At 38.5% G+C, this 72089-nt stretch overlaps 1 protein-coding gene across 2 annotated transcripts; it reads left to right on the top strand.

The window, feature by feature from the left end:
- The first annotated feature begins 38911 nt into the window (after positions 1-38911).
- LOC122731086 (alcohol dehydrogenase E chain-like) lies at positions 38912-68901 on the top strand. Of its 2 annotated transcripts, XM_043970936.1 has the most exons (11): positions 38918-39018; positions 39963-40046; positions 40623-40947; positions 46540-46641; positions 49932-50070; positions 52219-52306; positions 52415-52634; positions 53434-53694; positions 57846-57981; positions 62433-62571; positions 68414-68901. In XM_043970936.1, the coding sequence occupies exons 3-11, from the start codon at positions 40855-40857 to the stop codon at positions 68436-68438; spliced, it is 1203 nt and encodes a 400-aa protein (XP_043826871.1). In that variant the 5' UTR covers positions 38918-39018; positions 39963-40046; positions 40623-40854; the 3' UTR covers positions 68439-68901. The 2 variants fall into 2 exon arrangements, with proteins under 2 accessions (XP_043826872.1, XP_043826871.1); XM_043970937.1 differs by lacking the exons at positions 39963-40046; positions 40623-40947 and having other exon boundaries at positions 38912-39018.
- Positions 68902-72089: the final 3188 nt, after the last annotated feature.

Genomic DNA, 72089 nt, shown 5'->3' with positions numbered 1-72089 from the left:
AATCAGTGAAAAACTGTTCTGGTTCTGCGTTGTTCATATGACATAATAACATTCCACTGTATTAATATGTAACTCACTGCCACCCAAGCCTGGGGAAGTTTTGCAGAGGAATAGCCCCTATTTTCATGCTACAGTGAAAGGGGCGGGGGGGAGACATGATTCCTGACAGATTGATAGAAAGCCTTAAGGGGCTTACTTGACTTAGATCCAGATACTTGTCAACAAAACACTTAGAGAAAGAACATCCAGGGAAGTGATCAAGAGATAGAAAAAGACCTTTGAATAGTAAACCAGAGCCCCCAGAGCCTTGGACATGTATGAGAACTGGCTCCATCATGTTTTTTCACACTTAGGAATGGCAATTCAAGAGAATACTGAGATATATACATACATACATATACACACACAAACAAATATATTATAATTTGTTCAGTCATGTCCCAGTTAATGAATTCCCACTTAGTTTCTACTTTTTGCTACAATTAAAAAAATCTTGATAATAAAAATAACTGAAATTTTACTTCATCCCCAACAAATTGGTAAAAATAACAAAATATGGTAATAGTCAATGTTGGTTTGAGGGGATGTGGAAAGATAGACATAATTTTAGTGGATCTGTGAATTGGTCTGACCATTCTGGAAAGTAACCCTGAGGGATGTGAAGAGGACTAAAATGTCAATACTCTGATTTGGAGATTAACTTGCTAGATATATATTCTAAAAGATCAATAACCAAAAATAAATTTTAAAAAAGACACCATGTACACCAAACCATTTAGAGCATCACTTTTTTTACTAATAAAGAAGCAAAATAAATGGTTGTTAATTGAGATATAGCAAATTAGGCTGTGATATATTAATGCAATGGAATATTACTGTGCCATGAAAAATGGGAGAAAACAATTTATGACCAAACAAGAGATAGAGAATATTATGAAATGCAAAATGGATGGTTTTGATGACCCAGGAATACCACTATTAGGTCTTAATACCAAAGATATTATAGAAAAGGGAAAAGTACCCACATGTACAAAAGTATTTATAGCAGCTCTCTTTGTGGTGGCAAAGAATTGGACATTGAGGGGATGCCCATCAATTAGGGAATGGCTAAACAAGTTGTAATGGATGTAATGGAATACTATTGTGCTATAAGAAACAATGAGCAGGGGGCAGAGAAAGGTGGCAGAGAGAAGCCAGGAAGTTGCCTGAGCTCTCCCAAGTTTCCCTAAAAAACATGAAAAAATAGAAGAAAATGTGAAATGCCTCATTGGAAAGACAACTGACCTGGAAAATAGATCCAGGAGAGACAATTTGAGAATTATTGGACTACCTGAAAGCAATGATCAGAAAAGAGTCTTGACACCATATTCCAGGAAATTATCAAGGAGAACTGCCTTGATATCCTAGAAACAGAGGATAAAACAGTCATCTAAAGAATCCACTGATCACCTCCTGAAAGAGAACCCCAAAGGAAAACTCCAAGGAATATTGTAGCCAAATTTTAGAATTATCAAATGGAGAAAATAGTCCAAGCAGAAAAAAAGAAGCAATTTACTTGCATGGGCTGATGATGAGTGAGATGAGCAGAAGCAGGAGAACATTGTGTACAGTATCATCAACATTGTGTGTTGATCAACTGTGATAGACTAGATTCTTCTCACCAATCCAATGTTACAAGGAAGTTCCAAGGGACTCATGATGGAAAAGGCTCTCGAAATCCAGAAAAAAAAAAAAAGAAAAAAGAAACTGTGGAATATGGACGCTGATTGTACCATACTATCTCTTTTGGTTTTGGTGCTGTTGTTTTTCTTTTTGGAGATCTTTCTTTCTTGCTCTGATTCTTCTTCTATAACATTACTAATGCAGAAATATGTTTAATGTTATATATCAGATTACCTGCTGTCTAGGGGAGGGGGGGGAGGGAGGGGAGGGAAAATTAAGGAGTGAAAAAAGGAGTTTATGGGGAGAAGAGGAAAGGGGAAGTGGAATGGGGTTAATAACTTCACATGAAGAGGTGCAAAAAACTTATAAAAATAGAGGGAAAGAAGGGAGGGGTGACCATTGTTTCAACCTTACTCTCATTAGATTTGGTTCAAAAAGGGAATAATATATACATTCTTTAGGGAAGTAAAAGGGTAAGGGAAAAGGGGGACACTGATAGAAGGGAGGGCAGAATCAGGGGAGAAAAAGGTAAAGAAAAGGAAGGGGGCTGGTACAAGGGAGGGCAGATTGGGGGAGGGAGGGGTAAGAAGCAAAATGTTGGTGAGGAAGAATAGGGTGAAAGAAGGTGGGGAAAGTGCAAAGGGGGTAAATAGAATGGAGAGAAATAGTTAGTAATAATAACTGTGAATGTGAATGGGATGAACCCTGCCATAAAACAGAAGTGAATAGCAGAGTGGAATAAAATCCAGAATCCTACAATATGCTGTTTACAAGAAACACATTTGAAGCAGAGAGATACACACAGAGTAAAGGTAAAAGGTTGGGGCAGAATATATTTTGCTTTAGCTGAAGTAAAAAAAAAAAAAAGCAGGAATAGCAATCCTTATGTAGAAAGGCAGAAATAGTAAATACATCCTTCTCAGATCATGATGCAATAAAAATTAGATGTAATAAAGAGTCATGGAAAGGTAGAATGAAAATTAATTGGAAACTAAATAATTTCATTCTCAATAATGAGTGGGTCAAACAACAAATCATACAAACGATCAATAATTTCATCCAAGAGAATGACAATAATGAGACAACATACCAAAACCTATGGGATGCAGCTAAAGCAGTGCTTAGGGGAAATTTTATATCTCTAAATGCTTACACGAATAAAAAAGAGAGAGGAGATCAATGAATTGGGCATGAAACTTAAAAAGCTAGAAAAAGAACAAATTAGAAATCCCCGATTAAATACTAAATTAGAAATCCTGAAAATTAAAGGAGAAATTAATAAAATTGAAAGCAAGAAAACTATAGAATTAATCAATAAAACTAAGAGTTGGTTTTATGAAAAAAAATAGATTAAACCATTGGTTAATTTGATTTTTTAAAAAAAAAAGAAAGAAAAAACCAAATTACCAGTATCAAAAATGAAAGGGGTGATTTCTCCACCAATGAAGTGGAAATTAAAGCAATAATGAGGAACTATTTTGCCCAACTTTATGCCAATAAATTTGACAATCAAAAATGAAATGCATAAAAATTTACAAAAATACAAACTTCCCAGGTTAACTGAAGAGGAAATAAAATCCTTAAATAAGCCCATATTAGAAAAAGAAATTGAACAAGACATTAATGAACTCCCTGAGAAAAAAATCTCCAGGGCCAGGTGGGTTTACAGGTGAATTCTACCAAACATTTAATTCCAATATTATACAAATTATTTGGGAAAATAGATGAAGAATGAGTTCTACCAAATTCCTTTTATGACACAAGTATGGTATTGATACCAAAACTAGGCAAAGCCAAAATAGAGAAAGAAAATTATAAACCAATTTACCTAATGAATATTGATGCAACAATCTTAAATAAAATATTACCTAGGAGATTACAGGAAGTGATCACCAGGATAATACATTATAACAAGGTGTTATTTATATCAGGAATGCAAGGCTGGTTCAGCATTAGGAAAACTATCAACGTAATCAACCACATCAATAAGGAAACCAACCAAAATCATATGATTATCTCAATAGATGCAGAGAAAGCTTTTGACAAAATACAGCATCCATTCCTAATAAAAACACTAGAGAGCTTAGGAATAAGTGGAGCTTTCCTTAAAATAATAAGCAGTATCTACCTAAAACCATCAGCAAGCATTATATGTAATAGAGATAAGTTAGAGGCATTCCCAATAAGATCAGGGGTGAAACAAGGGTGTCCATTGTGACTGCTATTATTTAATATTGTACTAGAAATGTTAGCTTTAACAATAAGAGAAGAAAAAGGCATTAAAGGAATTAGAATAGGAAAGGAGGAAAGAAAACTATCACTCTTTGCAGATGATATAATGGTATACTTAGAGAATCAACTTAAAAATTACTGGAAACAATTAACAACTTTAGCAAAGTTGCAGTATATAAAATAAATCCACATAAATCATCAGCATTTCTATACATGACCAACAAAGTCCAGCAGCAAGAGATAGAAAGAGAAATTACATTTAAAGTGTGAAGGACTCTCACTGTTTGATTTGATCATTGACAATGCAATGCTAAGAATTAGTGAAAATCCAGCAGTTCAACAGCTAAAGAAGTGAGTCCAGAGACAACCAGAGTCCAGTTTTCCTGATGACATCTCACCATTCCAAGAAGACAAGATCTCAAAGACTTTAAATGAACAATTTCATTTTGTTGTTTTTCTTTTTTCCTTATGTTATTATATACACCATTTGTAATATGTATTCTCTGCAAAGGCCCTCCCTCTGCAGGCAGTGTCAAAAAGCTGGTTCATCGGGGACCACACCTCTGGACAAAATTTCCCCTTTCTCCTTTTCCTATATTGTTATTTACATATTGTTTGTTAGCATAGGGTGTGTTTCATCAAGGAAACACTCCTGTTCCTCCATTCCTCAAAGAAACAAAGGGGGGAATGTGTCAAGATAATGGAATGTGGTAGATAAGGGGATTTAGCAGATACTCAAAGGCTCAACTGGAGATTAATCTAAACTGATTGAATTAAGTGAGAGTGATTGACTGCTGATTAGCCTACTTCAGTTAACTAGATTGTAAGCACATCTGGCTAGCCCTTAAGAAGGTATTGTTCTCAGAAGCTAAAGACTTTGAACTTAACGCTAGACCACCTTCAAGTCCAGTGAATCAATGGATTTGAATGATGCTAGCCAATCAGCTTGAGGAACCTCCCATTTCTGGGAGGAGAACATGAAGTAGGAAGCAGACATTGGCTGAGGGTTGAGGTCCTCTTTTGGTTCGCGACATCAGTTTGGTGGCAGGACAACAAGTGGAAGGCTTAGGAAGGCTAGGATTTCCATGCTACAAGAAATATGTTCTCAATCTTTCTCTCTCTTTACTATCTTATATCTTTTAATAAACCCTTTAAAAGCCTAAACTCATTTATCAGTGATTTTAGCCAGTTTCCAAAAAAAACTGGGGGGGGGGGAACAGATTAGAACCCACATTTAGAATCTTAAAATACACAAAAGTAATGGTAGACAATATTAAATACTTGGGAGTCTACTTGCCAAGACAAACCTAGGATCTCTTTGAACACAATTACAAAACACTTCACACAAATCAAATCAGATCTATGCAATTGGAAAAATATTAATTGCTCATGGGTAGGCTGAGCTAATATAATAAAAATGACAATTCTACCTGAATTAATTTACTTATTCAGTGCCATACCAATCAGAGTACCTAAAATTATTTTATAGAACTAGAAAAAATAATAGCGAAATTCATCTGGAAAACAAAAGGTCAATAATATCAAGGGAACTAATGAAAAAAAAATGCACAGGAAGGTGGGCCAATACCAAATCTGAAGCTTTACTATAAAACAGCAGTCATCAAAACTATTTGGTACTGGGTAAGAAACAGAGTGGAGGAGCAATGGAATAGGTTAGGCACAGGAGATGAAGTTGTAAATGACTTTAGTAATGTACTGTTTGATTAACCCAAAGACTCCAGCTTCTGGGATAGGAATTCAGTATTTGACAAAAACTGTTGGGAAAACTAGAAGATTGTATGGCAGAAACTAGGCATAGACCAACATCTTACACCTTATACTAAAATAAGGTCAAAATGGGTACATAATTTAAACATAAAAGGTGATACCATAGGTAAATTGGGAGAAGAAGGAATAGTTTACCTCTCAGATCTTTGGAAAGGAGAACAGTTTATGACCAAACAAGAGATAGAGAATATTATGAAATGCAAAAAGGATGATTTTTATTACATTAAATTTAAAAGTTTTTGTACAAACAGAAGCAATGAATCCAAAATTAGAAGGGAAGCAGAAAGCTTGGAAACAATTGTTACAGCCAGTACTTCTGATAAAGGCCTCATTTCTATAATATATAGGGAACTAAATCAAATTTATAAGAATGCAAGTCATTCAAAATGTGGCCAGGCAGGCTGAGAAGAAGTCCAATCAGCCCCTGGGCCATGCTGTAGCTCAGAACAGTATGTCATGGAAGCAGTAATACACTTTAAGAAGGACTTAAAAGACAAGAAATAGGCGGCCAAGATGAGTAAGCAGAGAAAGCAGCAGACCATCGAAAACTTCTTTGGGGGAAAGGTAGACCACAATACACCTTTAGAAGAAGAAGATACATCCAAAGCTTCTAAGAAAAATATGAATTGGTCTCAGGCCATGAAAGCACTCAAAAGGAACTTTGAAAAGAAAGTAGGAGAGATAGAAGGAAGAATTAGATGGAGGATAAAATGGAAATAAAAAGGAGAGCAATGCAGGAAAGTCATGAGAAAAATGTCAACAGTTTGAAAAGCCAAATGGGAAAGAAAATAGAAAAGCTCTCTCAAGAAAATAATTGCCTAAGAATTAAGATTAAACAAATGGAAGCTAGTGACTTTATGAGAAACCAAGACACAGTAAAGCAAATCCAACTGAATAAAAAAAATAGAGGGCGATATGAAATATCTCCTTGGAAGAACAGTTGACCTAGAAAACAGATCCTGGAGAGATCATTTGAAAATCACTGTATTACCTGAAAACCATGACCAAAATAAGAGCTTAGACACCATCCTCCAAGAGATTGTCAGGGAAAATTGCCCTGATATTCTAGAAGAAGAAGGTAAAATAGAAATTGAAAGAATCCACTAAACACCTCCTGAAAGAGATCCCAAAAGGAAAACCTCCAGGAATATTATAGCCAAACTCCAGAGCTTCCAGGTCAAGGATAAAATTTTGCAGGCAGCTAGAAAAAGACCAGAGAGCATGGAATATGATATTCCAGAAGGCAAAGAAACTGGGACTACAGGCAAGAATCACATACCCAGCAAAACTGAGTATAATCTTTCAGGGGGGAAAATGGGACTTCAATGAAAAAGAGGACTTTCAGGCATTCATGATGAAGAGACCTGAACTGAAGACTGAATTGAAAATTTTATTTTCAAATACAAGACCCTAGAGAAGCATAAAAAGGTAAATAGGTAAAAGAAATTATGAGGGATGTTAAAAGATAAAATTGTTTACATTCCTACATGGGAAGATAATACTCCTAACTCATAAGATCTTTTTCAGTATTAAGGCAGCTTAAAGGAATATATTTAGAGGGCACAGGTGTGAATTGAATATGAAAGGGTGATATATGTAAAGAGTTTATTTTTGTTTTGTTTTGTTTATCCTCATTTTCGTGGAGCAGGCAGGGTGAGATGGCTTATGCCTGTGGACAGATATGGGCTTGGGGCCTCCTGGGTCCAGGGATGGTGCTTTGTCCACTGTCACCTAGCTGACCCATGATGACATCTTCAAAATAAAGTTAAGGGGTAAGAGGAATGCACTGGAAGAAAGGGAAAGGAAGAGGCAGATTGGGGGAAAGTAGTTCACATAAAAGATATAAGAAAAATCTTATTGAGTAGATGGGAAGATATGGAAGAAGCAGGGGAGTGAGTGAGCCTCACTTTCATCAGAATTGACTCAAAGAGGGAATTATTTACTCTCAAGAGGAGATAGTATTATATCTTGCCCTGTGGGAAAGTGGGAGGAGAAGGGGATAAGGGGAGGGGGAGAGGCAATGGAAGGAAGAGCAGATTGGGGGAGGGCGCAATAAGAAGCAAAACACTTTCAAGGACAGATAAGGTGAAGGAAGATAGATAATAGAGTAAACATCAAGGGCAGGGATTAATATGGAGAGTAATACAGTTAACAGTAGTAGCCATGAAAGAAATTATGAGCAGGATGCTATCAGAAGGATGTATGAAAAATGCAAACCATCAACAGAGATAGAACTGATGGTATCTGAATCCAGATTGAAGTATAATTTAATATGTTAGCTTCTCTTTCTAAAGGTATTTTGTCTATTTTCTTTCACAACCTGACTAATTAGAAGATGTTTTGCATAACTGCACATGTATGATTTATATTGAACTGCTAGATTTCATAAGGAAGGAGGAGGAGAGAGGGAAAAAGAAAATTTAGAACACAAAGTTTTAAAAAATCAATGTGAAAAGTAATGATGAGCAAGACAAGTTCAGAAAGAGATGGAAGGACTTACATGAACTGATGCTGACTGAGAGGAGCAGATCCAGGAGAACATTATATACCATAACAGGAGCATTGTGTGATGAACAATGGTGACAGACTTGGCTCTTTTTAGCAATGCAATGGTCCAAAACAATTTCAAAGAACTTCATACTAGAAAATATTCTCAACATCCAGAAAAAAAAGAACTGTGGTTTAGGAATGCAGATTGAACCATACTGTTTCTACTTTGGGGCTGTTTTGTTGTTGTTGTTGTTGTTCTTATTCTTGTTCTTTTTTGTGTATTATTTCCCTTGTGCTCTATTCTGTCCCTATATGAGTAATGCAGAAATATGTTTAATGTGATTGCACATAAATAACCTATATTACATTGCTTTCTGTCCTGGGGAGGAGGGAGGGAAGGGAGGGTGGGAGAAAAATTTGGAACTGAAAATTCTATGAAAACAAATGTTGAAAATTAACCTTATATGTAACTGGAAAATCATAAAATACTGAACAAAAGAAAAAAAGAATGCAAGTCATTCCCCAATTGAGAAATGGACAAAGGATATGAACAGGCAGTTTTCTGATGAAGAAATCAAAACTATCTATTGCCATATGAAAAAATGCTCTAAATCACTATTGATTAGAGAAATGCAAATTAAAACAACTCTGAGGTACCACCTGTCACCTATCAGATTGACTAATATGACAAAAAAGGAAAATAATAAATGTTGGAGAAGTTGTGGAAAAATTAGAACATTAATGCATTGTTGGTGGAGCTGTGAACTGATCCAACCATTCTGGAGAGCAATTTGGAATTATGCCCAAAGGGCTATAAAGCTTTACATACCCTTTGACCCAGAAATACCACTTTTAGGTCTTTTTCCCAAAGAGATTATAAAAAGGGGGGGTGGTTCTTCCTGAATACCATCTCAAGGCGGGGGGGGGCTCTGTTCTGATGTGTCTCCATTGTGCTATAGTCCCAACAACCTCTGACCTTAGAGAAGTTTACCATAGAGTCAAGCAAAGAACCTCTTATTTTTTAGTGGGTCTTGTTCCTAACATCAAGTTGTCCTCTTTCCCCAGACACCCAGGCATGGTTCTTAACAAGAACATTCAAGTCTGTCTCCACCTAACTCTCAAGTCCCTCTGAGTCCCTTGTTGGGCAACTAGGTAGGATTTACATTATACAGGAAGGCTTCCAAACACATCTAGGGTAGGGGAATGGTCCAAGAGAACTGTTGGTTCTCCCAGTAATGACAGATCTGAGAACAGAGAGAACAAAGAATTAGCAGCCCCTGTGTTGCCTACAAATTGAATGATGTGAAAACTCATTCTTGCACTCCTATAGCATAGATATAAATGGAAGTTTTCCTAAATTACTGTAGACATTTCTTTATTTCCAATTTATCATACATGCAAACATGTATCTTAATTGTGCATAATTGTTTACATGTTGTCTCCTTCATTAGCCTGTGGGTTCCTTGAGAGCAGGGACTGTGTTTTGGCTTTCTTTGTAAGTCAAGTGCTTTGCACAGTGTCTGGCAAATAGTAGGTGCTTAATAAAATGCTTGTTGACTTAAGTAATCATTTCAACCAGTCCAGCCCTCTGTTTTTCCATCCCAAAGCCCCAAACCAGGATCATAAAGAGAGAGTACCTTTCCCCTATTCCCCACACTTTCCAAATGTCTACCTTTGAGTTCTCCTCTGGCTAAAAAAGCTTTGTGAATTAGCAGTACTTTAACTTGGCCAAACCACATAATCCTGTGGTCAGCCAAGGGGAATGGTGTTCCAAAGGAGGAACAGAGGAAATGAAATTCTGTGACCTCCTGCCCATTAAACTGGCAAGAGAAGTGGGAAGTGGGTGGCTGGTCATTGCTACACTTCCCATCCCCACCAAACTCCTCTCTACAGCTAGAAGCCCAGGTTGTGAGGAGCCCTAGTTGAAAAATGAAGGCTGAAAACTTGGGCCCCCCCAGGCCTTTTCAAAGGGGTTTTGGTAATACCTCATGCTCTATCCATTTCTTTCACTCAAACTGACTGAACTTCAAACACTTTTCTCTCATTCCCAAACTGACCTCAGAGACTATCTAATCCAATATCCTCATTAAACCAATAAGGAAACTGAGGCCCAGGAAAGTTAAATGTTTTGCCCAAAGTTACACAGAGGTGGGATTTAGACCTGGGTTCTAAATCCTAAGAATCTGAAGCTAGAAGGAAATTTAGATACCTTCTAGTCCTTACAGATGAGGATAATGAGGTTCAGAGAATGAAAGTCATCTGCCAAACATCATGAAGAAGAGTCAGTAACCTAGATCATTTGCTTCTAAATTCAGGGCTTTGAAAAACAACAGGTAATCACTGTTTGGAGAAAGATGCTTCAACTATGAATATTCCTAGTATAGGACATGCAAGTTCAAGTACGATGCCTGTGTCCATGAGTAGTCTCACTGTATGCCTGTGGTTTGTGGGTGGGATGGATAGACATCTCTGGAGTCCAGCTCACTCCTCTCCATGGGAGACTAGAATTTTACCCTAAGGGGAGTAAAACAAGGGCTTTAGCTGGATATATGTTCTTTCCTTAACCTATTTCCAAGAGAGGTATTAGTGTCTAATTACATCTGTCTGCCTCTCTCTGATATTAAAGGTCAAGGAATACTGTAGATTCAGAACAAAAGCCCATTCCCTGGTCATTCTTAAGGGGGAAGTGAGTCCCCTCAAGTAGCCAGCTTAGCCCCTCACCACCAAAGCTGCTTACACGAAAGACTATCCCAAATAGCAGATAGCCAGTAGACCCATTTATCCAAACCAACACAAATAGCAAACAGAAATTAGAAAAGTTGTATAAATTAAAATATGCTATGAAATGCTACCCAGATCTTGGAACATTCCTGGATCAGCTAACATGGAAATGCCTAGCTTTTATCCAGACCCCAGTTGGATGGTCTTGCGTAGTGAAGGAATCATGAAAGAGTTTCCACTCAGGACAGTTTTCTCATTTGAGAGAGAGATAGTACCAAATCGACCCTAGGTCCCAATTCCTTGTAAGGTATGAACTCCATATAGTTTGGAAAGCTTCAGGGAGGACCATATTTCCATCTGAAATGGGAAATCAGTTTTCTTTTTCTTTGTTTTTTCTTTCTCTTATGGGATGAGAAAAGCTCCCTAAAGGCTAAGCAAGCTGAAATATTTCATAAATATTATGAAATGTTCCTTATTTTGTTGAATCTGCAAAACTTTGTATTAGGAAATAATTGTGATTTTCATCTGTACATGTGGAATTGTCTATGATCATCTTAAGATTTCACTGAAGGACAAGTGAAAGAATATTATTCATGCCTCCCCAGAGGCACTGTCCTGACTTTGGGACAAACACTACCATTTAAAATGTACCATTACTATTTGCCAAGGACAACAAATCTTAAAGAGGCAGTACAACTGGGAGTTTGGAATATGTCCAGATCACCTAAGTGGAGGCACTCAGCTTCTGAAAGAAAGCATAACACCCTGCATTATCCTACCACATGGATGAGGACGACATAGCCTGACTGCCTAGCCAAAACAGACTCTGTCTTTAAAACTGCTGGACTAGGACAGTCCCGCTCTCTTTCCTGTGTGCCCCTTTTCTCACTCTTTGTAGAGAAAGAGTCCACCCCACAGTGTGGGCACCATGAACTGAACCATTGAGGAATAGAGGGCTACCTTCCTCTTCTCTCTACTTGTATCATGTGACCTCAAGAAAAGAACTTGGGGCGTTTGTCTTTCTTTTCAATTGTCCTCAGTTTCAGGTGCAATAGATAGAATTCCCACTGACCTTGGAACCAAGATTCCAAACTGCATGTTGCACACAGCCACCCTAGCAGGGAAGCACTAAGAAGTCAGGGTGTCTGGAACTCAAGCCCAAGAGGGGCTTTGGACTTAGAATTTGGGGCTGTGCATTATAAGAATTGAGTTAACAGGGGCAGCTGGGTGGCATAGTGGATAAAGCACTGGCCTTGGACTAAGGAGTCCCTGAGTTCAAATCCAGCCTCAGACACTTGACACTACCTGTGTGACCCTGGGCAAGTCACTTAACCCTCATTGCCCTGCCAAAAACAAAACAAAACAAAACAAAAAAAGAATTGAGTTAACCCTGAATTTAATCCCCTATTTGATCTTTGAAGTAAATATTCCTTTGTAAAAACTAATTCAACTCTTAAGTGGTTAAATGTAATGGCACTGAAGGTGACACCCTAAAATTGAAGGAATACTACCGGTGGGGGCTAGAACCAATCACAGAGAGGTCAGATACCCCCTTAAGGGGAACTAAGCTAACTTATGAACCTAACCCTCTCCTTTTCCCCAGAGAAAGAAGTGGTATGAAGTGGGGATTCTGTTCCACATGTTGACGAGTTGTTTTTGTATATTTCTTTTCGTAACTTTAATGGAACTGAGCTAGATAGGGGTTACCTACCCAATGGGGGGGCAGGAGGGAGGATCACCATTATTGAGGGGTACAGCCAAACCTCGTGAAGGAAGCTAATACCCCTGGGGAAGGGGTAACATATAGCACACCTGGCTTTTAGGTTGTGGAAGCCAGGGTAATCAACCATTTCAAATAGGTAAGAGCTCTTTAGCTGGAAAGGAGATGAGACATAAAACAAGAGACAGCACCTAATTTCACCCAAGGAGGTCCAGCAGTGTCTAGGAAGATGGAAGTCAGGGACATGTTGGAGAGCCAGATTTCCCTACATGCCTATAGCTTCTCTCTCCACATGGGTCTCCCATAGAGTCTAGAACCACAAATGTCTTGTTGGAGAACCTCTCCAGAAGAACCTAATTCCACGGCGGATTTCTCTTTTTCAATTAGAATTCACATCTTCCTCTGGTATACAGCCTCACACAATATTCCAGGCTTTTTTGGAAGCCCCGTTATACAAGAAGTTAGATTACTTTTGTAACAATAACCTAATAAAATTTGTAGTGGCAGTCTCTGGCAGACCTGGGTCCAGTTAGGGATACTCTGACCCTGAGGAGGACACTCTGACCATGGAGAAATATGGTTGATCAACTGTTGGGGTCAGTTAGAGAATACTCTTGGAAAAGCAAAGTAATTAATTAATCAGATAGTGGTTAGTCAAACAGATAACAAAGCAGACATGTCACTGACACCCTGAAAGTTGGGTGCCTTGAAATTTATAGCATGAGCCTATTTGGAAGCCAGTCGTGTTTGCTATGTGATTAGAACCAGGTAGTGACAATAATCTCAAATTAAGAATGTGGCATATTTACTATTTCATATATCCCATTCCCCAATAGCTAGCATCTTCTTTCCCCAAACAGCTGTAACTTTTTCCAAGCAATGGTTTTGGGGTTTTTTTGTGGGGCAATGAGGGTTAAGTGACTTGCCCAGGGTCACACAGCTAGTATTTGTCAAGTGTCTGAGGCCGGGTTTGAACTCAGGTCCTCCTGAATCCAGGGCCGGTGCTTTATCCACTGGGCCACCTAGCTGTCCCTACAGCTGTAATTTTTAAGTCCTAAGTCTCTCCTCCACCTCCTTCTCTATTCTATAAAATTATCACCTTTTCCTTTGTTCAGGGAGTTGGAGTTTAGACTTCTTGCAACCATACCTCTTTGTGCCAAATAACAAAAACTTTTACTTAAATTTTGATTGGATTGTGTGTGTGTGAGTAATTCTTTGATAGAGGGATATCTTCAGACCCAGTTTCACGGTGTCAAATTGAAGTCTAGGATGCGAAAGGAGTTGAAAAGCAACTCTTGGCATTCTAGTACTATGGATAAGAGTAGCAGAATAAGGGCATTTCTTCCAGGGAATAGCATGGAGTGGGAACAATGGCCAAAGTACAGAAAAGGAAATGAACTGCTCCTCCCTCCCCCATCCCCAAAGCAAACTCCTTCCAGGTTTTCCTGACGACTGGCCTCACTTTTTTCTCTTTACTCCTAGAGGACAAAACAGCACCACAGACCTAGAGCTGAAAAGAGCCTTCTAAGTCATGTAGGAAAGTCCCCTCATTTTGCACACTACGGACCTGAGTCCCAGAGAAGGCAAGTGTCTGAGATGACATAGAGACAGCTGGGGTTTTGTGCCCATCTCTCTATGACCTGATTTGGGGTTTTCTTGGTGAAGATTATGGAGTAGTTTGCCATTTCCTTCTCCAGTGCACTTTACAGATGAGGAAACTGAGGCAAACAGGAAGAAATGATTTTCCCAGAGACATATAGCTAGTAAGTATATGAGACCAGATTTGAACTTAGGAAGATGAGTCTTTCTGACTTCAGGCCTAGCACTGAGATCAAATCCAGCCTCATAAGCTTACTAAATTTGTGACTTTAGTCAAGTCATTTAACCTCCGTCTGCCTCAAGTTCCTTAAATGTAAAACAAGGATAATAATAGCATTTCCCTCCCAGGATTGTTGTAAGAATTAAATGAGATCATATTTATAAAGTCCCTGGACACATATTAAATACTACATAGGTGACAGTTATCATCATCACCATTATTATTGGATTAATGTTGCTTAAGAAAGTATTAGCGAACATTTTAAAAGAAAGAAGTAATTAAAAAGAGCCAGCATTATCTTCAACAAGAATAGATCATGGTAAACTAACATCATTTCCTTTTTTTTGACTGGGTAACTAAACTGGTAAGAGGAAGTCTCTTGTCTTCCGAATCAAGAAGATTTGTGTTCAAGTCTCCCTATGACAAGTACTGACTATATTACCGAGACCAAGAGACTGTGATGTTTAAAATTTCAATGTATGGGCACCTTAAATTAGAAGCTTTAGCACCAGTCTGTGGGCATCAAGCATTTATTAAAGCATACTAGGTATTAGTAAAAAGGAAAAAATGTGGAATTCAGAAAGTTAAAAAAAAAAAAGGCCTATCTAGCCTAGAGTTCCAGCCTGGTTTGGTTGTTCCTCAAGTCCTCCATCACAAGCCTGCTTCAACCATGAACTCCCCAGCAAACTGAGTGTGGAAGCTTTTTATAGGTCCAGAGGAAAGGTGACCCTTTCACATTACTTCAAGCTGATTGGTTAGTGTCATCCAAAACCATTGGTTCACTGGACTTGAAAGTGGTCTCATGTTGAGTTCAAAGTCCCTAGCTTCTGAGAACAATACCTTCTTAAGAGCCAGCCAGATGTGGTTACAATCTAATTAACTTTAAGTAGGCTAGTCAGCAGTCAATCACTCTCACTTAATTCAATCAGTTTAGATTAATCTCCAGGTGGGCCTTTGAGTTTCTGCCAAATCCCATTATTTTCTCACAAGACATAACCTCTCTAAGACTATAAACTGCCAAACAGTTGTTAATCTTTATTCATAGGAGGAGTCAAATCCCAGGTCCAATTCCCATTCAACACCCCTCCTTTCATGGGGAAAATACTGATAGATCAATGGAATACTATAGAGATAGTGTGTGTTTTTTTGTTTTAAATTTAAATATGTCTTATTAATTCTTTTTATCTTTATTATTCTACAGATTATCCAGTAGCCTCGTCCTTCTATGTTATTAATACTTTTTTCAAAAAAAAGAATCCATAACACTGGGCATGACAAGAAACAAATGACATCAAGAATGAAACTGACTATAAAAGGCAGGAAAAGACATTATTGACATGGGAGTCATCAATTGATACCATTGCCTAAGAACAGTCAGACCATCAAATCACGGAACAAAGACAAAAAGTGATCATTAACAATAAGAACTATAATGAGAAAAATATAGTGTGGACAATTAAGAAGATTTAACAACTTATCAAAAAAATCCAAAATTGAAAATGAACAACAGAAACTCCATCAACACTAACTACAATAATTTCCATCTAAAGTTAAGCCAATATAAATTAATTATTTCAATAAAGGGCTCAAAAGAATTCAGAAAGCACCTTAGCAAACATTTGAATTATTTACCAGAGGAGAGATGTCTGCCAAAGACAATGAGCTAAAATCCAAGCCCATTGTAGGAGGATGATAGATGATTATAAGTACTATATTCTCCTAAAGCAAAGAAAAGTGGTGGAGGATAAAACTAGCTTAAAGAACACTTAGCAAATATTCAAGTAAGCAAAGTCATCCCAAAGGCTTTCGAGAATGAAAGTGTAAAGGGGACAACAAATGGAAGAAAAATGGAAAAGATTTGTAAAAATTATTTTGACAAACCCCTGCATTTGGACTTTAATTATCATAGTTTGTAAGGTACTCACAGAAGAAGTAGAGAACTAAAGATAGCAGTGGTGGGTATAGTAGAGAGACTGGCTCAACTATAGAGAGAGAAGTCATGCTAGTGGCAAAAGAATTGTGATGGCATTAAGGGATAGATATAGAAGGTATCTGAAGAAGGAAGAGGCATAAAACCAATCTCACACATTTTTATTACATTACCTTTTAAAAAAGGAGACTGAAAGAACATTAATGATTACTTACCTATATTCCTATTTTCATATTTACCCACAATATTTATGAAAACCATCTACATACTGTGGTAAAAAGGTGTTAACAGTCAGTTAGTGATAATGGAGAGATGCCAGTTTTTGAAGGACCACCCTTTCCGGGAGGAGACCGACGGCCATGCATGGGCTCCACACGCCAGTCCGGCTGCTAAGCACTCCACTTCTGGGGTGCGAGCTTAAAAGGCAAGGAGAGAACAGAAGTGGGATCTCCTTTCAGCTCTCCTTGTTCGCTGGCTGCGCTGTACACACAAAGGCTGACGGAGGTTGGACTCTGCCCGGCTCGCCGTAACAGCACGTGCTTGACGCAGCTCTGCCCCCCAAAGGTGGCCTTGGGCTTTTGGTGAGTTTTATACGGAATATAGACTAAAATTAGACTTAAGACTATTTGTTTTGTATTTCTCCTTTCCTATCCCTCTAATCAACATCACCTTGTAATTTCCAAACAATAACAGCTCTAACTAGAGACCAGAGGCTTCTTCCATTTACTAGTCTGGGAGATAAAGAAGGGAAACAGTTAAAAGGGGAGGTTAATGCTCTAGTATCCAATTTTAAATCTCACAATACCAATTGATGGCATCCCTTCTGAGAGTATTTTTTTTTACAATCTGGGGGTTTATTCCATGAGTGAGTGTCCGACTTAGGGCTATGTCCAGGTCAGGGTTTATTTGCCCTTTCAGGCCTTGATCTTTCTCAGGTAGAACTCCAGTTCTTTTCCCTCCAGCATGTAGCCATCTGCTTGGCCACACTGGCCCAGCCTTGAGGCAATACAGGCAAGGAGCTTGCCCCGCTCTGAGAGTATTAATGGGGAACTTATAGGCTTTTAAAAACAATAGTCAATAATGGACAACTCATTACTAACTTAAAATTAACATAGATGTAGAGAATATAAGATTTCCATTGTTCTTATTGTTTGGTGATCACACAAAAAAAGCATTCAACTCCCCTTATAGGCTCTGACAACAAGGTGTATACCATTTATTTATCAAGATCATTCAGGACTCCAAATTATTCTGTTCAATGACTGTCTAATAAGAAAAATGAGATGAGTCATGAAACAGGGATATGTATGCCCAGCAAAAAAAAAAAATGCCACTGTGATGAGGTCCAACTTAGAGAACAGGTTAAGAAGTGTTTCCTTTTTAATGGTGAGGTACTCGAGAAGTTCCTGTTTGGGGATGACTCCAAGATGTCACAAAGTCTCTTGGAAGAGCTCTGTAATCATTCAAAGGAGTTTAACCCATCCATCCACGCAGGAAAGAACAAATGGATGAAGCATATCTATTGCCCATATTTCAACATGCATCTGAATGAAACATAGTCCAACAGTCTCTGTATTTGGGATAGATAGTGCCTATGGACAGTGAAGAAGAATAAGAGTAAAGGTGTCATCAAGGAATTATATGATGGATGGTCAGACTGTTCTTCTGATATTTTCTCAATGTCAAGAGAAAATGAGAAAGGCCTCCTGCACACTGAGTAGACCCCCTATGGTAAAATTTGGGGATTACAACTGATCCATGCCTACTGATCCTATGCCACCCTTGTCTAAGTCATACCATGAGTTCACCAAATTCAATGCACGAGGACCTTACCTTCATTGCTCCTGATATCACTGGGGAGCCAGGGACACACTCTAGGCATCCCTATGCCATCCTCTGATCTCATCACATGATCAACCTATCATTTCTATCATATGATTCTTTGATGACATCTTTTATTCCTATTCTCCTTTGAAGTTGCCCATTAGCAATAAACTGTAGCCTGTTCATACTCACTTTGTACTTTTACATTTCCCTCTGTAAGATATTTGATGGTTTGCATTTTTCATACATCCTTCTGATAGCATCCTGCTCATCATTTCTTTTATGGCTACTGTTGTTAACTGTATTACTCTCCATATTAATCCCTCCCCTTGATGTTTACTCTATTATCTATCTTCCTTCACCTTATCTGTCCTTGAAAGTGTTGTTTTTTGGTTTTTGGTTTTTTTGTTGTTTTTTTTAGTGAGGCAATTGGGGTTAAGTGACTTGCCCAGGGTCACACAGCTAGTAAGTGTCAAGTGTCTGAGGCCGGATTTGAACCCAGGTACTCCTGACTCCAGGGCCAGTGCTCTATCCACTGCGCCACCTAGTTGCCCCCCTTGAAAGTGTCTTTGCTTCTTATTGCTCCCTCCCGACAATCTGCTCAGTAAAAAATGTCAAATACTGGGGGCACCTAGGTGGCACAGTGGATAGAGCACCGGCCCTGGAGTCAGGAGTACCTGAGTTCAAATCCAGCCTCAGACACTGGACACTTACTAGCTGTGTGGCACTGGGTGAGTCACTTAACCCTCATTGCCCTGCAAAAAAAAAAAAAGTGCTTGGTGGTCTTCAGACACTTTAAATCCAGGTTGAATTTTTTCCCTAGAAACATACGCTATGAAAATGGAAATTAATAGGGATAAATGTAAAGTACAGACTTCACAGGTAGAAAATGGAGAAAGTCATGAGTTGTTCATCATGTTGCAGTGAAAAGAATCCTAGATTTGGAATCTCAGGTTCTGTATTCAAATCTTGGCTCTGCTACTTACTCTCTATATGAGCTAGGAAAAGTTGCTCAACCTCTGTGGACCTCAGTTTCCTCATCTGTAATATGAAGGTGTCAGACTAGAGTACCTCAAAGTTTTTTTGTTTTTGTTTTTTTTAGTAAGGCAATTGGGGTTAAGTGACTTGCCCAGGGTCACACAGCTAGTAAGTGTTAAGTGTCTGAGGGCGGATTTGAACTCAGGTCCTCCTGACTCCAGGGCTGGTGCTCCATCCACTGCGCCACCTAGCTGCCCACCTCAAAGTTAACTTCAACTTTACCCTCATCGCCTATACCCAAATTAATATCCAAATTATATAAATTTGACATCTGCAATATCTTTCACATAAATCTCATTTTAAACTTTTCAAAACTCAGTTCAGGCCCTTGTCACCTCTCATATGTAGTCAGAATAATCTCATAATCATATTCTCTACTTCTAATCTCTCCCATCTCCAATCCATGCTCCTTCTACTGACAAAATAATTTTCCTAAAGCATGCGTCTGATCATTTCTCTTCTCAAAAATCTTCAATAGCTTCCCATTGATTCTATGGAAAAATGCAAGCTTCTGCATTTTGCAGGTAAAGCCTTACACAATTCTGCCTATCTTTATTTCATTTTAGAACCCTTTGTTCATTCTACCATTCAGCCAAACCAGTCTGGCTTTCCTCTCAACATGTCACACCCTTCCCCTTCTATGCTTCAACATCTGGTGACACATTGCCACCAGTGCCTAGAGTGCATTTCATCCTTAGCTCCATCTCTTCAAATCCTTAACTTCTTTTGGGAAAGTCATCTAGGTGGCACAGTAGATAGAGCACTGGCCCTGACATCAGGAGGACCTGAGTTCAAATCTGGCCTCAGATACTTGACACTACTAGCTGTGTGACCCTGTGCAAGTTGCTTAACCCCTATTGCCTCAAACATGCAGGATCATCTCCAATTGTCCTGATGTATATGTTGTCACTAGACCTAAATGGCTCTGGAGGAAAGAGTGGGGCTGGTGACTTTGCACAGCCCTGCTTCACTTAAATCCAATTCACTGCAAGCTTTGACATCACCTCCCAATGTCACGGTCCTCTTTGAGAATGAAAGATGAACAACTTCTTTTGAGACTTCATGCAGGTGGTACTTTTTATGGGAAGCTTTTAGTGGTTGCCTCAGTTTTCAATGTTCTCCCCTCCCTGAAATTGTCTTCCATATGCTGTACTTATCTCTTTCAATGTTGTATTCCCCAAGTAGTATGCAAGATCTTTGAGGGTCATGGACTGTTTTTCAATTTGTCTTGAAAGCAATAGCATCTATGTTCCACACATTATCCAGTTCTTCTACTAATGGTACAATTCTCAGGGAGCAAGAGTCCCTGTTTCCTGGGACACTATGTTCAGTGAGTAAGTTTTGCCAAACCTAGTCCCAACCCTACTCAGCAACTCATAAGCTAAAGGAATTTTCTGATCCTTTTGCTTCTCCTGAATCACAGCACCATGTTCATCATGATAGTGGCGTGGCTGCTGATAGCCATAGTCTAGTACTTCATATGCAAGTAGAACTAACCACCACTGGCTCAGACCTGGTACCAAAAGGATAAGGCAGACTCCTAAGTCATTCAAGTGCAGGTTTAGTGGTGACTCATTAAAATTTATCACAACCAGCAATAGGCAGTAGGGTCAGAGAGGTCCAAAGGCAAAGAAGGCAATGACCAGAAGGAACAGTTTGGCAGAGGTCCAGATAATTAATGCCTATAGGGAAAGGCAAAGTTTCCCTGGCATCCTCCAAGAGTGACTTGCTGGCCAGTATGGAAGCTGATTCACCCTCCCAGAAGAGCATAGTAGGGAGTAAAGTATCCCCTACTAGTTGCAAGAACAAACAAGTCATGGACTGGGTAAAAAGGGAAGCACATGGGGGTCAAGGGTTTGCATACAAATTTTAGGGTACACATAGTTCATAGTGTCAAAAAGTAACAGAAGTATTACATAGCAATATAATATAATGTCATGGTAGGTGTTTAATAAATGTTCAGATGAAATTCAAGATACATGCAAGACTATCATACCTATGAAATTATTCCTTAATAGATCAAGGACAAATTGAAACAAAGTCTCTAGTTCTGTGCCAAAGGTATTTTCAACACATTGATCAATGATTTGGATGAATATGTTTATCAAAACCTGGAAGAACTGTTCATTTGCAGAAGACAGTTTTCTATAGCACATCACTGTCACACAACTGACTTAAATGTATAAGGTATCCAAACTCATGCTGTATGAGTTGTTTGGTGATTCCAAAAAAGTATTTGACTCAGTAAAACAAATCACACCCTCAAAGATTTTCCTCTGACTGTGTCTCCTGGACATGTTAAGATCCCTTTGAGAGCAATACAATGATCCAAGACAATTCTCAAGGCTTTATGATAAACAGTGCTGTCCATCTCCAGAGAAAGAACTGGCAGCGCCTAAATACAGATCAAAGATACATTTTCTTTATGTTATTCTTCTTCTTCTTCTTCTTCTTGTTTTTGTCTGTTTTCTTTCCCAGTATGAATTACATGGAAATGTGTTTTGCATGATTACATATGTGTAACCTATGTCAAACTGTTTGCTACATTGCCTACATTGCAACTCACTGGAACCCACTTCATCTAGTCCAGAGGCTGACTCTGAGGAGTGAAAGAATCATTGATGTGGAGTTGGAGACCATGTAGACCAGTCCCCTCATTTTATATTTGAGGAAATTGAAACCCACAGAAGTTAAATCACTTGCTCGAGGTCAGACAAGTAACAAATCAGAGACCAGATTTGTTCCTATATCCTCTGAATCCCAATGCTATGATTTTTCCCTGCTGTTTTACCATACTCAAGAGGAAGACCTAGGTGGCACAGTGAATGGAGCACCAGGTCTTGAGTCAGGAAGACCTGAGTTCAAATCCAACTTCAGATACTTACTAGCTGTGTGACCCTGGGCAAGTCACTTTACCCTGTTTGTCTCAGTTTCCTGTAAAATGAATTGAAGAAGGAAATGGCAGACTACTCCAGTATCTTTGCCAAGAAAATCCCAAATTGGATCATGAAGAGTCAGGAATGACTAAAAACAACCGCAGGAGCTACTCAAGACCTTAGAGATAGCCTTATCACTGAGGAATGGGGACTAAATTTTCCTCAGAGCTAAAGGGGATGCTTGAGAAGGATGCCCTAGGGTCATCTGTGAATGCAACTATTTTATAAAAAGATTTTACTGGCCTTTGCTAGGTCATTGCCTAATAGATGAGAATCTAAGACAAACCAAAATCTAGTGCAATTCAGCTGACTAGTATATTGTGTCCAAATAAAACTCCATTACATTTCTAGTCACATCTATCACCTTTGCCATAATATAACATAGATACCAAAGTTTTAATGGTATGATTTCCCAATTGAACATGAATAAAAAATCAGGATAACCCGCATAAATCATCAGCATTTCTATACATGACCAACAAAGCTCAGCAGCAAGAGATAGAAAGAGAAATCACATTTAAAGTAATGGTAGACAATATGAAATCCTTGGGAGTCTACCTGCCAAGACAAATCCAGGAACTCTATGAACACAATTACAAGACACTTTTCACACAACTCAAATCAGATCTGAATAATTGCAAAAATATCAATTGCTCATAGATAGGCTGAGCTAATATAATAAGAATTACAATTCTACCTAAAATAATTTACCTATTCAGTGCCATACCAATCAGAGTACCTAAAAATTATTTTATAGAACTAGAAAAAATAACAAAATTCATCTGGAAAAACAAAAAGTCAAGAATATCAAGGGAACTATTGAAAAAAAATGCACAGAAAGGTGGGCTAGCTGCACCAAATTTGAAGCTATACTATAAAGTGGCAGTCATCAAAACTATTTGGTACTGGCTAAGAAATAGAGTGGTGGATCAATGGAATAGGTTAGGCACAGGAGACACAGTATTAAAAGGCTATAGTAATCTACTGTTTGATATACCCAAAGACTCCAGCTTCTGGGATAGGAACTCAGTATTTGACAAAAACTGCTGGGAAAACTGGAAGATAGTATGGCAGAAACAAGACATAGACCAACACCTTCCACCTTGTACAAAAATAAGGTCAAAATGGGTTCAAGATTTAAACATAAAGGGTGATACCATAGATGAATTAGGAGAGCAAGGAATAGTTTATCCCTCAGATCTATGGAGAGGAAAACAAATTATGTCCAAACAAGAGATAGAGAATATTATGAAAAGCAAGATGGAAGACTTTGATTACATTAAATTTAAAAGGTTTTGTACAAACAGAAGCAATGCAGTCAAAATTAGAAGGGAGGCAGAAAACTGGGAAACAATTTTTACAGCCAGCATTTCTGATAAAGGCCTCATTTCTAAAATATATTGGGAAGTAAATCAAATTTATAAGAATCCAAGTCATTCCCCAATTGAGAAATGGTCAAAGGATATGAACAGGTAGTTTTCTGATGAAGAAATCAAAGCTATCTATTGCCATATGAAAAAATGCTCTAAATCACTATTGATCAGAGAAATGTAAATTAAAACAACTCTGAGGTACCACCTCACACCTATCTTGGCTAATATGACAAAAAAGGGAAAGAATAAATGTTGGAGAAGCTGTGGAAAATTGGAACACTAATGCATTGTTGGTGGAGCTGTGAACTGATCCAACTAGTCTGGAGAGCAATTTGGAACTATGCCCAAAGGGCTATGGGACTGTTCATACCCTTTGACTTAGTGGTACCACTGCTAGGTCTGTATCCCAAAGAGGCCATAGTAAAGGGAAAAGAGCCCACATGTACAAAAATATTTATAGCAGCTCTCTTTGTGTTGGCCAAGAATTGGAAATCAAGGGAATGCCCATCAATAGGGGAATGGCTAAACAAGTTGTGGTATATGAATGTAATGGAATACTATTGTGCTGTAAGAAACAATGAGCAGAAGGAGTTCAGAGAAACCTGGAAGGACTTACATGAACTGATGCTGATGGAGAGGAGCAGAGCCAGGAGAATATTGTACACAGTAACAGCAACACTGTGTGATGAACAATGGGGATAGACTTGGCTCTTCTCAGCAGTGCAACAATCCAAAACAGTTTCAAACAACTCATGATAGAAAATGTTCTCAACATCCAGAAAAAAAAAAGAACTGAGAATTATGAATGCAGATTGAACCATACTATTTCTACTTTTGGACTGGTTTTTTTCCTGCTTTTTTTGAGTTTTTTTTTCCCTTGTGCTCTGATTCTTCTTTCACAAGATGACTAATGTAGAAATATGTTTAATGTGATTGTACATATATGACCTATATCAGACTGCTTTCCATCCTGGGGAGGAGGGAAGGACGGGAGGGTGGGAGAAAAAAATTTGGAACTAAAAATCCTATGAGAACAAATGTTGAAAACTATCCTTATATGTAACTGGAAAATAATAAAATATTTTTTAAAAAGCAGGATAGTTGCTAACTCATCATATATTTCATAAGCAATACCATAGCATTGTGCAAGAATTTAATTAATTCTTTAAGGCTTTGGGGAGAATGTCCTTCATTAATTCTAACTGACTGCTGCCCTTTACTCCTGTTTTTCCTCAGACAGCTAATAGCCCAATTAATTATTAATTCAATAAACCAAATAAGGGTTTCCAATGTCCCTCATATTTGGTAGATTTAAACGAAAGGAGTAGTCATGCAAATTACTTTATGAGATCTTTAAATTTTCTGATATCACCCTTTAATTGTTTGATAAGATGAGTTTGAGGATAGGAGAGGCAGCCTTTTGTGATTGTGTAGTGGAAAGAGCTAGTTATGGATTCAAGATGAATGAACTTAGGCAAATAATTTAATTTCTTTGACACTCAGTTTCCTCATCTCTAAAATGGGGATGATGACACCTGGAGTACCCATTCAACAAGTGGGCTCAAATGAGATGATATACAAATATAGGGGGAAATCCCTTTATGATTTAGAATTAGCCTTCAGGCTCTGGAGTGAGGCCTGCTTGGCACTTACGATAGGTGGCACAGTGGATGGAGCTCAGGGCCTGGAGTCAGGAAGACTTAATTAAAATTCTGTCTCAAATACATACTAGCTGTGTGATTTAACCTTTTTTGTGGGGCAATGAGGGTTAAGTGACTTGCCCAGGGTCACACAGCTAGTAAATGTCAAGTGTCTAAAGCCAAATTTGAACTCAGGTCCTCCTGAATCCGGGGCTAGTGCTTTATCTACTGCACCACATAGCTGCCCCTGACCATTTTTTTTTTGTCTCAGTTGCCTCATCTGTAAAATGGAAATTATTGTATTTGCCTTCCAGTGTTGTTGTGAGGATCAAATGAAATACCAATTGTAAAGTGCCCAGTATAGTACCTGCTACATAGTTGTTGTTTGTCCTTCGCTCTTAAAGAGGACCATGGCATGAGGGTGATGTCATGACTTGCACTGAATTGGATTTAAGTGAGGGAGGGCTATGCAAAGACACCAGTCTCACTCTCTCCCCCAGAACCATCTGGGTCCAGTGGCAAGATACACACACACACACACACACACACACACACACACACACACACACACACACACATATATATATATATATATATATATCAGGATAACTGGAGATGGCCCTGGATGTTTAAAGCAATTGGGGTTAAGCGACTTGCCCAGTCACACAGCTAGTAAGTGTCTGAGGTAAGATTTAAACTCAGGTCCTTCCAACTTCAGGGGTAGTATTCTATCCACTGTACCACCTAGATTCCCACCTGGTACTTCATAAATGTTTATTCATTATTCACTATTCTACCTTCATAATAAAGTGAAGGAATCACTCAATCTGGATAAGTTATCTTGTTTATTCACTAGACAAATATTTATTGAACACCTGCCATGCCTGGAGCAATTGATTAGATATCATGAAGTGAAAAAATAGTGAACATTTATATAGCATTTGAAGGTTTGAAAAATATATTTTACATAGGTCATTTTATCATCACCACAACTCTAGGAGGTATTATCCTCATTTTTCAGATAAGGAAACTGAGATAGATAGTGGTTAAGTGACTTGCTCAATGTCACACAGCCAGCAAGTATTCAAGGCCAGATTGGAACTCGAATGTTCCTGACTCCAGGTCTACTATACTCCCAATATACTAAACAGTTACTTTTTTTAAGTATATAAGATCTAGTCATTCAGGAGTTGATAATGACCTTGGCTAGAGAAAGATGAAATGTCCTCCTCACTTTTCTCCATCAGGGGAAAGGGAAGAAAAGGGAAGACCCATGAACCCCTCAACCCATGAAGCTTACTCACCAAGGTCCAGTTACAAAGGATAGGGAAAGCCTTGACGAGGCTGAGAGTTAATCAGTCCCATACCCAAAGTGACCCAAGCTCAGGTATTGGGCTTAATTTGAGAAGAGGAACAAGGACAGGGAAGGGAAACTTGGGATGGGGCAGGTGAGTCATCTTTGTGTGCTTCCCCTTGGCTTCTGGGACAAGAAGAAGGAACAAGGGATGGTCATAATCCACTGTACTCATCCATATGGAGGAGAGCCTATATTTTTTTTTAATTTTATTGAATAGAATTTTATTTTCCAAAATATATGTAAAAAAAATTTTAACATCAATTTCTTAAAAATTTGTGTTCCAACTTCTCTTCCTCCTCCATTCCCACCCCCCTCCCACTAGAACTCAAGCATTTCAAAATAAGATATACATGAGTAGTCATGGAAAACATTCCCACATTAGCTAGGTTGTGAGAGAAAACAGTCAAAAAAAACCCCAAATCTTCAGATTGAGGAATGGTCAAAGAGAAAAAAAAATTCTTAAAAATGTGTTTCCAGGGGCAGCTAGGTGGCACAGTGGATAGAGTGCCGGCCCTGGAACCAGGAGTACCCGAGTTCAAATCCGGCCTCAGACACTCAACACTCACCAGCTGTGTGACCCTGGGCTAGTCACCCAATACCAATTGCCTCAATAAAATAAATAAATAAATAAATAAAATGCGTTTCCATCTATTTTCAGATACTATCACTTCTTTCTCTGTAGATGGGTTGCCATTTTCATAAGTCCTTCAGGGTTATATTGGACCATTGCCTTGCTGAAAGTAACCACATACTTCCCAGCAGATCATCTTACACTGTTGCTGTTATTTTGTATACAGTACATTTCACTCTGCTGCAGTTCATGTAGGTCTTTCCAGGTTTTTCTGATAGTATCCTGTTCATCATAACCTAAATAAAGTACCTTAAACTTGACAAAGAATTTTCTTCATATTAGTCCAGCAAAGTAGGTACCATACATTTTGCCATTATATTCAATCATCATAACTATTTCCCTCCATCCTATTCCCTTCTCATCTTATTTACTCTATTTTCTATCTTCTTTTAAACTATTCCTCCTCAAAAGTGTTTTACTTCTGACTATCCCCTCCCCTACTCTGCACTCCCTTTTTTTCACCCTTCCTTCCTTATCCTCTTCCCCTTATACTTTCCTGTAGGGTTAAATAGATTGCTCCTCCGATCTGGGTGTGAATGTTATTCCCCCCATGAGCCAACTCTGATGAGTTTAAGGTCTTTGAGCTAATTCTGTGTTCCAAATTTTCTTCTTCCCTCTCTCCTCAATCCTCCCTATGAAATCAAGCAATTCACTTTGTCATACTTGTGCAGTTATGCAGAACATCTTTACCTTCCTTGGAAGTATTTTGCTTTTTTACTGCTCTCTCCCCCAATATGCCCTCCCCTCCCCCCCTTATCTTCCTCCCCTCCCTCAGGGCAAAAATATATTAATATGCCCACTTGAGTATGTATGTTAGTCCTTCTTTGAGTCAATTCTGATGATATTAAGGTTCACTCACTCCCCAATTCCTTCCCCCTCTTCCCCTCCCCTCCATAAGCTTTTTTCTTGTTTCCTTCATGTGAACAACCTCTCCCCAGACCATCTCTCCCCTTCCCCCTTCCCCAATTTATTTCTTCTATACCTCAACCCTATTTTAAAGATGTCATTATGGGTTAGTTAGGTGGCACAGTGGACAATGCAGCAGTCCTGGACCCAGGAAGCCCTAAGCCCAAATCCGGCCCCAGACATAAGACACCCCACAAAGAACAAAACATAAATGCTTTACAGATATCATCCCTTCATATTCAGTTCAGACCTGTGTCCTCTGTTAATTCCTTACTGAGATAGTTCTTATGAGTTTGAAGTATTATCTTCCCATGTAGCAACATAAACAATTTGATCTTTTAATATCCCTCATGAAGTCTTTTTCCTGTTTATCTTTTTATGCTTCTCCAGGGTCTCGTATTTGAAAATCAAATTTTCAGGCGGAGCCAAGATGGCAGAGAGGAAGCAGCAAGCTGCCTGAGCTCTCCTTCTGTTCCCTCAAAAAGAACATTAAATCAAGCCTCTGGACGTATTCTGAAACTACAGAACCTGCAAAGGGACAGAGAGACACAGTCCTCCAACCAGAGATAATTTAGAAGACTTCAGGAAAAGGTCGGTCTGACTCGGGCAAAAGGGAGGCCCAGCACAGGGCAGCAACCCAGCACCGAGGGGGTCAGGGCAAGTCATCAGGAGCTGCGGGCCACAGCCGAACAACTGAGGCCCCTGGAACCTGGTTCAAAAATCTGGTGGCCAAGAAGGACAGTGGAAAAACCTACCTGCACGGGCCGGGAGGGCCACAAATGGGTCAGGCGGGAACGGACGCCGGGAGCGGGCGCCTGGCTGGCTGAGCGCACCCAGACAGGAGGTGCAGGGCGGGGGATCTCCACACACCATAAAGGCCTCAGAGTAAAAGCCAGTCACACAGCACCTATACCCCTGCACAAGAAGCCGAAAACAGGGACCCTGGTGCCCCCAGAGCAGACCTCAACTTAAAAAATAAATAAATAAGCTGCAATAATGAGTAAGGAGCAAAAAAGAGCCCTCTCCATTGAGAGCTTCTGTATCAATAGGGAAGAAGCCAACGCAAACTCAGATGAGGACAATACCCTCAAATTGCCTACATGTGAAGCCTCACAAGGGAAGGTGAATTGGACTCAAGAACAAAAAGCCTTCCTGGAAGAGTTCAAAAAGGATTTTAAAAATCAATTGAGAGAGGTAGAAAAAAAAATGGGGAGAGAAATGAAAGCAAAACAAGAAAACTATGAAAAAAGAATCAGCAGCTTGGAAAAGGAAGCACAAAGATTGACTGCAGAAAACAATTCCTTAAAAAAATTCATCTGGCCAAATGGAAAAAAAAAGTGCATAATTTCACTGAAGAAAACAATGCCTTAAAAAACTCACTTGGCCAAATGGGGAAAAAAAAGGTACATAATCTCACTGAAGAAAACAATGCCTTAAAAAATTCATCTGGCCAAAAGGAAAAAAAGGTGCATAATCTCATTGAAGAAAACACTGCCTTAAAAAATTCACTTGGCCAAATGGAAAAAAAGGTGCATAATCTTACTGAAGAAAACAATGCCTTAAAAATTAAAATTGGACACTTGGAAGATAAGGAATCCATGAGACACCAGGAATCAGTCAAGCAGAATCAAAAGAATGAAAAAATAGAAGAAAATGTGAAATACCTCATTGGAAAGACAACTGATCTGGAAAACAGATCGAGGAGAGACAATCTGAGAATCATTGGACTGCCTGAAAGCCATGACCAGAAAAAGAATCTAGACACCATATTCCAGGAAATTATTAAGGAGAACTGCCCTGATATTGTAGAATCAGAGGATGAAATCATAATTGAAAGAATCCACCGATCACCTCCTGAAAGAGACCCCAAAAGGAAAACTCCAAGGAATATTGTAGCCAAATGCCAGAATTATCAGGTGAAGGAGAAAATACTCCAAGCAGCCAGAAAGAAGCAATTTAAATATCATGGAGCCACAGTCAGGATTGCTCAGGACCTGGCAGCTTCAACATTAAAGGACCGCAAGGCTTGGAATATGATATTCCGGAAGGCAAAGGAGCTTGGATTGCAGCCAAGAATCTATTATTAAAAATGTGCATTCTCTTTCAGGGGAAAAGATGGGCATTTAATGACATTGGGGACTTTCAATCTTTCCTGGTGAAAAGACCAGTACTAAATAGAAAATTTGATCTCAACATACAAGACTCAAGAGAAGTTTAAAAAGGTAAACAGAGGGGGGAAAAAAGGTTACCCTATTAGGTTAAACTGTTTATATCCCTACATGGGAAGATAATACTCCTAACTCTTAAGAACTGTAAATGCATTTGGGCAGAGAGAAGGAGTTTACACAGAGGGTATAAATATAAATTGTCTTTGATGTGATGATACAAAAAAAATTAAGGGGTTAAAAAGGGAGTCTGTGGGGAGGAGAGGAAAGGGGAGGTGGAAGGGGATGAATTATATCATATGAAGAGGTGAAAAAAAACCTATTACAATAGAGGGAAAGAAAGGAGGGGTGAACATTGTTTCAACCCTATCCTCATTAGATTTGATTCAAAGAGGGAATAACATATATGTTCATTGGGATAAAGAAACTTAACTCATTCTTTAGGGAAGCAAAAGGGGAAGGGAAAGGGGGGACTGATAGAAGGGAGGACAAAAGCAAGGGAGAAAAAGGTAAAGAAAAGAGAGGGGGATGATAAAAAGGGAGGGCAGATTGGGGGAGACAGGGGTAAGAAGTAAAATGTCGGTGAGGAGGAATAGGGTGAAAGAAGGGGGAAAAAGTACAAAGGGGGTAAATAGAATGGAGGGGAATAGACAGTAATAATAACTGTGAATGTGAATGGGATGAACTCTGCTATAAAATGGAAGCGAATTGCAGAGTGGATTAAAAAACAGAATCCTACAATATGCTGTTTACAAGAAACACATTTGAGTAAAGGTAAAACAAGTAAAACACAGAGTAAAGGTAAAAGGCTGGAGCAGAATATATTATGCTTCAGCTAAAGTAAAAAAAGCAAGGATAGCAATCCTTATCTCAGACAAAGTGCAGGCAAAAATAGATCTCATTAAAAGAGATAAGGAAGGAAATTACATCTTGCTTAAAGGTACTATAGATAATGAAGTAATATCAATACTGAATATGTATGTGCCAAGTGGTATAGCATCCAAGTTCTTAAAGGAGAAGTTAAATGAGTTACAAGAGGAATTAGACAGTAATACTATACTAGTGGGGGATCTGAATCTCCCCCTCTCAGAATTAGATAAATCTAGCCAAAAAATAAATAAGAAAGAAGTGAAAGAGGTGAATAGATTACTAGAAAAGTTAGACATGATAGATGTCTGGAGAAAAGTGCATGGGGATAGAAAGGAATATACCTTTTTCTTAGCAGTACATGGCACATTTTCAAAAATTGACCATGTATTAGGGCACAAAAACATCATAGTTAAATGTAGAAAGGCAGAAATAGTAAATGCATCCTTTTCAGATCATGATGCAATAAAAATTACATGTAAGAAAGAGCCAGGGAAAAGTAGAATGAAAATCAATTGGAAACTAAATAATTTCATTCTAAAGAATGAATGGGCCAAACAAGAAATCATAGAAACAATCAATAACTTTATCCAAGAGAATGACAATAATGAGACAACATACCAAAATCTATGGGATGCAGCCAAAGCAGTGCTTAGGGGAAAATTTATAGCTCTAAATGCTTACATGAATAAAAAAGAGAAAGAGGAGATTAATGAATTGGGCATGCAACTTAAAAAGCTAGAAAAAGAACAAATTAGAAATCCCCAATTAGATACTAAATTAGATATCCTGAAAATCAAAGGAGAAATTAATAAGATTGAAAGCAAAAAAAACTATAGAATTAATCAATAAAACTAAGAGCTGATTTCATGGAAAAACCAATAAAATAGATAAAATATTAGTTAATTTGATTAAAAAGAAGAAAGAAGAAAACCAAATTACCAGTATCGAAAATGAAAAAGGGGATGTTACCACCAATGAAGTGGAAATTAAATCAATAATTAGGAATTATTTTGCCCAACTGTATGCCAATAAATTTGACAATATAAATGAAATGGATGAATACTTACAAAAATACAAACTGCCCAGGTTAACTGAAGAAGAAATAAAATCCTTAAATAAACCCATATTAGAAAAAGAAATTGAACAAGCCATCAATGAACTCCCTAAGAAAAAATCCCCAGGGCCAGATGGGTTTACGGGTGAATTTTACCAAACATTTAAAGAACAATTAATTCCAATATTATACAAATTATTTGGAAAAATAGGTGAAGAAGGAGTTCTACCAAATTTGTTTTATGACACGAATATGGTGGTGATACCAAAACCAGGCAAAGCCAAAACAGAGAAATAAAATTATAGACCAACTTCCCTTATGAATATTGATGCTAAAATCTTAAGTAAGATATTAGCAAGGAGATTACAGCAAGTGATCACCAGGATAATACACTATGACCAGGTGGGATTTATACCAGGAATTCAGGGCTGGTTCAACATTAGGAAAACTATTAACATAATCAACCACATCAATAAGAAAACCAACCAAAATCATATGATTATCTCAATAGATGCAGAGAAAGCTTTTGACAAAATACAACACCCATTCCTAATAAAAACACTGGAGAGTTTAGGAATAGGGGGAGCTTTCCTTAAAATAATAAACAGTATCTACCTGAAGCCATCAGCAAGTATTATATGCAATGGAGATAAATTAGAGGCCTTCCCAATAAGATCAGGGGTGAAACAGGGATGTCCATTATCACCCCTATTATTTAATATTGTACTAGAAATGCTAGCTTTAGCAATCAGAGAAGAGAAAGGAATTAAAGGAATTAGAATAGGCAAGGAGGAAACAAAACTATCACTCTTTGCAGATGATATGATGGTATACTTAAGGAATCCTCGAGAATCAACTCAAAAATTACTTGAAACAATTAACAACTTTAGCAAAGTAGCAGGATATAAAATAAATCCACATAAATCATCAGTATTTCTATACATGACCAACAAAGTCCAGCAGCAAGTAATAGAAAGAGAAATTCCATTTAAAGTAATGGTAGATAATATAAAATACTTGGGAGTCTACTTGCCAAGACAAACCCAGGAACTCTAGGAACACAACTACCAAACACTCTTCACACAAATCAAATCAGATCTAAATAATTGGAAAGATATCAATTGTTCTTGGATAGGCAGAGCTAATATATCAAAAATGACAATTCTACCTAAATTAATTTACTTATTCAGTGCCATACCAATCAGAGTACCTAAAAATTATTTTATAGAGCTAGAAAAAATAATAACAAAATTCATCTGGAAAAACGGAAAATCAAGAATATCCAGGGAAATAATGAAAAAAAATTTCACAGGAAGGTAGGTTAGCGGTACCAAACCTGGAGCTTTACTATAAAGCGGCACTCATCAAAACTATCTGGTACTGGCTAAAAAATAGAGTGGTAGATCAATGGAATAGGCTAGGCTCAAGAAATGCAGTAGTAAATGACACTAGTAATGTAGTGTTTGATAAACCCAAAGACTCCAGCTTCTGGGATAGGAACTCAGTATTTGACAAAAACTGCTGGGAAAACTGGAAGATAGTATGGCAGAAATTAGGCATAGACCAATATCTGACACCTTATACTAAAATAAGGTCAAAATGGATACACAATTTAGACATAAGAGGTGATACCATAGGTAAATTAGGAGAGAAAGGAATAGTCTACCTATGAGATCTTTGAAAAGGAAAACAGTTTTTGACCAAACAAGAGATAGAGTATATTATAAAATGCAAAATGGATAATTTTGATTACATTAAATTAAAAAAGGTTTGTACAAACAGAAGCAATGCATCCAAAATTAGAAGGGAGGCAGAAAGCTGGGAAACAATTTTTGAGGCCAGTACTTCTGATAAAGGCCTCATCTCTAAAATATATAGGGAACTAAATCAAATTTATAAGAATCCAAGTCATTCCCCAATTGAGAAATGGTCAAGGGATATGAACAGGCAGTTTTCTGATGAAGAAACCAAAGCTATCTATTCCCATATGAAAAAATGCTCTAAATCTCTAATGAGATTTAATGAGGTACCACCTGACACCTCTCAGATTGGCTAAAATGACAAAAAAGGAAAATAATAAGTGTTGGAGAAGCTGTGGGAAAATTGGAACACTAATCCATTGTTGGTGGAGCTGTGAACTGATCCAACCATTCTGGAGAGCAATTTGGAATTATGCCCAAAGGGCGATAAAGCTATGCATATCCTTTGACTCAGCAATACCACTTTTGGGTCTTTTTCCCAAAGAAATCATGGAAAGGGGAAAGGGACCCACATGTACAAAAATATTTATAGCTCCTCTTTACATGGTGGCAAGGAATTGGAAGTTGAGGGGGTGCCCATCAATTGGGGAATGGCTAAACAAGTTGTGGTATATGAATACAATGGAATACTATTGTGCTCAAGAAATGATGAGCAGGAGGAGTTCAGAGAAACCTGGAGGGTCTTGTGTGAACTGATGATGAGTGAGATGAGCAGAACCAGAAGAACACTGTACACAGTATCATCAACATTGTGTGTTGATCTGCTGTGATGGACTATATTCTTCTCACCAATGCAATGGCACAGAAGAGTTCCAGGGAACTTGTGATGGAAGAGGATCTCCAAATCCAAGAAGAAAAAAAAAAAAGAACTGCGGAATATAGATGTTGAATGAAACATACTATTTCTTATGTTTTTGATGCTGTTGGTTTTTTCTATTTTGAGGTTTTTCATCATTGCTCTGATTTTTTCTCTTATAACATGACTAATGCAGAAATAGGATTAATGTTATTATGTGTATATATATATAACCTATATCAGATTACCTGCTGTCTAGGGGAGGGGGGGAGGGAGGGGAGGGAGGGAGAAAAATCTGAAATTGTAAAGCTTGTATAAACAAAAGTTGAGAACTATCTTTACATGTAATGGAAAAAATAAAATATTTATTAATTAAAAAAAAAGAAAATCAAATTTTCTATTCAGTTCAGTTCTTTTCATAACAAATGCCTGCAAGTCTTCTTTCTCAGTGAAATTCCATGTTTTCCTCTGAAAGATGATGCTTAGTTTGGCTGGGTACATGATTTTTGGCTGTAGTCCCAGTTCCTTTGCCCTCTGGAATATCATATTCCATGCCCTCCGGTCCTTTAATGTAGAAGCTGCTAGATCTTGCTTTATCCTTATTGGAGCTCCACAGCATTTAAATTCCTTTTTTCTAGCTGCTTGCAATATTTTCTTCTTGACCTGGGAGTTCTGGAATTTGGCTATAATATTCCTGGAGGTTTTCCTTTTGGGATCTCTTTCCGGAGGTGATCGGTGGATTCTTTCAATTTCTACTTTAGCTTCTGCTTCTAGAATATCAGGGCAATTTTCCCTCACAATCTCTTGGAGGATGGTGTCTAAGCTCTTGTTTGGGTCATGGTTTTCAGGTAGTCCAATGATTTTTAAATTATCTCTCCTAGATTTATTTTCCAGGTCAGCTGTTTTTCCAAGGCGATATTTCATACTGGCCTCTATTTTTTCATTCAATTGGATTTGCTTTACTGTGTATTGGTTTCTCATAAGGTCACTAGCTTCCATTCAATTATTTTCAGCAGACAGTTTTTTAATCTCCTTTTCCATTTGGCTTTTCAAACTGTTGACTTTTTTCTCATGACTCTCTTGCATTGTTCTCATTTCTCTTTCCATTCCTTCCTCTCTTTCTCTACATCTTCATTCTCTCTCTCCTACTTTTTCTTCAAAGTCCCTTTTGAGAGCTTCCATGGCCTGAGACCAGTTCATATTTTTCTTGGAAGCTTTGGATGTTGGAGCTTTGACCCCATTATTATCTTCTTCTTCTGAGGATGTATTGTGATCTACCTTTCCCCCAAAGAAGTTTTCAATGGTCTTCTGCTTTCTTTGCCTATTCATCCTGGCTTACTATTTCTTGGCTTTTTACTCCTTCTAAAAGTGTAGCGGTGCTTCCAGGACACACTGTTCATGGTACAGCATGGCCCAGGGGGTGATTGGGCTTCTTCTCAGACTGCCTGGCTTGTGAGTAATCATAGCCACTTTCTCGAGGAGAGCCTGTATTGAGACCAAGTGTCATCAAAAGGATGATAATAATAAGATTTACATGGTGCTTTAAGCTTTGCAAAACTCTTTATATAAAATGTTATCTCATTTGATTCTCACTACAAAGTAGGTGATTTCATTATTCAAATGTTACAGAAAAGAAAATGAGGCTGAGAGCCCAAGTGTCTCAGGTAGGATTCAAACTCAGGTCTTCCTGACTGCAAGTTCAGTGCTCTATCCACTAGGCCACTTACCTGCCCAGCTAAGCACTTGGAATACTCTATGTGGCCAGTGTTTCTTCCTCCCAGTGAGAGGAGGATGTCAGAACTTAAGCACTCACTTGTGATCCTGGAACTCCAGAGTGGAGGAAGGATGGAGAAGAGCCATCCATTCAAGCATGGGGGATAGACACCAAGTCCTGGAGATTAGAGAGTCCAGGACAAAAGCAAGATGCCTCAAACTTGTCTGACAAGAGCATTATACCAATTTGAGAGGAATAAAGGGCTTTGATCATTAGTTACCGTACAGAAAATATTTTATAATTGGCAGATGAATCATGCCTTTTGGGACTATTACTACATCCAACCAGTTTGGAGACTAGTATTCTAACTTCTGAGCAATGAAGCTTTGGGAGCCTCCAGGCTCAGGAGTGGCTAGAGGAGGACAATCTGTAGGGAAGGGAGGGGAAAAGAGCAACACCTGGAACAGGGGAGGGGTTACATTGTTACACACACACACACACACACACACACACACACACACACATTGACCAGATGAACTTAGAAAGGTCAGAAAATCAGCATGAGGGGAGCCATGTCCATGAACACCAATGTCTGATGACACCATTTTCTTTGAGAGCTGAGATACTCAATAAGGATGGACTAGGCACATCAAGGAAAGGCAGCTGTAAGATTCTCAAAGGGTATAAACCCTCAGAGATCAGCAAGAGTTAAAACTAAAAGGAACTTCTGAGCCCACTCACCTAAAACCTTGTGTGTGCAAGATGAGAGTGCATCCCAGGTATGGGGGCAAATTGCATGCCAATTGTTCATGGTATACTAGCTGGCTAATTGATAAACAATGGCAAGCCCATCAGATGGGGGTGGTTTGTATACTTCTTCAGGTTCTGGAGTAGGGCTAGCCTGGAACCTGGGTAGGTGGCACAGTGGATAGAGCTTGGAGCCTAGAGTAAGAAAGACTTAAAAGAAAATTGAATACTTACTAGTTGTGTGACCATGGATGGAAAAGGACAGAATTTATTTTCTTTTGACACTGCTCCCAAAAATCCAGGGGTGTGTTCACAGCAGTATGAAATATCAGCCTAAGAGTTTAGTGAAGGATGGATAGAGAGAAATAATTTTATTCATGAACACCAGTCCCTTGACTTCTGTTTGCCTTAATTCACTAGAGAAAGAAATGGCAAACCTCAGTTTCCTCATTTGTAAAATGGGGGTAACAATAGCATCTACCTTCCAGAGTTATTGTGAGGACTGAATGAGATACTATTTATAAAGTGCACAGCACAGATAGTAGGTGCTTCCTAAATGCTTATTCACAATTCACTATTCTACCTTCCTAATAAAGTGAAGGAATCACTCGGTCTGGATGACTTATCTTGTTTGTTAGACATTATGAAGGGAAGGCATATTTGGCAGTGGTTGTTGAGTCATTTCCAACTCTTCGTGACTCTGTTTGGGGCTTTCTTAACAAAGATAATGGCATTGTTTGCCATTTCTTTCACTACCCCATTTGACAGATGAGGAAACTGAGGAAAACAGGGTAAAGTGACTTGCCTAGGGTCACACAGCTAGTAAGTGTCTGAGGCCAGGTTTGAATTCAAGAAGATAAGTCTTCCTAATTCTAGGGCCAGCACACTATCCACCATGCCACGTAGCTACCCTGATATTTAACCCTTCTTATTCCAGGCACGATGGATAGAGCACTGAGCCTGGAGTCAGGAAGACCTGAATTCAAATCCAGCCTCAGACACTTCCTAGCTGTGTGGCCCAGGCAAGTCACCTAACTGTTACCTGCCTCAGTCTCTGCAACTGTGAAATGAGGAAAATAATAGAACCTCTCTTCCAGGGTTGTTTTAAGGATCAAAGGATATAATAGTTATAAAGCACTTAACATAGTGCCTAGCACATAGTAGGTGCAATAAATCCTTGTTTTCCTCCGTTCGTTCATTCATTCATTCCCTCCTTCCTTCCTTCCTCCCTGCCTGTCTCCCTGCATGCATCCTTTCATTTCCTCCTTCCTTCCTCTGGACTCAGTCTGTAAAATGATGGGGCTAAACTTTTTGGCCTTTTCAATCATTTACAATTCTAAAACTATGTTTTTTTTAATTTTTATTTGCCCTCAGGGGCCAAACATCACAATGCACTCTCTCTCTCACCCAGGATGACCTTTGAAATGCTTCAAGTTGGCTGTCGTATTTTCCCTAAATCTTATGTGGATCCTGCGTAGGGGTGGGGAAGGAAAACAAGGTAAGAGGGAAAAAAAGAATTATGTGCAGGAAGTCTCGAATAGGGAAACTACTGGTGAGTTCTTTCAAACTAATGTTTTGAATACAATCTTGATATATCAGACAAATATTGTCTTAGTGCATTTTCCTGTCTATCAGAAATGGGACTGAAAGATCAACTGGTGGGTGGGGCTTCAAAGCCCAAAGTCACATGGTTGAGAGAGTATATTAATCCAGAGTAGAGATAAAGTTTCCTGTGATCTTTCTGCTTGGCTCTCGAAACAGCTAAGGAAGGAGAAGTCAGGCTCCGTCCACTGGTCTGCACAAAAAAGGGAAAACTTTATCCACAGCATGAGCACAGCGGGGAAAGTAAGCAGAAATTTTACTTAGCCAAATAATATCTTTGTTAAATATAATTAATAAAGAGCTAGATATAATGTTATTGATTCTTAAAATAACTGGCAACAAGGTATCATTTGTTTACTGAGTGAAAATTCTGAAGTGTCAATCTATTCTTTTTTCCAGGTGTATATAGCATGTGTAGTTAATCAGTAACATCTGTCTCCTTCCATTTCTAAAAGAAATGGATAGTTATAGAAGGAGCTTATCTCAAACCAGATGTGGCTAAGTCTAAACTCAGGGAAATCTTTTAAACAAGATGCTAATTTTACATTAGAAGAACATAATTCATATTATCTACTATGTCATTATGTTCACAGTTGGGTTTTTTAAAAAAGAAAACAAGAGATTTGAGTCAGAGAAATAATTTCATTACTGGAATTGGAAGAACTGGATTATATATCTTAGTCATATAATACCTAGCATCAAATCGTTAAGACACATAAGGCAGCAGAAATTTGAGTGGTGTGTCTCCCAATATGGGCACACAAATACTGATTAAATGTGTTTGTGCCAACTGAGCACAAGTTCTGGGAGGAGAAGAGGAGAGGAAGAGAAGGGAGGGAAGAGGATAGAAAAGGACAGAATTTATTTTCTTTTGACATTGCTCCCAAAAATCCAGGGGCATGTTCACAGCAGTATGAAATACCAGCCTAAGACTTTAGTGAAGGATCGATAGAGAGAAATCATTTTATGTGTGAACATCAGTGCATTTAAAGATTTAATAATAGTAACAATTTAATAATAGTGATAATAAAGTGTAATTTAATAATAGAAATAATAGTCATGATTTGAATCATAGTAATGACATTTTGATAATTTTCAGATTTGTAAAGCACTTTACATGCTTTATCTTATGATCCTTACAACAAACCTGTGAGGAAGGTACTAATTTTTGTTATCCCATTTTACAGATAAGAAAACTAAGGCTTTGTGGAGGTTACATGACTTGGTCTGATCAATGTGGGAAGACAATACTGAGATTTCTGCTACTTTAGGTGATTTGATGCTAAGTATGAGAGTAATAATTTAGATTCTGTTATAATGTAATCCCTCTAATGAAATCATTGGATTCAGCTTCCATCTTTTGTTAAAACTTTAAAGTTTAAGTAATAAAATTGCACAAGAAACAAAAAAAATTACTTTCCAATGTAAAATTAGCATCTGGATTAAAGACTTTCCTGCTTTGAAACTTACCAAGTCAACCACAGCTGTCCTGAAATAAACTCCCTATATATTACTAAGGTCGTTAAACTTCAGTAGCTCCCTATTAACTCCAAGGTCAAATCTGAAATCTTCTTGGCTTTTAAAGTCATTTGCAGGGGGCAGCTAGGTGGCACAGTGTATAAAGCACTGGCCTTGGATTCAGGAGGACCTGAGTTCAAATCCAGCCTCAGACACTTGACACTTACTAGCTGTGTGACCCTGGGCAAGTCACTTAACCCTCATTGCCCTGCAAACAAAAAAAAAACAAACAAAAAAGTCATTTGCAACCTGACCCCTTCTGGTCTTATATTCTACTCCCTTCCTTTTACTCTATAATTGAGTGACACTGACCTCCTCACTTTTTTCAGGCAAACACCACCACAATACTCTTATCTCCTGAATTTACATTTTCTCTGGCTGTCTCCCATGCCTTGAACTCTCCTCATCTCTACCTCCTGGTTTCCCTGGCATCCTTCAAGTCCCAGCTGGAGTCCTACCCTCTACACAGGACCTTTCCTCATCCCTCTCTGATTTTCTATTTCACTCTGTTGACATCTCCAGTTTATTTTGTATATATCTTGTTTGCACAAAGTTATTGGCATGGTGTCTCTTCCATTAGACTGTGACTTCCTTGAGAGAACGGACTCTTTTCTGCTTCTCTTCCTATCTCAAGTGCACAGTGCCTGGTATATGGTAGGTGGTTATTAAATGCTTATTGACTTAACCTGTTGACTCAAACCTACATCCTCCTGACTCTTGGGTTCTAGGTTCTATGCAACTCATTTGTATAGCTACTATCCAGCTTACTACAAGAGCCCATGAGGCTGTTTCTAATGCAATGGTTTTGGAAGGTTTTTCAAAATCAAGGAAACTGAAGCTTTGCTTCCCTCTTCCCCAAATCTTCCAAAATGATGTTGTATTAGGGCAGACTATCCATGTTGAGGTCAGATAAGTCATCCATTCTCCCTCTCCAAGTAAGCTTAGCTTCCCCATTCATTGCCTTTACCAGTCATTACTTGCCAATGAATTTTATCTTTCAAATCAGATAATAAAATATAAGTTAAATTTTAAAAGTAAGTTAATTTTTAAAAAAAATTCTTTGAGACTAATACCTGACTTACATAAGTGACAAGTTCTCCCCTTATTGCCAAGTCAACCTCTTACAGTTCTGTAGATATCTGTTTTTTATACAATAATGTCTTATACCCCAAAGAAGTCAAAGAAAAAGTAAAAAGACCTAGATATACAAAACTATTTATAGCAGCTCTTTTTTGCAGTAGCAAAGAATAAGAAATTGAGGGGATTGGAGGAGGGGCAGCTAGGTGGTACAGTGGATAGAGCACTGGCCTTGGAGTCAGGAGGACTCCACCCTCAGACACTTGACACTTACTAGCTGTGTGACCCTGGGCAAGTCACTTAACCCCAATTGCCTCACCAAAAAAAAAAAAAGAAAAGAAAAGAAAAGAAATTGAGGGGATGCCCATCAGTTGGGGAATGACTGAACAAGTTGTGGTATATGAATGTAATGCAATAGTATTGTGATAAAAGAAATATTGGGGGAAAGGAGTCAGAAAAAAAACATGGCAAGACACATATTAACTGATGCAAAGTGAAGTGAGAAAAATTGGGAGATTATTGTGAACAGTAACGGCAGTGCTGTGATGATAATAAACTGTGAAAGACGTGGCTACTCTGATCAATACAATGATCCAAGACAATTCCAAAAGACTAACGATGAAAAATTTTCTATGCACCTCCAGAAAGAGAACTGATATACTCAGTGCAAATTGAAGTATAATTTTCTTATTTTCTTTTTTCTTTCTTTCTTTCTGTGATATGAATAATATGGATATGTGCTTTGCATGATTTCCCATGTATAATTGATATCATTTTGTTTTCTTTCTCAGTGGGTGAGGGAGGGATGGAAGAAAGGAAGATAATTTGGAACTCGAAACTTAAAAGAAAAGAACATTAAAAATGAATAAATAGGGGCAGCTAGGTGGCGCAGTGGATAGAGCACCGGCCCTGGAGTCAGGAGTACCTGAGTTCAAATCCGGCCTCAGACACTTAACACTTACTAACTGTGTGACCCTGGGCAAGTCACTTAACCCCAATTGCCTCACCAAAAAAAAAAAAAACCAAACCAAAAAAAAATGAATAAATAATATTTTTTTTAAAGAAAAGAATAATGGAGGGGCAGCTAGGTGGTGCAGTGGATAAAGCACCGGCCCTGGATTCAGGAGGACCTGAGTTCAAATCTGGCCTCAGACACTTGACACTTACTACCTGTGTGACCCTGGGCAAGTCACTTAACCCTCATTGCCCAGAAAAAAAAAAAAAGAAGAATGCATCACATCCACTTAATGTTTTCCTGCATATTATCTCACTTGATCTAGATCTTTTTGGTTGTCTTATGAGCATTTAAAGAATGCCACTCCTTCTCATATATTTCCAGTTAGGGCTTTAGACTATCCCCATTTAATAATAAGGTGAAGATTGGGCCAAGAAATACAATTCAACTTATTTTTTCATGTAAAGCCTGTATTTACATTCAAGTATATCTGCAGCCTCTCACTAACAAAGGTCATACCCTTGATCTTGTAATTACCTGAAAGTGTTTCACCTTTTAAAATTCTTTCTTCATTTCTTCTAATTGATCTTGGGGCTACACTGTAGTTTTTCTTTTAGGCTTTGCTTATTTATATATTTTACATTTATTCTCCTCTTCTGGGTTTGTTCATTGAGCAGCCATCTCTGGCATCATAATAGTTCTTATCTTTTTTATTGTTTACTCATTTTTCCAGCCTTACTTCTGGAATTGGGACTTGATGTTTTCTTCATATACGTATTTGTTTTTCCTGTTGAAATGTTTTTCTTGGCATACTGCTAATAGAACTATCAGTACCTTGTATGTTCCTGACCTGTCTTATCTGTTTTCCTGCTGCTGGACTCAGAGTCAGGGCTGCAACCCTGTTCTTCACTGGATGGATCTGATTCAGAGATTTCCCTCTCCTAGTTTGAGCAACAGTACTGGGGCAATGGGAACTAAGTCTTAGATCCCCTCTCTGTGGATCTGAGAGACAGTACTACCTTCCAGGTTTTTACTCTGGTCAGAGTGACCATCAAGCCCAGGCACTGAGGACTGAATTTGACATGCCATTCTTCCTAATCTGCTCCTAGGGTCTTGCTCCATGATCCTGGCCCATCCTCATTCCACATTTCTTGCCCCAGTTGCTTGTCTAGGGGTTAAATTTGTGATCTTGTACTGGAAAGATGACCCACTATGCCTTCTCCTTAATTTTCTGATCACTACTCGGTCTGATCTGGCATTGTTCTGAGATCTTTGCACAATTATCAGGGGAACTGGCCTGCCCTGCTTCCTCCTACTCTAACATATTGCTGTCTCTTTTATTCTCTTTTTAAGATCCCTCGACCACTAGCACATACTCCCTCTTAGAGGGGGTGGGAATCTCATCTTATACTTCTGTGAAAAAATAACAAGACCCTTGTTGGATACGAGAATAATACATTCAAATCTCCTCAGTATGATGCTATCTATCCTTCATTTTTGTTCCAATCTCAGTGGGTAATAGTGCCCATCTTGCCAATACTAAAAATTGATGAGTACTCTGGTTTTCCATTTAGTGGAGGCATCCTTTATTCAAGCAGATGCAAGGGAAAAGACAAATCACAGACCTCAGGCACCATAGGCAAGTTCTTCCCCATGCTGAGAAAAATCCGCACCAGTTTGAGAAGACAAAAGGCAAATGAAGATGGTTCAGATCTGCAATGGCAGAGCAGAATCTATCTCAGAATGTATAGCATATTAACAGGATATCAATCAACAGGCATTTATGAAGCACTTACTGTGTGCCAGACACTGTATAGTCCAGGCACTGGAGATAAAAAGTTAAAAATAGTCCCTGCTCTCAGAGAGCTTACATCCTTTTATTAAAATTCAATTTTAATGATTTTCAGCTCCAAATTCTCTCCCTCTCACTTCCCCTACTCATTGAGGAAGAAAAACCAAAGCACAACTATAGTGAAGGAGAACAAATTTCCACATTAGCCATGTCCAAAAAGAATACAGGCTTCGATCTGTATCCTTGAATCCATCACCTCTCTATCTGGGGATGGGCAGTATGTTTCATTATGGGTCTTCTGAAATTATGATTGGTTACATTGTGTTGATGAGAGTTCCTGAGTCTTTCAAAGTTATTTGCCTTTTCAGAATTATTATCATTGTATAAATTGTTCTTATGGTTCACTTTGCATCAGTTCATACAAGTCTTACCAGGTTTTTATGAAACCATGCCCTTCTTCATTTCTTATAGCCCAATAGTATCCCATCATATTCCTATGCCATAACTTGTCCAGCCATTCCCCAACTGATGGGCACCCCATTCCAATTTCCAATTCTTTGCTGCCACAAAAAGAGCTGCTATAAATATTTTTGTACATTTAGTTCCTTTTCCTCTTTCTTTAATCTTTTTGGGAAATAGACCTATTACTGTTATTGCTGGGTTAAAAGGTATACACAGTTTAGGGGCAGCTAGGTGGCACAGTGGATAAAGCACCGGCCCTGGATTCAGGAGGATCTCAGTTCAAATTCGGACTCAGATACTTGACACTTACTAGCTGTGTGACCCTGGGCAAGTCACTTAACCCTCATTGGCCCCCCCCCACACATACACACAAAAAAAGGTATACACAGTTTAGAGTATGCGAGTAGAGTATGTATAATAGATTATTAAGTATAAGAAAAGTAGGAAGGTGGCAGGTTGTAGAGGGCTGTAAAAGCCAGAGGATTTTATATATTTGTCCCTATAGTTAATAGAAACAATTGTTCAAAGATCTCAGACCAATGACAGTTAATAGTGAGCTACTGGAATTTATTGGGCAGCAGAGAAAAAGGGGAGGAGAAAGTGATTTAAAAAAAACACCTTTGGATTGAAGGTAAGAGAGCAAGTGAGAATGGGGGGGAATGGGTGTGGAATCTACTAGAAAAGAAGTGGGTGGGGGGATTAGATCAAGGATACATCTTTCCCAGTCCTATTTTCTATACATGTTTTTTACCAAGGCTCTCTCCTTTTCTTCTTTTCTCTCTCTTCTTCCCTCTTTTTTTTTTCTCTCTCTCAGGGTTTGTCACCTGGCGTCTGTGAATTGGTTTATCTGTTTGTTTTTTTATATTTTGGTAACTATGTCGATGTAATTGGTTTTCTTTGTAATCCTATGTATTTTATTTTATGCATTTAAAACCATTATTCTGAAAAGGCTCATTGGCTCATCCAGATGCCAATGCCATAGGGTGATGTATTCTTTTTTTTTTTTCTTTTAGTGAGGCAATTGGGGTTAAGTGACTTGCCCAGGGTCACACAGCTAGTAAGTGTTAACTGTCTGAGGCCGGATTTGAACTCAGGTATTCCTGACTCCAGGGCCGGTGCTCTATCCACTGCACCACCTAGCTGCCCTGGGTGATGTATTCTTAATGATTAACACAGCACATAGTAAGTACTTTAATAAATGTACCGATTTCACTAGCCTTTTTCCTAGAGCCACAGACTTTATAGTGGGAGAGACAACTTCCTCTAGTGCCTCAGGATAGAAATATTTGATCTACCCATAATTCTTCACATCCATGACACACACAAAAAAGATTAATAACAGGAGTTCTCAATACATAATCTGTGTGTGTGATCTCATCAGCTCTTATAAAGATTGTGCTTCTAAATGTTTAACAGCTGGCTCTCAGTTTAATCTATATTATCAACTTTCTCAAATCTAGATAATTGAGAAATCACTAAGGGAAGCCCTAATTTATAGCTTTGCTGATTTCTGAGGGATAAATGCTCGCAATGAAAATTTAACAATTGTCTCAAGCAAATGTGAGCTGGCTCCAGCACTTCCCCAGGATTGAGTGAGCATGTGTACAGCCAAGAATCCCAATCTATACATATTGTTCACATATCATTCTTTTTTTTTTGGCTGGAGCAATGAGGGTTAAGTGACTTGCCCAGGGTCACACAGCTAGTAAGTGTCAAGTGTCTAAGACCGGATTTGAACTCAGGTCCTCCTGAATCCAGGGCCAGTGCTTTATCCACTGCGCCACCTAGCTGCCCCTGCTCACATATCATTCTTGAATTCTAGTACCAAATGTCTGTTGGCTGGATATTTCCACATCCGTGTCTCATAGACATCTCAAACTAAAACCACCTCTCAGGTTAGTGATATTGTCTACCAGAGGAGATTGCTAACTGCTCACCTCATTTCTGCTTCATTTTCCAGGTCATCAAATGCAAAGCAGCTGTCCTTTGGGAGATCAACAAGCCCCTTTCCATTGAGGAAGTGGAAGTTGCCCCACCCCAGGCCAATGAAGTCCGAATTAAGGTAAAAAAGAAAAAAAGAAAAGAAAGAAACCCTCAAGTTATATAGTGACACTTATTTTCAACATTGGCTGCAGTTCTAAAACTAAATTTGATTTTTTTTTCCTGTGAAAAGAAATAGATCATTTTCAAATTTCAAAACATTGGACCACTAACTAAGGGAAGGAAATGGATAGTGATTAAGTTTGGGGTTGAACAACACTAAGAGATAAGCTATATACTCTTTGCACTTGGATGGGATAGGAGAATATATCAGGAGCCTTTCCTCACACACTCACCACTCCAAAAACAGCCTGGTGAGAATCTCTATGCTACTATATAAGAGGCTATTGAATCATAGATCAAAAGCTGGAAGGGACTTCGGAGGCATCCTAGAACTGCCAGATGAGAAAACTGAGGCCCAGAAAAGTTGAATGACTTGACCAAAGTAACAAAAGAGATATAAAGTAGCACCAAAAGCAAGATTGGAAGCCAAGTCCTCTGGTTTCAGAGCCAACACTCTTTCCATTCTGCCACACTGTCTATTATACAGGAAAAAGGATGGTAGCATGGGGCGGCTAGGTGGAGCAGTGGATAAAGCACCGGCCCTGGATTCAGGAGTTCCTGAGTACAAATCCGGCCTCAGACACGTGACACTTACTAGCTGTGTGACCCTGGGCAAGTCACTTAACCCCATTGCCCCATTAAAAAAAAAAAAGGATGGTAGCCAATAAATCAGAAAAAGTGGCCTCATGTCACTTACTAGCCATATGGATTTTTAAAAGTCACTCCTCAGAGTCCTCATCTCATTATCTATTAGGTAAAGTCAATCACACATTCACTGTATCCCTCACCAAGCTGATGCAAGAATAAATATTCCTTAATATGGAAATGTTTTGTATGACAGCACATATCAAATTTCTTGTTTTCTCAATGAGCGGGTAGGGAAGATAGAGAAGGAGGAAATTTGAAATTCTAAATTTTTCTAATGAATGTTAAAAATTGCTTTTACACATAATTGGAAAAATAAAATATGAATTTAATTTTTAAAGATTCTCTCCCCCTCCAAAAAAAATAATAAATAGTCCTAAGGTACCAATCTGACCATGATGTGACTTTGTGTGTGTGTGTACAGATACAGATATAGATACGGATATAGATATATACACACATGCATACACATACGTGTGTTTGTAAGATGTGTGTATAAATATATACACATGTGCATATACATACATCTGTACATGCATCATGCATACTGCCCGTAAGCCTGAAATACAGAATCACTAGACTATCACATAAAGCTTTCCAGAGTTTGGCCTTACACTACATTTCCAGATTTATTTCTCTCTATTCACCTTCTTGAAGTCTCCAATGTAGCCAAATGAAACAGTTAGTTGTTCCCTGATCTCCTCCACTTTCCTGCCTCCGTGTATTGTGTAGACTGACTGCCATTCCTGGAAGGCAACTCCTTTTTGATCTTGACCCATCGAAGGACTTTTCCTTCATGGCCAAGCTTACATATCCCTGGCACCATGAATTTTCCCCTAATCACTCCAACTAAAAGCTCTTATCACATTTACAGAGAGTACTTGGAATCTCTTCTCATCCTTATCTCTGCTTTATGTCATACTTTTTTGTTTGGGTTTAGAGTACACCCTCCTAGAAGCTTTTTGATGCACTTCCTTGAGGAAAGGAAGCATACCTTTTTTATCTTTGGGTTTCCACGTTGTGGAGTTTGGGTTTCCAACTTTGTGGAGTTTAATGCAATACATACAGAAGGCAACACATACTAGTGAGATGAAAGCACTCTCTGACCATAAAGTCACATGGTACCTATGATCACCAGTGTTTGTTGGAACAAATTCTCCTTTCAAGCCCTCCTCCATTGCTTGGGATAAGATAGAAGGCAATGTAGTAGATGGAGCACTGGACTTGGAATTAGGAAAACCTGATTCAAATACTTATTAGCTATGTGATCCTGGGCAAGTCACTTAACCATAATCTGCCTTGGTTTCCTTATTTGTAAAATGGGGCTACATAGTACGAGTCCCTACCTCCCAGGGTTGCTGTGAAATTAAAAGATGATAGATAGATATGGATATATATATATGTGTGTGTGTGTATCTGTACTTACATATTGCATATGTATGTTTATACATATGTATGTATGTGTTCATGTGTATATATACACATAGACTATATGTCACTTTGAACAAGTTAAAGCATCATACAAGTGTTAGCTATTATTATTTATCATGTGACAGTACCCCTGTGTTCTCAAGGGTTATACAGCAGATTGAAAATCTCTTAGGTCCTAATGAAATGGAAAGGCTTTGAGTATTGGCACAGTTACAATCTGTGGGTGGGTGAGTGGGTTGGTGTGTATGTGTGTCCTCAAAAAAAAACACCCTGAATGTAGTTAAGACCAAGGAAAGCGGCCACCACAGCAAGTTGTCTGATACATGTGCTCTGGTGGAGGAATGAGTCTCTCTACAATTCTATGAATACTCATGTAGATGAAATGATGGGTCTTTCAGAGTTTCCAGTAATGATAATAATCACAGAATCCTAGATTTTGACATGGAAGAGGATCTAGTGCAGCCTATTCAATCTATATAGATAAGGACATTGCAATAAGAAGTGAAAGCACTTGTCCAAGGGGCAGAGCCAAGATTTGAACCCAGGAATTTTGACTCAGAATATAGTATATTCTTCTTACATAGCATCTTCCATGACATCATTGAGTCATGATGATAGATGACAATGACAATAACAGATCATCACCATAATCTATCACCATCATTTTTTTAACCTTTTAATTTATTTTATTTTTAATTTATGGAATAAAACAACCATTTCCAAAATATCATGAAATTTTTTAAAAAGCTGATTGCATGTGAAACTACAAAACTACTATGTACAACTTGCTATTCCTTTTAAATATGTAATAAAGTTGTTTTGCAAATTTTTTCTTCCCATTGCCCCACCACCCACCCTAGAGACGGTTAGCATTAGACACAAATATGTATATGTATATGTATGTGTGTATGTAAAATCATTCTATACCTATTTTATTTATCAGTTCTTTCTCCAGATGCAGACAACATCTTCCTTCATATGTCCTTTATAATTAGTTTGGGTATTTATAAGAGTCAAAAATGACTTAGTCACTCAAAGTTGTTCTTAAAATAATATTGTTTTTACTGTATACAACATTCTCATTTTCACGAGATGTAGGCCTGACATGCATGGAAAGTCTGAGAAACTCCTATAAATTCTCAAAGGTCTCATCATTCTCTTATTCCCCTGCAGATTGTGTCAACAGGAATCTGCCGCTCGGATGACCATGTGATAAATGGATCATTAGTTTACCCTACCCCAATAATCCTGGGGCATGAGGCCGCAGGGATTGTGGAGAGCATTGGAGAAGGAGTGACTTCTGTAAAACCAGGTAAAATACAAAGAATAGCAGAACATTAGAGGTTGGGGTTTTTTTATTTCACTTTCTGTTTAAGCTAGTAAACAGTGAAGATAATGTTGTTTATGGACAAAAATTCCAAATGGAAAGCAGCTGAGGTAGTCAGGTGGCTTCCAGATGAACAGTGAGGCTTGCATTATCCCCAACCACAAGAAGGTGCCCCAATGAGAAAGAAATAACTGCACCTTGATGGACATAGTGAAAATTCTTTGAAGGTGAATGGTAACAACTGCAAGCTCCAATTGTGGCCACTATTATATGCAGTATATTTCCTTATTCACATTTTAATTGAATAGTCAATCATTGTCCTTGGTACTGGGAAACAGAGAAAAGATGAAATAGATAATGAAACTACAGAAAACCCATAATACTCATATTAACCAAGTTTCAAATTTTCACATTCTGAAATGTTTGATTTCTCTTTAGTCTGGAGTCAGGAAGACCTGCATTCAACTCCTGCTTCAGACATTTATTAGCCATGTAATCCTGGGCAAGTCACTTAACCTCTGCCTGACTCAGTTTCTAAATCTGTAAAATGGGACAATAATATCACCCACTTCACAGGGTTGCTGTATCAAATAAGATAACACAGATAAAACACTTAAAGTGCTATATGAATGCTGGTTATTTAAGAAACAGTTATTAAGTTCCCATTTTGTATCAGGTACCATGCTAAGTGCTAGGGATACAAAAAGAGGCAAAAATTAGTTCCTCCTTCAAGGAGCTTACAATCTAATAGGGAGATGACATGAAAATGAATTTTTATATAAAGCAAGCATCACAACAACTCTGGGAGGTCAATGCTATTATTATCCCCAATTTTAAAAATTCCCTTCATAAAAAACTAAGGATAGCCAACAAAAGATGATATTGACATAATATTACGTATAAGCATTTGGCGGGGGGGTGCAGGGCAATGAGGGTTAAGTGACTTGCCCAGGGTCACACAGCTAGTGTCAAGTGTCTGAGGCTGGATTTGAACTCAGATCCTCCTGAATCCAGGGCCAGTGCTCAATCCACTGTGCCACCTAGCTGCCCCCACATATAAGCATTAACGCAGAGAAAAATACTAAGACATTCTGCTTTTTCTTGCACTGAAAATTCTCATTTCCCATTTGTCCCAAAACAATATGAAATACCATATCTATCCAACATCTGGCAGAATTATAAAGCCCTAACCATCCTAAGATCAATGTGTTAAAAATTCACATGAGGAATTTTGAAATATTTTAGTTCTTTGCTGGACCAATTGGCAATAACAGAGCAATTATAGAGACTAACATGATATTGACCAGCCACTATCTACTTCCAATGAATCTCACCAAAGGCCTATGTATGCAATATATACAATGCAATCAGTCAATCACAGAATCCGAGCTGTAGAGTTGGATGGGGTCTCAGAAGCCTTTTAGGCCAACCAGCTCTACAGATGAGAAAACCAAGGCCCAGGGAAGGTAAGCAATTTGTCCAAGGTCACACAAATAGTAAACATCTGAGGTGGGATTTGAACCAGGTATCTCTGACTCCAAAGCCAGTGTTCTTTCCACTATATGCCTCGTATCAATCTAAAAACATTTATTAAGCAACTATTAAGTATCAGGTACTATACAAGGGTTTGAGGATACAAGGACAAAGCAAAACAACCCCTGTCCTCAATTATATTTTATCACAGAATACAACATGTACAAAAATACATAGAAGCAGAGAGACACTAGGAGTTTGGGAGATGAGGAAATATCTCATTGCAAAGGTATAAAGTTACTACCTATAGGTTCTCTTTTTGTTTATGCATTTGAGGAGGCAGTAGGAAGAGTTCTAGATAGATATCAGAAGACCTGGGTTTGAACCCTTTTGGAACTTGCTATCTGGGAACCCCAAATAAACCACTCTACCTCATCGAATCTGAATTCCTCCATCTGCAAAATGAGAGCATTCCTCATAGGGTTGTTGTGAGTATCAAATGAGATAATGGATGCAGAGCTTATATGTCTCTAAAAGCATAATCTAATTTTACCTCCAAGTTACCTCAGCTATAAAATGAGAAGCTTAGACAAGACGAATGTCAAATTCTAAAATCTTATAATTCTAGGATTTTAATAATGCTTTCTCTTTTCCCCATAGGTGACAAAGTCATCCCACTTTTTACTCCACAGTGTAAGCAATGCAAAGCTTGTAAGCACCCAGTTGCCAACTTATGCTCTGCAAATGAGTAGGTATCCATTACTTTCCCTTGGGTTGGTACTGAAATTGTATTTTGTGTTTGTATGTCTCGTGACACTCTATGTGTGTGTGTGTGTGTGTGTTTTTCCTTGATTAGCCTGACTTCCTCTAAAGGCACCTTGAGGAATGGAGCCATCAGATTTACCTGCCGAGGGAAGCCAATTCATCATTTCCTTGGCACAAGCACCTTCACTGAGTACACAGTGGTAGATGAAATCTCAGTTGTAAAGATTGATCCAGCCTCTCCCCTGGAAAAAGTTTGCCTAATTGGCTGCGGATTTACTACTGGTTATGGTTCTGCAGTAAAAGTTGCCAAGGTAAGGACAAGGGTGTGCTTCGGTCCAGTTCAGTGAATAGATCAGCTTCCAATGGACAAGATGCATAGACAAAGACTAGAGACTTGGGCTAGTAGCTAGGAAGGAAATCTTTTCTCCCAAGGTAACATAGTAGACTAATGCAAAGAGCCTTAGATTTGGCAACTGAGACCATGTGTTTGAATCCTGGCTCCTATGTGTAACAAATTATGTAACTTTAGGCAAGTCACTCTTTGGGTCTAAGATTTTTTATTAAAAAAAAATTTTTTTTAAATGAAAATGGACTCGATTGTAGAGCAAGGGAATCCAGACAAAAAGCATCATCCTACCTAAAGAGGTACCTTCAACAAACTTTATTGTTACTTACAAGGTGAGAATGAGAACATCTACTAGCAGGAACACACTCAGTGTGTGGCCTCCTTGCCCTCTCTGGGCAGCATACAGGGTAATATTGTACACTACAGTTGAAATTCCATAGCAATCCATTGCTTTAGATCCTGGGAGATGTGAAAGCCAAGTTCCCTCAACCGCTGAACTCTTGTAACCTACATTTCCTAGGCATCTGGCCACCACCATATTGAGTAGATTCCCATGTACCCCTCCTCCAAAGCACTTTTCTCCCTGCCCCCCCTACATTCCCTTTCTTTCTCCAAAAAGTTAATATCTACAATGCAATTTTCATCCCCAACTTCTGACACCAGTTTACATTACAAGAGAGTTCAGATAAGAGCAAAGGAGGTAGGGACAGCTAGTAAATCCAATACCATCATTTAACAAGTTCTCATGTTTTCTGACAAAACAGGTCACCCCTGGCTCTACTTGTGTGGTCTTTGGCCTGGGAGGCGTTGGCTTGTCAGTGATCATTGGCTGCAAGTCAGCTGGAGCTTCCCGGATCATTGGGGTGGACATTAACAAGGAAAAATTTTCAAAGGCCAAAGAGGTGGGTGCTACTGAATGCATTAACCCTCTGGACTACCAAAAACCCATCGAAGATGTTCTGGTTGAAATGACCAAGAATGGCGTTGATTTTTCATTTGAAGTCATTGGACGTCTGGATACAATGGTAAATATTTCATGGTACTCTGAGATTTACACACCTGTGATCTAAGGCCAGGGTGTTAGTGCAAACCCAAAGGGCCAGTGTTAGAATCATCTACATCATTCAGAGTTTGCCTTCTGGGTATACAGACAGTACCTAAATCCAAGCAATGTTTGTTGTTGTTGTTGTTTTTTTAATTTCTGGCATTCTTCTTCATTTGAAAAGGGGGAAGATAGCCAGGGCTGGGGATTTGGATTAATCAAATAAATTAACCTCATGAAGAATTAAGCTTCATAATTCATCATCACATACTGGAAAGAGCACTGGCCTAGGCAATCCAGAGACTTGAAAGAAAATGCATTTGCAATGTAGTGCAAAGAACTTTAGACTTAAAGTTGGGATACCTGGGTTCAAATCCCAGCTCTGATATTCACCACCTCTGACACCATGGGAAAGTCACTTCTCTAAGACTCAGTGACCTCATCTGTAAAGTGGGAATAATGATGCATGTATAACCTATCTCATAAGATTGTTTTGAGAAATGTTTTAAGAAAACCTTAAAGTACCATATAAATGTGAAAGTGGCAACAAAGGAAAATGGATAGAGTTAGACCTCAGACTCAGGATGACATGGGTTCAATCTTTGCCTCTGTTACATACTGAATGTGGTATCCTGGGCAAAACTTAACATCTTAGAGCCCTAGGTAATTTTCTAAGACTATGGGATGCAGAATGATTGCTGATGTATACTGGCAGAAGAAGTTTATTTTCCTTGCAACTCCCTTGATGACTGTAATGGCATGTCTAGATGTTTGTTTAAGTGAGATATAACATTTAGATATAATATAAATATATAATATTACTAATAAACACAGTTGGTGATATTAATAACAATAATACCACACAGTTTCCTTCTTTAATAACCACAAACTTCTCCCAGAAACAAAGCTAATCTTTTTGAATAAGAATATTCTGCCAGTTTGGGTGATGGAAAATTGTTGAGGAATTAATGAGTTTCACAAAAAAAGGCAATGGGGAGACTCAAGATGGGCATGAGCAGACAGCAACATATTCTAAATAAAGAACTCTATAGAAGAACTAAGGCAAAAGATGTCATTGGGGAGGTTTATTATTATTATACCCACTTTACAGATGTAAACACTGAAGCTGAGGGAGAAATGACTTGCTGAGGGTTCCACAGCTAATGTCTGAAGTTTAAATTTTTAACTCAGTCCTTCCTAACTCCAGAATGTCATTTAAATCATCTTAACCTTGTCTTGTAAACCATTGTTTAAAGAATGAAAATTTTTAACCAGTACACCAAATTTTAAATAGCCAAGAAACACTTAGTAATGAATTATGCTGCTCATTGCATGGGTCAATAAAACAGAAGTGAGGGTTAATTTGCTGTTGTTGTAGGAGTTCCTTCAAGTAGCCGTAATTGTCATTCCCAGCTTGATTCTCTTACTATGCCAGGCTTTGGGCCAGGAAAAAGTTATTCTATCAACTATGCTGCCTCTTAGTAAAGCTAGATAAAATATCTGTAGAATAGCATATAATCTCAACAGGGCTTGAGGTGTCAGAAAAAAATTTATTATATTGCTTGCAAGTGAAAAACTCAGAATTTTTGTCAAGCAAGAAAGCAAGCACTTATTAAACACCTCCTATTTATTAGTCACGGTGATGGGGACTTGAAATACAAAAACAAAAATATAATAGTCTCAATCCTCAAAGAGCCTACAGAATTTGGTCTTTAGAGTAAGAGGGCCACAGCTTGAATCCCTGTTCTTATGCAAGGTCCACTAGGTGATGCAGTGAGTAAAGTACTGGACACAAATTGGAAGATCTGACTTCAAATCCTGCCTCAGAAACTCACTCTGGAAGAGAGGACTCTAGGAAAATCACTTAACCTCTCTCTACCTCAGTTTCTTCATCTGTAAAATTGGGAAAATAATAGCATGTGCTCCACAGAGAAGTTGTGAGGATCAAATGATTTAATATGTGTAAAGAGCTCTGCAAATCTTAAATCTTAAATTATTATTGCCGTTAGTAATAATTAATAATAATAATAACAATAATTAGCTGAATTCTCAACATCACAATGATCCAAGACAATTCCAAAAGACTAATTAGAAAAAGAACTGATATTGTTTGAATACAGACTGAAGCATGGTATTTTTCACTTTCATTTTTTCTTGTTTTATTTAAGTCTAACTATATAAAATGACTAATATGGAAATGTTTTGCCTGATTGGACATGTATAACCTATATCTGCTTACTGTCTTGGGAAGGGAAGAGAGGAAGGAAGGAGGGAGGAACAAATTTGGAACTCAAAACTTTAAAAAACTGAATGTTAAAAATTGTTTTAACTTGCAATTGGAGAAGAATGAAATATATTAAATAAGAAAAAGTAATAATAACTAGCTGAGTAGTCATGGGCAAACCCCATGACTTCTCTGCATCACAGTTTCCTTATCTATAAGATGGAGACAACTTGAATTCCATCCCTAAGAAAGATGCAGTAAGGAAAGAAGTGCTATGCTAATGTGATACATAATCATGAGAGAGCAACAACCCTAAAAGCCTTGAGTTTCAACCATTATTTAGAAAACATATCACTGGGAAGATGAGAAATGAAAGAAGTCAGATGTTACCAAATAGACTTTAGATTTTCTTTTTCCCATCTCTTCCATAGTCCTTGCTTTATTTACCTGGGCTTTGAGACTTTTTAAAACACAATAAACATTTTTATTTATATTTCTGAGTTCCAATTTTTAGCCTTCCTTTCCTCCTTCCTCTCCCCCTCCCTGAGGCACTAAGCAATCAAATATGGGTTACACATGTGTGATTATCTTTGAGACTTTTTTTAAGGTACCAGTTTTCCCTACAGCTATGAATTTTCAAGCTGCTTTATAACCTGGAACCTGCAAATCAATGCTAGCATCTCCCCAGGAGAGGGCTGAATAAGTTTTAGCTGAAAAGACTCAGAAAACTGGATAATCTGTAAAGGGGAAGCTCTAGAGCCTTTTGGTACTTGAAGAGTCCAAGACAGGGCAACTAGGTGGTGTAATGGATAAAGCACCAGCCCTGGATTCAGGACGACCTGAGTTCAAATATGGCCTCAAACTCTTGACACTTACTAGCTGTGTAACCCTAGGCAAGTCACTTAAACCACACTGCCCTGCCAAAAAAAAAGTCCAAGACAAAAGATATATCTAAAAGTAGCACAAAAATATGAATTCTTTAAAGAAAAAAATGAATAATGACATAGAAGCCCAGAAAAACTGGAGAGGAGAGAATAGAATAACTAAACACACAGCAAATAAAATTTAAGTGAATACTGGCGCCTCAGTTTAATGGCCCATAATATTATGTGTCTAATAATAATAATGATAATAATAAATACTGAAATGTATATAGTATTTTAAGGTTGAAAACAACCTCATGAGGTAGTAAAGCATTAATATCCTGATTTTACAAGTGAAGAAATTGAATCTCAGAGTACTTCATTGATTTCCCCATAATCAAACAGCTAATGAAGGTCCAGTCAGGGACAGAGACCCAGAGATCTCCTGCCTCCACATTCTTCCAGTCTACTTACTTTTTGGTGAGACATTGTAGTTGGTTATATGAAGGACTAAATTTATTCCTCTTTGAAAATAACTACTTGTGGGGCAGCTAGATGGCACAGTGAATAGAGCACCGGCCCTGGATTCAGGAGGACCTGAGTTCAAATCCGGCCTCAGACACTTGACACTTACTAGCTGTGTGACCCTGGGCAAGTCACTTAACCCCAACTGCCTCACTAAAAAAAATAAATTAACTACTTGCTTTGTCAACTAATTAAGAGAAGACTAAGCAACTCCTTTCTTCTTTCTGAGTGAAAGCTCAAGCATTTTTCAAAGCACCTTCTCTATGTGTCACTTTGTCCCAGAGTGTTTGGTAGCCAGATTTTGGAGGTTTTCTAGGATGTACTGATTTCAGGAAAAGAAATTAGGCTTTTAAATAGGATTTGTAATAGGGAGATTCTCTTTAGTGAATATAATGAAGCAACTTACAACCTAGTTAGGCCATTGTTTTGTAGCTCTTCATTATAGTCCCATGGATAGCAACAATCAGAGACTAATTTTGTTCGTCTCCAATTTATGATCTGTGTGTATGTGTTTCATCCCAGACAGCTGCCCTTCAATCTTGCAATAATGCTTATGGAGTTTCTGTCATTGTGGGTGTCCCTCCTAATGCCCAAAATCTGTCAGTCAACCCTATGCTACTTTTGACCGGGCGCACCTGGAAAGGAGCTATTTTTGGAGGTATGTAACTTGGCATGAGGAGAGAGTATCTGTTAAAAACTCAAGCATGTGACTTTTCACAACTAAAAAGTCTAGTTTTTTAAATATTGCTAATAATATTAGTTTGGAGGGGGTTGTGTTTTTGTTTTTGTTCTTTGCCTCTGACTAGATCTATCATTTCAAAGTGACCAAGATGTTGACATCATTGTATGAGGTTCAAGTCAATTCAACAAACATTTATGAAGTGCCTAATTGTGTGCCAGTCACTGTTCCCAGAATATATTTCAAATTGTTTTAGTCAGTCAGCTAATAAGCATTTTTAAAACGCTTGCTATGTGCCAGGCACCTTGCTAACTGACAGGGCTACAAAGAAAGGGAAAAACAGTCCTTGCCCTAAAAAAGTTCCCATTCTTTGTTTTTTTGCAGGGCAATGAGGGTTAAGTGACTTGTCCAGGGTCACACAGCTAGTAAGTGTCAAGTGTCTGAGGCCAGATTTGAACTCAGGTCCTCCTGAATCTGAGGCTGGTGCTTTATCCACTGCACCACCTAGCTGGCCCCTAAACATTCCCATTCTTGTGTTTTTGTTTTGTTTTGGTTTTGGTTTTGGTTTTGGTTTTTTGGTGAGGTAATTGGGGTTGAGTGACTTGCCCAGGGTCACACAGCTAGTAAGTGTTAAGTGTCTGAGGCTGGATTTGAACTCAGGTCCTCCTGAATCCAGGGCTGGTGCTCTATCCACTGCACCACCTAGCTGCCCCATGTTCCCATTCTTAAAAGGAAAACAATATTTTCTAGATCTGAGTAGCTAAGTCTTTCAGAATTGATCATCATTACAATATTGCTATTACTATGTACAATGTTCTCCTGGTCCTGCTCTTTTCACTTTGCATCAGTGAATGTAAGTGTTCCCAGGTTTTTCTGAAACCATGCTTCTTGTCATTCCTTACTGCACACTAGTAAATCATTACAATTAGCCACAACTTGTTCAGCTATTCCCCAATGGAGAGGCATCCTTTCAATTTCTAATTCTCTGCTACCACAGAAAAGAGCAGCACAAATATTATTGTATAAATAGGTCACTTTCCCTTTTCTTTAATTTCTTTGGGATACACACCTAGTAGTGGTCTTTGCTAGGTCAAAGAGTATCCACAGTTTTATAGCCCTTGGACATAATTCCAAATTGTTCTCTAGAATGGTCCACTCCTCCACCAACAGTGCATTAGTACACCAATTTTTCCACATGTCCTCCCTCCAGCATTTATCATTTTCCTTTTCTGTCTTGTTCGCCAATTTGATAGGAGTGAAATAGAACCTTAAAGTTGTTTTAATTTGCATTTCTTGAATGAATAGTGATTCAGAGCATTTTTTCATGTGACTATTGATTGCTTTGATTTCTTCAGAAAATTGCCTATTCTATAATTTGACCATTTCTCAATTGAGGAAGGGTTGTTATTTCTAAAAATTTGGCTCTGTTCCCTATATATTTCAGAAATGAGGCCTTCATAAGAGAAACTCACTGTAATACTTCTCTTTTGATATTCAGAGTTGGTTGATAAGTTTGATGAGACCCTGTGCATCAGACACCAATCTCTTCAGACAACCATTTTTTCTCCTCATCAGTATTATTTCCCTTTGTGTCTTCAGAATTTCACTGTCAAGTTTCCATTCCCTACAGGGCTGACTTCCACTGAAAGATTTTGGTCCATAATATTCTACCATTTCTTCATATGAACACTTTGAAATCTGTTTTCCAAAATATCTGTGGTACATGTCCAACTACGCCCAACTTTTTTCTCATTTTCTACTATAAATTATACATGGAAGTGGGCACTTTCCCACCGTTTTACCATCATTTCCACTCTGGCAACTAATTCCTCAACAACAGTGAGATTCAGATCCAGAATCCAATTTTCCCTCTTTTGGCTCTCCCATTTGATTTTTTGCTTGTTAGTTTGTTTTTGTTTTTGTTTTTTGCAGGGCAATGAGGGTTAAGTGACTTGCCCAGGGTCACACAGCTAGTGTCAAGTGTCTGAGACCAGATTTGAACTCAGGCCCTCCCAAATCCAGGACTGGTGCTTTATCCACTGCACCACCTAGCTGCCCCCTCCCATGTGATTTTTTGAGACTGAGCCTCCCTATCTCACCCAAGCTGAAAATACAGTGGTCACTCACAGATATGATCCTAATATTAATACATACAGACGTTTTAACCTGCTCTGTGTTAATGATCTGAGCCAGCTCTTCCTTCCGTGGAAGCCTTAGTGGCCTTCTGTTCATGGGTGCTCATCATATTCGTACTAAACTGGACATGTGGTTAGCAGACCTGTAGCTTAAAATTCCTGACTGACCTTCAGTGATCCACCAGCTTTAGCCTCCCCAGGAACAGGAACTACAGGCATTTGCCATTATGCATGACCATCCTGCATCCTTTGAAGGATGAAATTGTTATTGAGGCAGGAAAAAGTCAACTACTGGAATAAGTCAGTTTCTTAAAGAATATAATGGAGAATAAAGGAGAAAAAAAAACTGTGAACAATAGATTTTGTCATACAAACTGGGCCAGATTATGAAAATGAGGCTTCTTCATGAAAACTGATTTATTTATTTATTTATTTTTTGTGTGTGGAATGCTTTTAGTGTCCAAATTAATCAACTAGGGGCCAGCTAGGTGGTGCAGTGGATAAAGCACTGGCCCTGGATTCAGGAGGACCTGAGTTCAAATCCAGCCTCAGACACTTGACACTTACTAGCTGTGTGACCCTGGGCAAGTCACTTAACCCCTATTGCCCCACCAAAAAAAACAAATTAATCAACTAACAGCCTCTAGAATATATCTCATTACCAAAAGCAAGACACTTCAAGGACATCAAGATATCAGAGACTTCAACTCTTTTAGTTGGGGGCCATCTCATTATGGCTTCCAAATCCCACTGGAGACTCTATCTGAGGGAAGATGAGATTTCCTGCAGACCAAAGTATTCAGAGGATTTGGAAGCTGATCACAGCCTGGCTGAATGGCCTGGAGGTAAAGGCTGGTGAGAGCATTTTAAGCAATTTTTTAAAAATCCATTATATAAAATGGCCAAAGAATTGAGCAACTACTTCAAAAAGTAAAATGTTTACTTTCTTCAGAGAGGCTTAGAATATAAGATAGTTAACAAACCAACAGTATTGGTGAATTCTTTGCTCTTTAGGCAAAGCATATTATGTCTGTGTTGTCACCAAAAGAAATTTGGAGTAGCAATCATTATCATCACAGATGGCTCACATTAAAAATTTTCTCCTGGGTAAGATTTACATTGCTCTTGATAAAGAGAGAGGTCACTATCAAACGTCTGGATAATTGAAGTCCTCCATCACGACTATACCACGCTTCTGTTCCTGAACTACTTATCTATTTAATCTTTCTGACAATGTACTCAGGTGACAAAATTGTTTATGTTTATCCCTCCATTGATCTTGGTGCTTAAGCACTGATCTTGGCATATGGCACATGGTAAGGGCTCAATAAATGTTTTATTCCCTGCCCTCTCCTACCCTCCCTCCTCTTGCCTAAATGATCTCTGCCATGATCCCCATTCTAGTTCTTGGACTTCCTCACATGAGTACGCCTTCTTTTTGTGTTTTGGGGAGTTGGGGCGGGGGCAAGGCAATTGGGGTTAAGTGACTTGCCCAGGGTCACACACCTAGTAAGTGTCAAGTGTCTGATGTCAGATTTGAACTCAGGTCCTCCTGAATCCAGGGCTGGTACTCTATCCACTGTGCCCCTGAGTATGCTTTCTTAAAATCAAATAATACCGTAGATTTATCCTGCCCCTTGACCTAACCTAATTCTCCAGAGCTACTTTAGCTACTTTAGAGTCATAGGTTTCATTGTGACTGGTCTCAATGATATATATAACACACCACTTCTTTGCCTTTGGGCACTGTCAAGGAGTTTGTCATCACTATCTTTTAGGCTATAGTCTCAAAATCCAAATTCCATTCTAAGATACCTTACTAGGCAGTCATTCATTTTCCGAAGCAAAATTTCTCTTGCGTAGCCCTTGTCTCTAATGGACAGCAATGAGGAATACAAAACTTCTGCCCTATGATCCTTAACTTCTTATCCAAGACACTCCATGAGATAGATGCCTACTGTGTGCAACTGACCCATAAGTAGACTCTATAACCTATCTAGAGAAATTTGACATTCAGGACAAAACACTCTATAGTTGCCTTTATTGTTTTAATCTAATAATCCATTTCCTGACTTTCTACATGTATGTTATGCAAAGGAAACTGATTTTCCAAAGGAAACTGATTTTCTCTCAGAAAAAAAACTGTTCTGTCACCTTGAGGGGAGCTTAAAGGCACTAGTTCACCTTTCTTATGTAATGAAAGTGAAAAAACTAATTTTACAAGCTGTCACTTTTACATCTACATACACATTTTTTATCTGAATCAAATAATGGTGTCCTGTTTGTATTTTTCAGGTTTTAAAAGCAAAGATGATATTCCCAAGCTTGTCTCTGATGTTATAGCCAAGAAATTTAAACTGGACCCATTAATAACAAATGTTTCTAGTTTAGATAAGATCAATGAAGGATTTGACATGCTGCGCTCAGGAAAGAGGTAAGATTTTAATTTATGTCCTTTTGTTTTTCTGCTGAGAAATTTGGCAAGTAGCATCCTCACAAATTGCCTTCTGTTTTCAGTGGGATAGTCCCTCAGCAAAGAGGTGGCTAAGGGATTTAGGTGGAGGGCACAAAGACAGTGAAACTCTGCACCTCAACAAACTAACTTTTGTTCAGTCATTTCAGTCTTGTCCATCTTTTTGTGAGCCCATTTGGGTTTTTCTTTTTTTGTCTTTTTAATTCTATTTATTTCGAATTTTCCCCCACCTTACATGTAAAAACAAATTGTAACATCGATTTTTAAAACTTTATGTTCCGGGGCAGCTAGGTGGCACAGCAGATAGAGCACCGGCCCTGGATTCAGGAGGACCTGAGTTCAAATCCAGCCTCAGACACTTAACAATTACTAGCTGTGTGACTCTGGGCAAGTCACTCAACCCCAATTACTTCACCAAAAAAATTAAAAAATAAAAAAAACTTTATGTTCCAAATTCTCTTTCTTCCTCCCATTTGGGGATTTCTTGGCAAAGATATCGAAGTAGTTTGCCATTTCCTTCTCCAGCTCATTTGACAGATGAGGAAACTGAGGCAAACAGGGTTAAGTGACTTTCCCAGGGTCACACAGCTAATAAGTGTCTGAGGCAGGATTTTAACTCAGATCTTCCTGACTCCAGGCCAGATGCTCTATGCCACCTAGCTGCCCCAAAATTAATTTTAATGAAAGGATATTTTAGACCGTACCAAAGGGAATAAATGAATGTTAGATAACCTTCCTTGGCCTCTTTTTTTATGTCAGAGCCCAACCATAGCTATCTTGAACAGTCACTGTTCTTTAAAAGAAAAAAAGGACTCAAAATCATGAGTTGTTTAGAAATTGCAAGTAAAATGAAATTGTGGTACAGTAGAAGGAGTCTTGGGAATTTTCATTGGCTTTGGGGTAAGAATCACTTCAGATGCTGGGCTCAAATCCTGCCCTTGTTATTCCCTGAGTGACCTTGAGCAAGCCTCTTTAACTCTCTGGGCCTCAGTTTCCTCATGTGTCAAATGAAGGGGTTGGACTTGATAGCTCCAGAGCTATTATCCTGTGAAGTAGAATCAATCAATCACCGAGCATGGGGCAGGCATCATTCTTAGTGCTAGAGATACAAAGAAAAGGCAATGGTGGTCCTTGCCTTCAAGGAGCTTGCATTTCAATGAGGGAGGAAACATATATAAATCCAACATACTTAAAGTGCCAACTCATGATCAGTTACTGGAGAGGAGGAGGAGATGGCGGGAAAGAATGTCAAAGGGATATCGGCCTGCCAGTAAACATTTGTTAAGCACCTACTATGTGCTAGACACTGAGCTAAGAGCATGCGAGAAAATAAAATATAACCTTAGAGGGAATGGTTCCAGCTGCTGGCAAGACCAAGAGAAGCTTCCTGGAAGAGGAGAGACTTGAGATGATTCTTGAATGAATCCAAAGAGTCTAAAAGTTGGAGATTGGAAAGAAGAGCATCCCAGGTTTGGGGAATAGCCTGTGTAAAGGCATGGAGATGGGAGATTAGGGTTCTGTTCAGGGAATAGTCTAGCTGTGACATACAAAAAGTTCAAGAGATATAATTTCTGGGTAATTAATGATTTCATGAATAAGACTAGTATATTATTAATAAAGGGAATCAGTGACACTCTTGAATGCCAAAGACCCCCTCATAGAACCAAGTCAATGTTTATATGCACTTGAAAGAGTGAGTGTTCCTGAGAGTGGTAATCAACACTGGTTGGTTAACAAGTAATGAAAGAGAATGAATATATTGATGAGAGCTGGACCTATTTTAATGAGGGGCTTGAAGACATGACTTTGATCGTGTCATTTACTTCCAAATAATCCCCAGTCTTGGGCAATTGAATCAAAGAATTTATTCCACCTAAACCTGAGTAGAAAACAATAGGCAGGAAATCACCTAAATAAAATGGTCTAGGTGGGGTAAATTTTTAGCAGAGGTCAGTAATGTCCTTCAAAGGCTAGGGTTCAAACAAGGAAATAGGACAGGGAAAGAGACTGGATCTCCCTCATAACTGGCTACTAATAATTATTTCTCTCATAGCTCAAAAACTGTGTGGAAAGTAGTTGAAGACAAGAAAGAGATGAAAGAGCCAGGGTATGAAGAGATTTGAAAGGCCAAAGAAAAGACTTTGCATTTGATCCTGAAGAGCGTAGGAAGGAAATAAGAGAGTAGAATGGTCAGACCTGCACTTTACAAAAAATCACTTGGTAAACTATGTGGAAGACAGATTGGAGTGAGGAGGTACTTAATGCAGAAATACCAGTTTAAAAGGCTTTTTGTAGGGGGCAGCTAGGTGGCGCAGTGGATAGAGCACCAGCCCTGGAGTCAGGAGTACCTGAGTTCAAATCCAGCCTCAGACACTTACTAGCTGTGTGACCCTGGGCAAGTCACTTAACCCCAATTGCCTCACCAAAAAAAAAAAAGGCTTTTGTAATTGTCCAGGGAAGAAGTGATGAGGGCTAGAATCAGAGATGGTTAGGTGAACATAAGGAAGTACCAAATCTTTATAGTTTCTTTCTCTACAATGTCTCTTTCATATATCTACTTCCTTATGTTCACCTAACCATCTCTGACCATTCTACTCTCTTATTTCCTTCCTATGCTCCAGCCTCAGATTTAGGAGGACCTGAATTCAAATCTAGCCTCAGACACTTGACACTTACTAGCTGTGTGACCCTGGGCAAGTCACTTAACCCCCATTTGCCCTGCAAAAAAACAACAACAACAAAGAATAAAGGGGAGAGAAAACAGAGGATAGTATGGAGTTGAATTAGCTCACCAAGAGGTCAGGTTTGGGAAGGGAGAAGAGTGAAGTCACAATAGAGGTGATATCCTGGGATAAAACTTGGGAATGGAGGAATGGAATGGAAAGGACAAAGAGTAGGGTTAGGAGTAGGAAAAAAATAGAAAGATAGACAATTAAAACTAGTTTGAGTTTTCCATGAACCCATTAAAGTGTTTAGCTTTGATGTCAATAGGGGTTGGTCAACTAATCTTGGGAACTCCATCAGCAGCCTTTTTCCAATTCAATTCAGTTCAATAAGTATTAATTAACTACCTACTACATGCTAAGAACTGTGCTGGTCTGTTTGGGACTAGGTGGTGTGGTAGATAGAGTGCAGGGCCTGAAATCAGAAAGATCCATCTTCCTGAGTTCAAATCTGGTCTCAGACACTTACTAACTATATGACCCTGGGCGAGTTACTTAACCCTGTTTGCCTCAGTGTCCTCATCTGTAAAATGAGCTGGAGAAAGAAATGATGAACCATTCCAGTATCTCTGCCAAGAAAACCCCAAATGGGATCACAAAGAGACAGAACTGAAATGACTGAACAACAAAAAGCACCCTACAGTGTGCTAAAAACTATGTTGGTCTGCTTAGGTCCAACTGTTTTTTAATGCTAACTTTCTCTTCTAAGAATTTCATTTATAGGCGTAGGTAATATTATTTTGTAATATCTTTGTTCCCAGATTCTTAGAAAACACTCAGAACGTAATGCTTTGATTCCACAGATTTATTTGGTGGCCCAGGTGCTGGGAACACAAAGATGAAATGACATAGGCCTTCTTAAAGAGCTTACAGTCTAATGGTGGGGAAGTAGTGAGTAGGGAAAGAAAGACTTTGAACATATAAAATTAGGTGATAAAAATAAGACTCAGGGAGTTTAAGAGACTTATTCAGGGTCAAATAGTATAATCATATCTGAGACTAGAACCTACACCAACTGACAACAAGGCAAATTGATTGAAATGGTACAAGGCCATCTAAGTAGAGTTGGGGGAGATAAAATATGCATAGTAGCAGGTCTGTAAGAGTCAGTCACGGGGGCAGTTAGGTGACCCAGTGGATAAATCACTGGCCCTGGATTTAGGAGGACCTGAGTTCAAATTCAGCCTCAGACACTTGACACTTATTAGCTGTGTGACCCTGGGCAAGTCACTTAACCCTCATTGCCCCACCAAAAATAAAAGATTCAATCATAAAGGACAAAATTATGTTGACAGATAATGGAATTTCCTATTACCTGATGGCAAAGGGGAATTACAAAGCTGGGTACCTGTAGTCTATGGGTTCCCCAAAATCCAAAGTTAAGTAATTTTGTAAAAATTAATTTCATGGTATTTTGTTTAAGGTCATATGGCAAAAGCCCAAGGCAGCAGGTAGAAGAAAATAGGATGTAATTAATAGACATAAGAAACAAAATCTAAATGACATTGTTGAAAGTTAGAACTATAATCATGTGCTAAATCTGAAAATCCCAAGTCATCCATTCTAGGAATATCTTGCTTTGACTTTGTTTTTTTTTTCTTTTTCTTTTTCTTTGTTTTGTTTTTGTTTGTTTTTTTGGTGAGGCAATTGGGGTTAAGTGACTTGCCCAGGGTCACACAGCTAGTAAGTATCAAGTGTCTGAGGCTGGACCTGAACTCTGGTCCTCCTGAATCCAGGGCCAGTGCTCTATCCACTATACCACCTAGCTTCCCTTAGCTTTGGCTTTAACTATGAATTCCCTCTAGATGATTTGGAAATTTGAGCCATCTTTTGTCAGGAGTACTATAATTTACAGGTGTTGGCACCCCTTTAGTTCTAGTAGATACTAAAACTAATGAATTTTGATGTAGAGAAGTAAATTGGCAAGTAAAATGATTTTGAATGGATGATTTTTAAGTAAGTAGGTAAATGTGAACAAAAATGCCCTTGACCTTATATTACAGAGTATTTTTTCATGCAGCAATGAATGGATATGTAGTGGTGCCTACAGTATAGGCAAATAAGGTCTAAGAAAAATAAAAATTTGCCCTCTTTATTGATCCTCTCCACACTCTTCTCCCCACCCCAACTAATCTGCTCTTCAGAGAAATGATTTATTCTCTGATATTACTCATTGGAAGAAAAGAACAAAATAAATTTTGCTACACCAAGGGTTTCTATATATAATATCATTTAGAAAAATCCCAGAATACAATGGTGTATATTAAGCACCATGCTGGTGCTTAATAAAGTCAAATATAATTTAATATATCAAATGGAAATTTGAAAAATGAGTAACTTTTATTTTTTGAGATATGATAATTGCTTATTCCAAAAGTGTCCATTGTTATTCACAACAGAGGAGATTGGAAAGGGAAAAGATACAAAATGCCAGTTTGAAATTAAATACTCAGGGAAGCTAGGTGGCACAGTGGATAAAGCAACAGCCCTGGATTCAGGAGGACCTGAGTTCAGGTCCAGCCTCAGACACTTGACACTTACTAGCTGTGTGACCCTGAGCAGGTCACTTAACCCTCATTACCCCACCAAAAAAAAAAAATAGACATTAAATACTCAATACATCCCCTTCCTAAGAGGCTCTTGGAATTCAAATAAACCAACTTTCTTTTCTACCTTCCTTACCTATCCAAGAATTTCTGTGAAGGAATTGTTGATATATAAGAGCATGGGCTTGGGCTTCCATAAGCTCCCTGTTATCTTGTTACTACATATATTACTCTCTGGCCCTCATGCCTGGTAAAGTGTCAAGTACTCAGGCTCTTAATAAATGGTGATGATGGGCATAGAGAAAAGGAGAAGCTAAATTAAATCTGCCTTCTAGATTTGATGGAAAAGATGGAACAGATGCGTGATTTTGTTCCCCCCTAATCCTGACAAAAGCCTGGTTTGTCCATGGGTGATAAAAGGCGGCATTAGAAAAGCTATGAAGACCAAGTTGGCGTTTAGATACATGGAAGCTGGGGTCAGAACAGATCGCCTGAATTATGAACTAACACACACTTCTCATTTTTTCATTTCAGCATTCGCACTGTTCTGATAATGTGAGACCAATCACAGAGCCCCATCTGGAAGCCTCTTTTTGTTCCATTTTGCCAGCATTCTATTTACTACTGCAGAGTAGCAGAGCATCAATAAAAGCTTTCAGTAATTTAATCAGCAGGTTGACTGATGGACGCCTGCACCAAACAGATTAGTGATTGAGATGAAAGATTTTTAAGACAGTGTCTCAAAATCATGTTAGAGTGAAAGGAAATGACAAAAGCCAACTAGGAGGTGGATAGAAGGGCATACTTTTCAGTTTGATCACTGTTAAGTATTGGATATTAGACAACCACCAACTTTCAGTCAAGGGGCAAGGAACCATCATTATCCATGCTCCTTCCTCCATAATGGGACATTATGCTTCCAGCTTCCTGCCTCTCAGTCTTTTCCCTTTTTCTTCTCAGCAAATGTTTGGGGATCCATTCAGAAGATTTCAGTACATAAAATATAACTTGTTGAATGAAAATAGATTCTTGTTTCCTTTGTGCCTCCTCTTACCAAAAAAAAAATTGGGTTCATCCTTTTTAACTGAACACAAGTTACCATGCAACATAGGATATTTGAAGGGCTATAAAATGATACAGATAGAATATTACTGAAAGTATATTCAAAGGGGCTTTACTATTTATAGACAAAAGTAAATTCTTATTAACTGAATATGAATAAAAATGAGACATGATTCATGGTTCAGTGAGTCGTGCAACTCAAGATGCTATAGAAAGGTGGCACAGTAGATAGAGCACCAGCCCTGGAGTCAGGAGGACCTGAGTTCAAATCTGGCCTCAGACACTTAACACTTATTAGCTGTTTGACCCTGGGCAAGTCACTTAACCCCAATTGCCTCACCAAAAAAAAAAAAAAAAAGATACCATAGAAAGAATCAGCTTAGTATAATTTGATTCAATCAATATTTATTAAGATTTTATTAAACACTTGCTATTTACAAGACAGTGCGGGGGCAGCTAGGTGGTACAATGGATAAAGCTCTGGTCCTGGATTCAGGAGGTCCTGAGTTCAAATCCGGCCCTAGACACTTGACACTTACTAGCTGTGTGAACCTAAGCAAGCCACTTAACCCTCATTGACCCACAAAAAAAATAAGTAAATGCTCTTTACAAGACATTGCACCAGACATCAGATATACAAAAGAAAATATACAGTCCCTGCTATTCAAGGAGCTTACATTCTGCCAAGGGTGATCAAAACATATATGAGTATGTAAATACAAAGAAATCTAAAATAAATTCAAAAAGAATACTAATTGGGGGAGGCATCAGGAAAGGCCTCATATAAAAAGGGGCACCTGAGTTATTTTGTAAAGGAAATTAGAGAATCTACAAGATCGAAGTGGGGAAAAGGTATATTCAAGGTATAGAGCACTGTGTCCCAAGACTCAGAGGCAAATGGTATGTCATTTATGGGGAAGTCAATTTGATTGAACAGAGAGTATATTATGAAATAAGATTGGAAATGGAGGGAAGAGCCACATTATGAAGATCTTAAGAATCTTGAGGGGTTGGAAGAAATAGGAGGACAAGTTCAAACCTGTGTTTGGAAAGATCCATTTGGAATTCAGTAGGCAAATTAAAAGAAACGATTGCACAGATATTTAGCACAGTGAATAGGGCACCAGCCATGGAGTCAGGAGAACTTGAGTTCAAATCCAGCTTCAGACACTTACTAGCTGTGTGGCTCTGGACAAGTCACTTAACCCCGACTGTCTCAAAAAAAAAAAAAAAAAGACTATTTCCCTAACTCAGGCAAGAGGTTATAAAGATACAAACTATGTTAGATATCGTGGGAGTGGGGTTTGAAGGGAAAGGAAAAATCAAGGATTTTGTGATGTTTAAAATCTAAATTGTGTGGTCGCCTAATTTAAAAGATTCATTAATCACAATTGTCCAGCCAAGTCAAGTCAAGTTTCCTAGCCTGGGTGACAGGAAGGATGGTGTTACCATCAGCATAAATGGAGTTTGAAGTTCAGTTTAGGAGAAAATAGAATAGGCTTTGTTTTAAACATATTGAGTTTGAGATGCCTATACACATGGGTTTAAACATTTAATAATCAGCTCTCCAGGAACACTAAGAGCAAGGCCATTGTTCTTCTCTTGCCAAACTATAATTCCGATCTTTCAAATAGAGAGAGCGAGAGTGAGAGCGAGAGCGAGAGAGAGAGCTGAAAGGTGGCCAAGTATGTGAGTATAATAAGCAATTAATTGAATGAATCTTATAACTAGGTAAGAGGGAGCACAGAGAGGGGGTAGTAGGGGGCTAAAGTAGTAGTACAGAGTGGGGATGTTCTTGTCTTTGTCATTCCTCTCCAGAGTTCTGACTGCTTACAAAGAATCACACAGACACACCACTTTCAATACCCTGATATATAAAGAGAACAGAGACACAGATAGATGATTGTACACACATGTGTTTACACGCACACACACACACAGACACACATACCCCTTCTTTATCACAGCTTCTGTTCTGAACCTCCCCCCTCTTTGGACCAGGATTCAAAAGAACTCAAAGAATAACTCTTAACATTGACCTTGGGCAAATCTCCAACTATATAATGATAGAGCTATCACTAGAACATCTTGTAGTTAAGACAGACAGAATTCTGTTTGGAGCCTCCTCCTCCAGGCATAAACCCATATGTTTAAGTCCCAGAAACACAAAGCAGCCAATGTTGTTGTGGGCTACCTTTCTCAAGCACAGACCAAGATGCACTAGTGAAATTTAGATTTCTAGGATGTCAGAATAGGAACTCTGTATGGCTGCCTTGGTACCAGGTTGGGAAGAAGGAATAAGATAGCACCCCTTTTTTCTCCCTCTGATTTCTAAGATAATTGAGCAGCTTACAGCAGCTCATAGCCTCAGTCTGCTATGTGCAACCAAAGTCCTGGATGACCCATTTCAGCATCCCCCACTCTCCATTGAACATTTCCTCATTGGTTAGCTCAAAGATCAAGGGTAGCATTCTGTCTCCAAAACTCCCACTTTCTAGCACCCTAAAACTTCAGAGAAATAACTGCCCCCAGTCCTTTCCATTATCCCCACATCAGAAGTCAAGGGCTTGAGAAATCAGTCAATTAAGCCCACAGACGGGTGAAATATACATGTATGTTTATCCTAGTCGCACCTATCAGAGCAGCTTACTCCGTAATTGATCACCAATGACAGGAGTTGCTAGTGGTAAATGCAGGAGATGGCTGAAATAGCTGCAGGCAAGGTCATTAATCGGGTTCTCATAATTTCCCAAGAGACAACAAGGAGGGGAAAAAAAGCAATGCTGTTACTGCTTCATTAAAACTAAAAACCAGGATCAAAGGTATGCCCATTAATTGGGGAATGGCTAAAAAAGCTGTGGTATATGGTTATAATGGGATATTATTGTGCTATAGAAAATAACAAGCAGGATGATTTCAGAAAAAACTGGAAAGACTTACATGATCTGATGAATAGTGAAATGAACAGAACCAGAAGATCATTGTACATATTAACAGCAATATTATTTGATGAAGAATTGTAAATGACTTAGCTATTCTCAGCAATGCAATGATCAAAGACAATCCTAAAGAACTAATGATGAAGCATCCTATCCACCTCCAGAGAAAGAACTGATATTGATTGAATATAGAATGACACATGCTTTTT

This window comes from Dromiciops gliroides, chromosome 6 (assembly GCF_019393635.1).
Source record: "Dromiciops gliroides isolate mDroGli1 chromosome 6, mDroGli1.pri, whole genome shotgun sequence".
In the NCBI taxonomy this organism is placed as follows: Eukaryota; Metazoa; Chordata; class Mammalia; order Microbiotheria; family Microbiotheriidae; genus Dromiciops; species Dromiciops gliroides.
Note: the sequence above shows the minus strand (reverse complement) of the source record. Positions and strands in the feature narration are given on the sequence as shown.

What these genes read in the sequence shown, in the direction of transcription:
- LOC122731086 (XM_043970936.1), top strand. Translation starts at nt 40,855, where the DNA reads ATGGTGTCTCTTCCATTAGACTGTGACTTCCTTGAGAGAACGGACTCT. An exon ending in CTGCAGTAAAAGTTGCCAAG is followed by an intron (nt 52,635 to 53,433) that starts GTAAGGACAAGG and finishes CTGACAAAACAG; the next exon opens with GTCACCCCTGGCTCTACTTG. An exon ending in TTGGACGTCTGGATACAATG is followed by an intron (nt 53,695 to 57,845) that starts GTAAATATTTCA and finishes GTTTCATCCCAG; the next exon opens with ACAGCTGCCCTTCAATCTTG.